This window comes from Culicoides brevitarsis, chromosome 3, assembly GCF_036172545.1.
Source record: "Culicoides brevitarsis isolate CSIRO-B50_1 chromosome 3, AGI_CSIRO_Cbre_v1, whole genome shotgun sequence".
Taxonomy (NCBI): domain Eukaryota; kingdom Metazoa; phylum Arthropoda; class Insecta; order Diptera; family Ceratopogonidae; genus Culicoides; species Culicoides brevitarsis.
In genome coordinates this window covers 30,347,085-30,408,707 of record NC_087087.1, presented here as the reverse complement: position 1 = coordinate 30,408,707, position 61,623 = coordinate 30,347,085, and the positions used below count along the sequence as shown (strand labels likewise).

The window sequence follows — 61,623 nt, the reverse complement described above, 5'->3', positions numbered from 1 at the left end:
AAAAAAATTAATTTTTTGATATAATTTTTCATCATTGAATGTTAACCCCGAATTTTTTTCGTAAGAATTTTAAGAAAAAGTACTAAAAAAATCTACTTTTTAATAAATTTTTGATTTTAAAAAATAATTTTATTAGATTTTTTTTTGTTGCTAAATATTCGTCTACAGAGGTGAGTGAGTGAGAAATTTGAAACTAACTACAGTAACAATTTTTATAATTATTATTTTTTTTATTATTTGTGAAAAGATTTTTTTTAAATATTTTTTTTTTATTATTTTAAGATTAAGAGAGTAGTAAAGAGTAAACTGGAAATATATTTTTTTTTTTAGATATAGTAGAGCTAAAGATGTCTCTTTTTATTACTTTTTACTGGTTTTTAAAGCATTTGTAACCTTTTAACAGCTTTTTATGTCGACTGTTTTCCAAAAATAGGTTTGATACAAACTTTTTTCGTTTCATAAGGAATGTCTGATAAAATTTCTATTTTTTTTTTATTTTTTTTTAATATGTAGTAAGTATAGTTCATTAGATATTCTATTAAAGCTATATGGTTTTAATATATATTTTTTCTTTTTATTATAGTTAAAGTACTTGTGACTCATATTTTAACAACAGGGATTTTTTTCAATATTTTGCATCAGTTCCAAAAATTATGAAGAGAAAAAAAATTATCGATCGATGATGCTCGCTAGACTTTTAAGTTGTATAACATGTTATATGTTCAAACAGTAACATTCTTCATATATTATTTTTTTTTATCATCATTTATCATTTTTTTTTTGTTGTTGTAAATTTATATAGAATAGCAGTATCTACAGTTTTTGTCAATTTTCGTCAAATTTTATTTTTTTTATTAATTTTTTTGCTGAGTTCTATACAAATATTGTTCAACTAAAACATTTATCTAACATTTTTTTTTATTAAATATTTTTTTTCGAAATTTTAAAAAAATTATATTTTTAATTCCTAATAATTATTTTCGTCCAAAAATTTAATTTTTACACTAATTAATTAATTTTAATTTTTTTTTCGACATTGATATTGGGCTTTTTTTTAATTTTAATATTTATAATTATTTTTATTTATTAATTAATATCTATCCTGATGATCCTTTCTATTAATTTAATTATTATTTAAGCGAACGATATATAATTTTTATTCGTCTTTCACATTATAATTATTTTTTTTATCACAATTATATATAAATATCTATTTTTCTTTGAATATAAAACATTTTTTTTCCTACTAATTTGACAACAATTGTTCAAGTTTAGTATTTTTTTTTCATATATATTTTATTTTTTTATTATTTTCAACATCAATCGTTTTTTTTCTACATTTTTTTTTCGAAAAAGATAAAAAACGAATGAAAATCATAAGAAAAAGTTTGGGACGAACGAACATTTCAACAAGTTTTATCGTCTTTCTAAAAGTAGAACAACAATAGAAAATTTTTTACCATTTCAACATTAGTAGAGCTTTATTTACAGACAGAATGAAATGTAACTTAATATAAGAATAACACGAAATCTCTAATAATAAAGCTTTAGTGAAGGAATCGGATTTCATTGTCTAACTTTGTTTGTAAATAAAATAAAAAATTGATAAAAAAATATTTTTTTGTAACAAAAAAGCATAGGAAGCAAATAATACTCACCTATTTATGAGATAAAAAAAGAAAAAAAAATGAAAAATCAACGGCGAAAATGTTAAAGGAAAAGAAACTAATAAAAATCATAGATTTCAATCTTAATTTGAATTGAATCGATAAATATTTCAATTTTCATTTATTTTCTCTTATCGTTATTTTTATTTGAAATTTATTGTTAAATTATTTTCGTAATTTATTCTTTTATTGAAGAAATGAAAAAATATGTTTTTTTTCTAATAAATAATTTAAAAATATTTTATTTAATTAAAAAAATTTTTTAAATAATTTATAATTAATTTTTGAAATTAATAAATTAAATTTCAATTAATTAAATAAAAAAAAAATTAAATAATTTATTTTTATTTTTTTGAAAATATTTAATTGAATTTCAATTAAAAATTTTTGATTAAATTTAAAAAAAAAATATTTTATTTAAATTTAATTAAATATTTTCAAAAATTAATAATGAATCATTAAAAATATTTTTTTTTAATTTGAAAAAAATTAAAATTTAATTAAAATGTTATTAATTAATTTGAAAAAAAGTATTTTTAAATAATTTATTTTTATTAATTAAATTTCAACTAAAAATTTAAGATTAAATTAAAAAAATATATTTTATTTAAAGTTAGTTAAATATTTTCAAAAATTAAAAATGAATCATTAAAAATATTTTTTTTTTAATTTTTGAAAATTTAAATTTAATTGAAATTTTATTTAATAATTTGAAAATTAATAATAAATTAATTTTATTTTAAAATAATTTTTTATTAATTTTTGAAAATATTAAATTAAATTAATTATTTAATATCAATTTTATTTTTTTTAATTAATAATAAATTATTTAAAAAATATTTTTTTAATTAAATAAAATTATTTTAATTTTTTTATGTGATAAAACATATTTTTTTAAATTCTTCATTATTTTATTTTTTAATTTAACATAATTTATTTTTTTTAAAATTAATTAGAAATTTAAAATTAAATTAAAGATTAATTAAAAATTTATTTTTCTACATAAATAATTTTAATGTAATTTTTATTTAATAATTAAAAATAAATATAATTCATTAAAAATAACAAAATATATAAAAACTATTTTTTTTCTTAAGAAAAATTAATTAATTAATATAAAGGCAAACTTTTGATTCTGTTCAATTAATTATATTTTTTTACAAGATTTTCTCAAGAAAAGGTACAGTGAGTCCGATATTATTGTTCTCATAGTAAACTTTTAAGTTTTTTTTTCATTAAAATTTAATAAAGTTCTATGCAATATAGCAATAACATGCAATAAATTGGTGATTTTTTTCAATAACTGTAAATTTGCTTGCAAAAGACCGGCTAATGCTGGAAGAAGTTCTAAAATGTATTTATTCTAAAATTTTACAACAAACGGTAATAATAATAATAATAAATCTACATTTCTAGTAGGAAACAGTTCAGCAGTGAAAATTGTCCTTGTTACTAAATGGTGCGGATAAAAAGGCATCGTATCCCATTATTTATTTCTGTTTTGTGTGTTAAATATTATTTTTGCTACCTCGCAACATTATTGATATAATTCAGCAAATCCCTCGAATAATAATTAAAAATCTTTCGTTTTTTTTTTTTTAATTAAACGTCAAAGAAAGAAACACGATAAATTTTTGCCTCTTTGTTTCTCAAAATAATTCATTAAAACAGAGAGAGAGAAAAGTTGGCTAATTGGAACAACAAAAGGAACATTTTTCGAATTAAATGAAGCGATTAAACATTTCTCTGGCTTTTGTTTTTTTTTCCAAATAAATCGAAAATCAATACCAGGCGTCTCCGCTTGAGTTTGTGCAATTTTCGCGCCAAACGAAATAAAATAGTAGAGAAGGAGAGACAAACAAATATCGGATCGGGTGACAATGTAAAAAATTGAAAATCACGAGTTTATGGAGCGTAAAATTAATTTTCATTTCACAATTTAACAACACGGTTGGTCATGTTAGTACCATTATTATAAGTATTAGTAGCATGTTATCATCATCGGTGTTGTTCGCGTTCTATTATTTGGCTTTGGCTGTTTTTGTGGCGGCATGTACGTTCGGTAGAAAAGCAATTAAATGTGGCTTTTTGGACATTGATCTGCGTAGAAAGTGTTAATTTTCCACTTAAAATGTGAGTTTTGGAGGAAATTTTGTGAATTTTTAAAGAGTTAATTAAATATTTTTGATTTTTATTTGTAAAATTTTCATTTTTTAAAAATTTGAAGTTCAAAAAAGCTAAAAAAAATAAATAATAAAAAATTAAAAAAAAAACTTGACATCTGTCATCTGTCAAAATATTCAAACTTGAGAATTTCATTTAAAAATTCTTTTAATATAATTTTTTAATGAGATTTTATCAATGTTGATCCAAATTCTACCTTTATATGTCAAGAATTTAAAAAAAATGCGAAAAAATTGAATTTAAGTCAAAATTTTGACAGCTGTCATCTGTCAAAAATATTTTAAACTTAAGAATTTCATTAAAAAAACTTTTTTATGATAAATTCTTAGATCAGATTTTACCAATTGTGATTCAAATTTTTCCATATATTGACATAAAAAGTCAAGAATTTAGATTTTAACAAAAAATTTGACATCTGTCAAAAATGACAGTTCATTTTTTTTGATAAAAACATATTTAAAGCAATGTTTAGACATTTTTTTGTAAATTTTCCTTAAAATTATCAAATTTTTGAACATGAAAATTTAAAAAAATTAAATTAATGTCAAAATTTTGACAGCTGTCAAATTTTCAAAAATTCATCAAAAAAAACCGTTAAATATTTTACAAAACCCGAACTCAACCTTAAATTTAAGCTCTTAATTATCTCTTCTTCCGCTACCTTGTTCGTTTGTTATTGTTACCTCTCATTATCGTTACATAAACACGCTAAATATCTAATGATGGTCCTCATTTATCTTTCATTATCTTTACTTTTGCTTCATCTTTGCTTGTTTTTTGCTCTCTTTTAGAACATCATCCCTTAATCTCTTTTTCTTCTAGTCAGTCGTCGTGCAATATTATTAACCGTTTTTTTTTCTTTAATTTTCAATAAAAAGGCTAGCAATGAGAAGTCAAAAGGAAAAAAAAATTACGGAGGGGAAGAGAGCGAAAGGTAAATTGGCTTACTTACAAAGGAAAGGTACCTAAGCGAATAATGGGCAGTTGTTTACTTTTGTTCGAACCTTTTTATAATTTTCTTTCTCAGCGGAAGGGGTAAGTAAGTATTAAATGAAAAGTCATCTTATTCTTAATTGGGTGAACGTGTAGCTTTTTTAAAAGTGAACTTAAAGGATTTTTTAAAAGTCAAGAATTTTTGTAAATTTTATTTTAATGAGAAATCAAAAAATAATTTAAATAAAAATTTAATTATAAAAAAAATATATTTTAATTCAATTATTTTTACAAAAAATAATTTTTTAACTTCAATAATTTAAACTGATTTAAAAAATAAATAATTTAATAAATTAAAAAAATAATTAAATTTAATTGAATTTATTTGAAATTTCTTTTAACGTTGATTAAAATTGATTTTTAAAATTAAAAATAATTTTCAAATAATTTAATTAAATACATTAAAAATTTTATAAAAATATATTTCTTAAATAAAATAAAATTAATTTTTAAATTAATTAAATTTTATTGAATTAATTTAAATCAAATAAAAAACAATAAATTTTAATTTAATAAATTTATACAAAAAATTAATTTTTAAAATTTAATAAATCAAAACTTAATATAAATTAAAATTAAATTTAATTAATTTTAATTTTTTTTTTTCGATAAATTAATTGTTTTTTATTTGATTTTTTTTTTGAAAAAATTAATAAAATTTTTATTAAATATTATTAAATAAAATTTAAAGATTAATTCAATTGAATTTTATTAAAAAAAAATATTTTTTTTTAAATTTAATTTAATTTTAAGAATTAAAAAAAAAATAAATTTAAATTTAAAATTAAATTAAATTTAAAAAAAATTTTTTAGTATTAATTTTTTAAGTAAAAAAAAAATTAAAAAAATAATTCTTAAAAAAATTCTTGACTTAAAATCCTTAAGTTCACTTTAAAAAAAAAAGTTACACGTTAACCCTGAAAATTTTTTTCTTTGTCTATCTTTCTAATCTTCCGTTCTCTATGGGTATGTCGAAGCTCGATAAGGTATCTCTGTGTGTATGATTCTTCTTCGATTAAACTGTAAATTATTAAATTATGTTTTTTCTCTTTTTTTTCTTATTCAGGGGAATTGACGTAATTTATTTCTACGTTAAGACTAAACCCGTTTCGTACCTCAAAAAAAAAAAAAATATTCCGTGAGAAATGATGCGAAAACAGAAAAGTCGCAGCTCGGTTCATAAGTCAACACGAAATGTATCCCTTCTTGGGCACGGTGTACCACGCCTTTACCCGCACCAGAACCGGACTACTTTCACTACTCGTATTACTAGGACTATTTGGCGCGTTGCCATTGATACAACAAGTCTCGTTATGTGTGGCAGCGATGGTGCATGGCGAAGCGGATGACCGTCGTCGGTGCTGATGATGGTTTCGTTGCAGGTGTCGTCGTCGTGTCGAGGACGACGATGACGATGACGGATAGTGATAATGCGGAGGATGCGGATTTGGCGGTGCCGCGTGCTGGCAACAGGCAGTTGACGTACTTACGTGCGACGAGCTGGCACTGTTTTTGTGGCAACTGCACATCGACGTCATTTCGATAGTTTCGAGCTTTTTGGGGTTGTCGTCCCACGAACGCACCGATTTTCTGCTGCGCTGACTGCTTTTGTGGCTGTTTTTGTCGTGCGGGCAACAATTGTTGTTGTCGAACGTTACCTGATGATGCGACGACGACGACGACGGTTTTTCGCAACTGCTGCTGCTGCTCGGCAAAAGCTTCCTACTACTACTGCTATTATTATTATTGTTACAACTAACGACTTTTTTAGAACTGGCGCCGGTCTCTGCGCTTCCTGGTCAAATCATTGAGTCAAAAACTGCCATGGAAGCTGATATATTGTGATCGCGACGACAACACTCGAGAAATTCTTCGCGAGTTACGACGCCGTCTTTATTGGAGTCCATTTTCTGTAAGTAAAGAAGAGAAAAAAATTTAATTTATTTTAATTTTTTAAAATATTTTTTTTTAATAAAAAATAAATTTATTTTAATTTTTTTTTTTAAATTAAATTTAAAAAAAAAATTTATTATTTATTTAAAAATTTAAAAAAATTAAAAATTTTTTAATTTATTTTAATTAAATTTTAAAAGTTTAATTTTTTATTAAATATTTTTTTTTTAAATAATAATTTTATTTAAAAATTTTTTTTATTTTGATTAAATTAAATCAATTTTAATTTATTTTTTTTTAAAATATTTTAAATTTTTTAAATAATTAAATTTTAAATAATTTTAATTTTTAAAATAAAAAAATAAAAATAAAATTTAAAAAATAAAAATTATTTTTTTTGGAAAATTAAATTAGAATTTAAAATTAAATTAATTTTTTTTATTTAATTTATTTTTATTAATTTTATTAATTTTAATTTAATTTTTAAAATTTTATTCAAATATATTTTTTTAGAAATTTTTTAATTAAATAATTTTTTTTTTATTATTTTGAGTAAACTAAAGAAATCCATTTTCTGCAAATAAAAACTCCGCATTGATTCTCATTTCTTTCAATTATTCAAGAATTCACGTAAACGCTTCCTCATAAAACCAAAAGAGCCGAGTTACATCCCGTTTAGATCAAAAGCTAAATAAAACGACAGATTCATGCGATTTTTATTTGTATGAGAGACACGAAAAATATGTCATAAGGCTCTTGAATGATTAATGAGTTGTTTTCTCGTGGTTTGTGCGAAAAAAAGTGTGTGTCTTAATGTTATATGACGCCGATAAAAACCAATGGTATGTGACGAACGTGAGCTTTTTTCATACGCGGAAATGCTGAAAAATGAATCATTTGTCACACAATTTTTTTTGAATTAGCAAACGAAGAGATGATCTGTTACCACGTGATCAAAAACTGAAAATTTTTTAAAAATTTCAATTTTTTTAAGGAAAAATTTTTGCTCAAAATATACAAATTTTTGATAAAAATTTAAATTTTTGATATATTTTCGTTAAAATTGTTAAAAAAGTTGCGCTTTTGATCTTTGTTTACATATTTTTGAAGTCCCAGTGTGTATTTTGGATTATAATGCATATCCCAATGCACATAAAGATCTCAAACAAAACAATTAAAAAAATGGCGCCATTTTAAATAAATTTCTTCGAAAAAGTGTAATTTTTTGTGAAAAATTAATGAAAAATTTTAAATTTAATACTCAAAGAGTGAAATTTATCAAATTTAGAAAAATATTTATTAAAAAAAAGTCCTGAATTTCGAATAAAAATTGTAAAGTAATTTTTCCCGCCATTTTTTTTTAAATTCATAACCTCAAATTTTTTAAACAAAATTTTGCGGCAAAAATATTAAGAGTTTCTAAGTGAGTAAAATAAATGTAATTTAATAAAATTTCTCTTAAAATTTGATAATTTTTTTCCTTTTAGAACTCAAATGATCGGATGGATCTCAAAACACGTGTCACAGATCCTGAAATAACCTTAAAATCAGGTCAAGGTATCACAATTTCCCACAGAAAAAAATTTTCAATTAAGTAAGTAAGTAACATAATCTGCAAAAATTCAAAAGATGTCTCAAACTGTCAAATCCCTCAACTACCGCAATAACACTTGATGTTGATAACAAACATCATTTACAATTTAAATTTCTTCCCATATATGTGACTTCACACAAAACTTTTCAGAAAAACATAAAAACATTTTTCATGTCATTTTTGCGTCATCATCTCGATGAACTCATTTTCGTATAAATATGTGATAAAGTTAAAAATAAGTTGCTGACAATCAAATGCGTACAATTATTATTATTACTGTCATTACTGATTACTTGTCTCTCTCTGTGCGAAGCTCACATTACGGAACACTAATTGTTGTTGTTTTCTGTAAATGTTTTAAGAGTTTTATTGTCGTGTGTTCGAAATTGTGTGAATGAGATGATAAAATGTGTCATGTTGTCAGATAAGTGTGAGAAGCATATTTTATAGAAGGATGGTGAAGAATTTTAAAGTAACTAGATTGACATAGATATGGATTTGAAAAGTTTTGAGGAGACAATTTTAACTTTAAACAATTATTTTTTTATGTGAATTTATTTGAAATTTACATTTTTCATAAAATAACGGTCATTTTTTGAATTGACATTTAAAAATTTTTGTTGTCAAAATTTATTAATTAATTATATTTTTTAATTTTTCGACATATTATGAACTTCTAAATGCTTTAAATTCAAAATTTTATAAGTCACGTGACCAAACTGTCAAAAATTTGAATTGACATTTCCAAATTTTTAAGGAAAACTTAAATTTTGAACAATTTTTGTTACTTTTTAAGGCATTTTTAATATTTTCTTGAGCTTTGAACTCAAATTTGATAAGTCACGTGACCAAACTGTCAAAAATTTGAATTGACATTTAAAAATTTTTATTGAAAAATTCAATTTTGAACAATTTTTGTTACTTTATGAGGCATTTTAAATATTTTCTTTAGCTTTTAACTCAAATTTGATAAGTCACGTGACCTAAACTGTCAAATTTTTGAATTGACATTTCCAAATTTTTATTGAAAAATCCAATTTTGAACAATTTTCGTAATTTTTTAAGAAATCTTTAATATTTTCTTGAGCTTTGAATTCAAATTTGATAAGTCACGTGACCTAAACTGTCAAAAATTTGAATTGACATTTCCAAATTTTATCTTTTTTCGCAATTTTTCTTTGAATTCTTTGACATTTTTAGATATTTGAAAAAAAAATTTAACGCAAACATTTTCCAAGACAAAACGAAGAAGTTAAAAGTGACAAGAAACACAAAATCTCGGCAAAAGCAGTAATAAACACAAACAAACAACCGATATTTACATAGAAAACCGCCGTTTGTGTCGTCGTTGCTTACTTATGAAAACATCACAAAGCCCGCGAGATGGAAGGAAAATGATAACAAAACTTTTTCTCGTGTTTTCTATGAGAAATTCATGAAAAATTCAAACTTTATCCCATTTTTATGCCTTTCACGTGTGAAAATCACACGAATATTATTGAAATTCCGTTAAATTGCCAAAAATTCAACAATATCTTTTGTTTGTTAATTAAAATTTTATTGAAATTGGTGGCTTAATGGGTACTTTTCCAATAAAATTTTAATGAAAAAACAAATGAAATGTGAAACGTGAGCAATTTTGACACGTGGGCGTGATTAAAAACGCATTTTTGACACACATGTTTGCTCAAATTTTCAATTCTGTCAATAAAATGTTAATTTGAATGAATTTTAAAAGCGCGATACCTTGTCAGAAAATTCAATGGAAAGCGCAAAATCAAATAAATTTAGAAAAGCTTTTACTTTAATTATGCGTCTATTTTACCGCGATACACATCAAAAGCCGATCGCATGCATGAAAAGTATTCAAATTTGCGTTAAAAATGTATTTTGTGGCAAACGCTGCTAATGTGGTGTATTTTTCATCATCATGTCGCGGTATCTCTTCAATCTACACTCGCAACAAAAAAAATAAACAAGAAATTTTTTAATAAAATTCGTGACGATGAAAAGTTTAATTCAATATTATTTTGTTAAAAGTCTTATCAAATTCAACACCACATCAAGCAAATACAAAAAAGGCGGGAAAAAAAGAAAATGAAAAGACGTTATCTCCGAAAAACAAGTGAAACATTTATTTATGAAATTAATCATATTCACATTTCACTTCACACACACACACATTTTTTTTGGCTTGAAGTGTTTTTTTTTGTTTCGTAGAACGCCAACATGCGATAAATTACTCTTTTTTTATTGTCTGACGTCGGCAAGTCTTCAATCAAAAGTTTATTTGGGTTTGTGGATTTCTTTGTCTTGACTTTTTTATGATTTTGATTGTTTTGGCACTTTGAGCTGTTAGTATTTGGTTCGGTTTTATTCCAATTTGAGATTTATTTAGAGAAAAATGAGGTCACGTGACCTAACGGTTAAAATTTTGAATTGACGTTTTAAAATTTTTGCTTGAAAAATATAACTTTGAGCATTTTTTTCATTTTTTTTACATTTTGTGAACTTCTGGATGCTAAAAAATCAAAATTTGAGGAGTCACGTGACTTAACGGTTAAAATTTTGAATTGACGTTTTAAAATTTTTGCTTGAAAAATATAATTTTGAGTATTTTCTTTTAATTTTTGACATTTTGTGAACTTCTGGATGCTTTAAATTTAAAATTCGAGAAGTCACGTGACCTAACGATTAAAATTTTGAATTGACGTTTACAAATTTTTGCTTGAAAAATTAAATTTTGAGTATTTTCTTTTAATTTTTGACATTTTGTGAACTTTTGGATGCTTTAAATTCAAAATTTGAGAAGTCACGTGACTTAACGGTCAAAATTTTGAATTGACGTTTTAAAATTTTTGCTTGAAAAATTAAATTTTGAGTATTTTCTTTAATTTTTTGACATTTTGTGAACTTCTGGATGCTTTAAATTCAAAATTTGAGAAGTCACGTGACCTAACGGTTAAAATTTTGAATTGACATTTACAAATTTTTGTTAAAAAATCTACTTTTGAGTGGTTTATGTTACTTTTTTAAGGCAAATTAGATTTTTTTTGAGTTAGAAACCAAAATTTCATGAGTCACGTGACATTAACTGTCAAAAATTCAAATTGACATTTACAAAAATTTCACTGAAGTTTACTTTAACAGTTCAAAACGATCGAAAAACAATTGAAAATGATTAAAATTATCGGCTTACAGTAAAAATTAGAGCAAAATCCTAATAAATAACTATGGATTTACGAAAAATTGTTTGCTTACGTAAAGAAATGTGCCGGTTAAGACTATTTTACACCTTCTCTAATGATAATGATCCAAATAAATCTCGTATTTCCTTCGTTTCCTTCCACCCGCAAAACACACAAGACCAGCAGAAAATTCATCATTTATCTTTTCTTCGTCTTTCTTGCACACATCGCTCGAAACCATATAAATTACCCTCCATTTAGATAAAAAGGTCACGAATTTCTCACATTCGCGATTTTCTTTGCGCTTTTTTTGTGTCAGAAGTGAGACAAATTTGTGAACGAGGTACTTACACTAAATATTGAATCAACTTTTTCTCGTATCTTGTCATCAGCACTCGGAATATTTGGCTCAGTACTTTTTTTCTCGCTGTCTCGATGATGTCGACTTCTGCCGCGTCGACTTTCGTCGTCATTTGAGTCGGATGCCTCCGACGGTCCCTTGCCCATTAATTCATAAATTGCCGTCACTATATCAGTCATTTCTTCTCTCGTTATGCGACCGTCGCCGTTTATGTCGTACAGCGAAAAGGTCCACAGCAGTTTTTCCTCCAGTGTGCCACGTGATAAAATTGATAATCCTTGAATGAAGTTCTGAAAAAAGTGAAAAAGAAAAGATTTTTAAAAGGAATTTGATATAGCCCAGTGCACAATTTTTTCTTCAAACTCGTTTTTAGAGCTCAATTTTTGTAATTTTTACCCCAATGCACATTTTTACTTTTTATCCAATAAATTTTTTTTTAAATATCTGACCCAATGCACATTTTGAGCTTTCGTCCCAATAAAAATTTGTAATTTTCGCCCCAAGGCACATTTTGAATTTTTTCTTTGTCAAAATTTTTAATTTTTATCCCAATGCACATTTTTTACTTTTTATCCAATGAATTTTTTTAAATATCTGACCCAATGCACATTTGGAATAACTTCATAATAAAAATTTAAAATTTTCGCCCCAAGGCACATTTTGAATTTTTTCTTTGTTAAAAGTTTAAATTTTTATCCCAGAGCACATTTTGGGCTTTCGTCCCAATGAACATTTAAAATTTTTGCCCCGATGCATATTTCGAAATTTTATCCCGATGCACATTATGAAAATTTTATGGAAAAAAATCTTACCTCAAAACTAAGATTTCCTGTGTGCTCCTTGTCAAACGTATTAAACACATAATGAGCATAAAGACCGGGATTCGCTGCCAAAAAGAAAATCAAGAAAAAACTTTTAATTTCTGAAAATTCAAATCAAAGTTCATCGCTAAAAACTTCTATTTTAAAGCTACTTCTAAAATTATCACTAATTTAATGAGAGGAAAGGTGAATGAGTGAAAAAAATTAAAGAAAAGTGCAACGCTATAATTTCTCAGGCAAAAAAGCAAAGAAAATTTAAATAAAAGAAAATCGTAAAGTCTCCGCGCAAGCCGAGCACAAACAATAAATAATTCATTGTGAAATTATCATTACTGGCAAATTCTCGCCCCTTAGTCAAAACTTAATTTATGCAAAAAGAAAAGTCCAAGCTTGTCAATATAGCTTGGCTGTCGCACGCACAAGGACGTACTTAAAGTCAAACTTTTGTTTCATATCTTTCGAGGCATTAGTGGAGACTATGTCTGTTTTGGCATGCCGAGCGAACGAACGAAGAGATAATAAGTGAATAAATTTGCAAAAAATGAAGAGAAGCGGAAAAAAATGGAAAAAATTGTTATTATGAAAATTATATTATTATTGAAGTTAAGTAGGGAAAAAAATTGTTACAAATTTCTGGAGAATAGTAATTGAAATATTATTATTATGAATATACTTTTTCCTGTTCAAGTTAAAGTTTTTTTGTGCGTTAAATGAGATCTATGAGTTTTGTTTTGTTGGAAAAATTTCATTTTTTGAGGTCAAAAAGTCAGTCGAGTTGATTAATTCACATTTTAATTAAAATTTTTTAACGATCTGAAGAAAATTTTTACTCTAGCGGTCAATTCAGGAACTAATGAAAGATCAAAACTAACAAAAAATTAAAACAACCGTGAGTTATAAAATGATAAATTAGAGCCCTCTGACAAATTTTTATCCATTTGGAGCAAGATTTGACAAAAATTGCTTTGACACAGTTTTTGACATAGTTTTTGACACAGTTTTTTTCTTGATTTAGTTTTCAAAACAAAACTATGTCAAAGAAAATTTTTTTTTCAGTTTCAATTTTTTTGGCAATTTTGAGTTATAAAATGATTAAAAATCATAAATTAGAGCCCTCTGACAAATTTTTATCCATTTGGAGCAAGATTTGACAAAAATTGCTTTGACACAGTTTTTGACATAGTTTTTGACACAGTTTTTTTCTTGATTTAGTTTTCAAAACAAAACTATGTCAAAGAAAATTTTTTTTCAGTTTCAATTTTTTTGGCAATTTTGAGTTATAAAATGATTAAAAATGATAAATTAGAGCCCTCTGACAAATTTTTATCCATTTGGAGCAAGATTTGACAAAAATTGCTTTGACACAGTTTTTGACATAGTTTTTGACACAGTTTTTTTCTTGATTTAGTTTTCAAAACAAAACTATGTCAAAGAAAAATTTTTTTTCAGTTTCAATTTTTTTGGCAATTTTGAGTTATAAAATGATTAAAAATGATAAATTAGAGCCCTCTGACAAATTTTTATCCATTTGGAGCAAGATTTGACAAAAATTGCTTTGACACAGTTTTTGACATAGTTTTTGACACAGTTTTTTTCTTGATTTAGTTTTCAAAACAAAACTATGTCAAAGAAAAATTTTTTTTCAGTTTCAATTTTTTTGGCAATTTTGAGTTATAAAATGATTAAAAATGATAAATTAGAGCCCTCTGACAAATTTTTATCCATTTGGAGCAAGATTTGACAAAAATTGCTTTGACACAGTTTTTGACATAGTTTTTGACACAGTTTTTTTCTTGATTTAGTTTTCAAAACAAAACTATGTCAAAGAAAATTTTTTTTTCAGTTTCAATTTTTTTGGCAATTTTGAGTTATAAAATGATTAAAAATGATAAATTAGAGCCCTCTGACAAATTTTTATCCATTTGGAGCAAGATTTGACAAAAATTTTTGACACAGTTTTTGACAAGTTTTGACACAGTTTTTTTCTTGATTTAGTTTTCAAAACAAAACTATGTCAAAGAAAAATTTTTTTTCAGTTTCAATTTTTTTGGCAATTTTGAGTTATAAAATGATTAAAAATCATAAATTAGAGCGGGGCTCTCCGTGAGGGGCTTTTTAGGTCAAAAATTTTAGTAAATTAAATTTTTTGAACAAATAAATTAATTTTGTTACTCATTTAAAGACTTTTACTTAAAATAGATCAACTCTAGCGGTCATTCCATGAACTAATAAAAGATCAAAACAAACAAATTTTTCTCAAATACGCATCTTGACCTCTTCACAACAACGTTTAGCATCATTTTTCATTAAAATTCATCAAAATCTCTTCTTTAAACAAATTTCACGTAAAAGTAATAAGTATCGCTCAAGTGCGTCGAATCATATTTCATTTTTTTTTCTCATGAACACTTCAGCTATAGAGATAAGAATCTCCGGTCTTTTAATTAATTTTCCAGCCAAATAATCGTCGACGTCTTCTTATCTCTCCGCTTCGTCTGTTAACTGACCCACATTCATACCTGCGTACCTTTTTTCCCGCATCTCAGCATATTTCACTTTTTTTTTTTTATTATTTTATGATTAATGTGACTTTTTACCTGAGTGGAAACATGCGTCGCACAGGAGAATTTATGTGCAAGGTGTTTATCATTCCTGTCGTTGCGACAATCTTATTACATTTGTAATAACACGAGGGATGATGACAAGATGTCCATGTCTCTCGCATTTTTTTTTTTGCTGCAAAGTCTTTAACTTCGTTCACTCGAGCGATACTTGAATTGTTCATCATGTCTGGCGGCACGTTAAAAGGATTCACTGATGCGAATACACACAAAATAAGAATAAGATTCAGACATTCGTTTAAATATTTTATGTAAATATCGCATTGAGCGACGTGCTTCGACGAAGAAAGGTGTTGAAAGGATTTGAAACTTTTTTTGTGGGCAACCAGGCGTCTCCATTTTTAGTTTTTTTTTAATGGAGGGGGAGGCGGGGGTTCAAATTTAATCACTTATCTATGGGAAATTTAATCAAACAAAAATAACAAAGGATCCTTTTTGCTCCTTCTATTGAAGCTTTTCATCTGTGTGGATAAGTGGTTAACCAATTGACCATCATCTATCCCATTGTACGTGCCCGACATGGAGATAGATAGATAGGCAAAAAAGCCATAATTTTCTAATTGTTAGTAAAAATAAACAAAAAAAAAAGTCTCATACATCATCCGAGACATTAACTTTGAATATAAATTTATTTATGAGACCATCATCTCTAACTTTGATTTTCTTTTTCCTTTATCTCTCGTTCATAGGGATCCTTTTATCCATCATATATGAAGACATTGTTCTTTCAGCCCGTTCTTTGTTCAGAGTGGGTGTTCTCCCCTACTTTTATGAGTATCTCTCAATAAGTGCTGAAGCAAATATGTGTTTAATGAGCATTGAACATGCTACAAAAGGGAAAAAAATTGTAGAAAGTTATCGTTAAAAGTAATTTTTTTAATTTCAACCACGTGACTTATTAATATAAATTTTTAAATTTTAAGCCCAGTTTACATTTTAAATTTTTTTGTAAAATTTATTTTAGATTTTTTTCTTTAAATTTTAATTTTTTTAAATATAATTAATAAAATTTGGCCCAGTGTACATTTTCACAGCTTTATTTTTTTTTAAATTTGTAAAAAATCCCAATGCACATTTTTTTTAAAGATTTTCAACCCAGATTTTATTTTAATTTCGTTTTAATATTTATAATGAAATTTCGGTTATTTTATTTTTAACACAAAGCACATTAAATTTTTTTTTCAAAAATCTTTGAGCAAAAATAATATTAAAATGCAAATATTTCAAGTCTCATGGTTAAAGTTTTAAAAATAATTTAAAAATTAAGAATTTTTATTTTTTGCACTTGAAAAAAGTGCAGAATTAAAATTTTTTCATCCCAATGCACATTTTAAATTTTTTTTTACAATAAAAATTCTTAATTTTAAAATTATTTTGAAAATTTTAACCACGTGACCTGAAGTATTTTTATTTTAAAATAAATCCCGATGAATATTCTGAAATAATTAAAAAAAAATTGAATTGTATCCCAATGCACATTTCAATTTGTTTCCCAATGCGCATTTCAAAATTTATTCCAGAGGATATATTTATTAATTTTAACCACGTGATCAGACAGACATTTTCTCTTACTTTTTTGTTCAAAATATGATGAAAAAAAGTAACTTTTTTTGCTCAAAGTCACATTAGGATCCATAAAAGAACTATTATCATCATCATCAAGCCAATTTCTTGCAGTTGGAACATTGCCTGAATGTCTTTTTGATACGTTAGTCAGGCACAAAAAAACTTTTTGTCAAAGGAAAAACGAAGAAAAAATCGTTCCTGCCTAATTTCTGGCTCACACATCGAATGTAATGTATTTAAAATGATGGCAATTATAAGAATATGATACTACTTAAGTTTGTTTCATCCTTCCTTCGTCTGTCTTTCATCCTGCCATGAATATATAAAACCGCATCTCGTTCATTTGTGAACGAAGCATACGGAAAAATGGGGTTCTTATAAATAATTTAACTTCACAAACATTAATCAGATTAACATTTATTGATTTCTTCTTTGGTTTGTGACTTTTGACATTAATTGGAGCAAGAGGATAGTTCTGAATTGGTTATAAAATGTCAAAAGGATGAGAAAAAAATGAGAGTGAAAGAAAGTAAATGAAAGGATAAGTGGTTTCAAGCTTTTAATAAAATTTAAAAAAATAGTAAAAAAAAAAATTAAAAAAAAAAAAAAATAAAAAAAAATAAAAAAAAAAAAATTAAAATAAAAAAAAAATTAAAAAAAAAAAAATAAAAAAAAAAAATTAAAATAAAAAAAATAAAAAAAAAAATAAAAAAAAATTAAAATAAAAAAAAATTAAAATAAAAAAAAAATAAAATTAAAAAAAAATATTTGACCACTTTAAAAAAAATTTCTTTAAATAAAAAAATAATTTTTCAACTCAAAAAATTAAAAAATAAAAATCTCTTCATCATCACCTAATTATCATAAAAAAATAAAAGTTTTTTTTTGTAAAAAAAACTAAAACAGGTGCAAAAACCCAACTATTGTGGCAAACCATTTATTAACCATTTTACCTCTTCCATTAAAAAAATAAAAAAAGGTAAAAAATGTGGAAAAACTACCAAGGGAATATAAAAAAAATCCATAGAAGAAAACAAATTAAAAAGTTTAATGAGTTCAGGTGATAATTTAATTTTTGGTCTATTGTTGTCTTCTTCTGTTTTTCTGACACGCGAACACATTGCATCCAGCAAAAAATGCAACTGAACCATAAAATTATATCAATTTATCATTTTCTTTCATTTTTCATATTTTTTTTATGTCTTATTTCTATTCTATGCAAATCCATTTGCGCGAGATAATTAAAAATATGGTAATGGAGTTTTTATCATCTTTTTCACCGTTGATGGTTATTGTTATTATTATTGTGATAATTACATATGTTTAAAGTTTTTATGGAAATAGGAGTGAGAAAGGTTAAAATCCTCTCGTAAGCTAGATGGATTTATTTTTTTTATTTTTATTTAAATTTTTTTTATTTAAAAAATTTAAATTAATTTTTTTTTCTTTAAAAAAAATAATAAAAAATATTAAGATAATTAATTAAAATTTAAATCTTCTGTAAAAATTAAAAAAAAATCTCACTTTTTTTTAGTATTTAGATAATCAAGCTCATTAAAAATTTAACTTTTAATTTTTTAATAATTTCATTTTTAATTAAATTAATTTTTAATTTTAATTTTTTTAAATTTTTTTATTTTTTGTTATCGAACATTTTTTACACTAAAATTTTTAGTTTAACTTTTAATTTTTAGCTCAAAGGATTTTTTATTCAAAAGGATGACGTTATCGCCTTTGAAATGATAGAAATTTACATTGGATGCAACTCAAAACTTAAGAAGAGCAATTTTTGAATGAATTGAGGAATGGAAAGCCGCTTTTATAATTTTTTTTAGGAAAAAATCCATCATAAACTCAAATGAAAGTTCAACGAATATTTTTTACTTGGAAGCTTTTAATCTATCTCGAAAGATAACCTCGGAGAAACATTTCAAAGGTCATTTTAAGATACTGTCATCTCGAAGGATCTAATGGAAAAGATGGCGCTATCGACTTGAAACTCTTCACAGAGTTGAAATGTATCAATTTTGATAGATTTACAAAGTTTCAGCTTCTAAAGTATTCATATTCAAAAGTTTGAAGCTTCCTTAGGTTTCTCTTTGCCCTGATGCCAAGAACAAGAAATAAAGGAAGCTTCAAACTTTTGAAAAAAAAAGATCTAAGAAGCTGAAACTTTGTAAAACTATCAAAACTGATACAATTCAACTCTGTGAAAAATTTCAAGCCAATAGCGCCATCTTTTCAATTAAATCCTCTGAGATGACATGTCATGACAGTATCTTAAAATTGCCTTTGAAATGTTTCTCCGAGGTTATTTTAGGAGATAGATTAAAAGCTTCCAAGTAAAAAATATTCGTTAAGCTTTCATTCAAGTCTATGATGGATTTTTTCCTAAAAAAATTGCCTATAAGAGCAACTTTTCTTCCTCAATTCATTCAAAAATTGCACTTATCCAGTTTTGAATTGCATCCAATGTAAATATCTATTTTTTTAATGCAAAAACATCTTACGTGCCTAAACAAGTGTAACAAGTCTGTTTTCAAAGTGAATGACCATCAAATCGAACAAAAACTTGTTATTCAATAACTTCCATGTCCTCGTAAACACTCAAAAAGAACTTCAAGTCACATTTTTCATGTTAAAAATAATTCGAATGTAAAAACTTTTTTTGTCTGCAATTTCGTCCCGAGGAACTTCTCCAACGAGTGCATCAAATTCCTTAAAACGAGTTTTATTTTAATAAGTTTTCTCATAACTTGGAACATTTTTTTTTCACCGAACGCAGCCAAAACAACAACAGCACGTCGGCAACATGTTTCTGTTTGTGAAGTGCAGAAAGTTTTGCTGCCGTTCGTTACACGAAATTGGAATAAATGAAACGTGCAAAAGTTACTTGGTAAAATTAGAAGATTGCTCTATTTGTTACACACACTTTTCTGTCTTGATCTTCTTTACGACTCGAACAATTGAAAAACTTTCAATACCACACAAAATTTTCCGTAAAGTAGCAAATTGGAGAAAATAGTTTTCGGAAGAGTTTTTTTCTGAGAAATTTTTTTTTTCATGAACAGAAAATTGTGCATTCTTCTGCATAAACAAGCTAACATCCTAAAGGCAAAGCTGATGAAATTCTTGTTCATTTTTTTTTTCATTAATTTGAACAAAGGTTTGTGAAATAAAAAAACAAGGCGTCTCCATCACAGCTAACCAAAGTCATATTTAATTAAAAGATCGCTTTGGATGAGGGTTGAGTTATTATTATTGTTGTTTTAACTCGTTCAACCGCGTTGTAAGAGAAACATTTATTTTTGCAAGTTTCCAACATCAGCCACCAACATCGTCCGCATTTCCTCGGTGTTTATTTACGTTTTCGTGTTTCACACAAGGAAGCAATGAAAAAGGAAAATTTTGCAAAGTTTTTTGCACTGCCGCTGTCTTCTCGTGTTATTTTAATATTGCTGGCGCGCTCTTTAATGAATATGCATGTAACTTTTTGTGTTTTATTTTATTTCATTTTATTTTGTTAAAGGTTGAAGCAATCTCGGATAATTTATCTTGAAGTTAATAAAATGGTTGGAATTAAAGGTAAGAATAATTTTTTTTATCAAAAAATTTAATTTTTTATTTTTTTTGATGAATTAGCAAAAGAGGCGATTTTCAAATTTTTTAACGGTCATTTTTTGAATTGACATTTACAAATTTTCAAGTATAAAATCTGATTAAAAAATTTATTTTTTTTAACAATTTTTATTTTTAACAAAAAATAAAATTTTTGAAAATTTAAATTTTTAATTTTTTTCTAATTGATGTTTTTTTTTGTTTCCCGATAAAATTAATTTAAGTTGCAATTTTTGCAATTTAACAAAAAATAAAATTTTTGAAAATTTAAATTTTTAATTTTTTTTCTAATTGATATTTTTTTAGTTTTCCGATAAAATTAATTTATTTTGCAATTGAAAAATTTTGTAAAATTATTATTAATTTGTAAAATATAAAAAAAAATATTTTTTTTTGATTTTTTAATCAATATTTGAATTAATATAAATTTATTTATTTTTGGCAGATTTTTAAAATAATTTTTTAGATTGAATTAGCATAAAAGCGATTTTCAAATTTTTAACGGTTTTTTTTTAAATTAACATTTACGAATTTTAAATTGAATCTGAGGTTAAATCTTAGATTTTTTTTAATTTAAATTTTTTTTTTTAAAATAGGCTGAAAATTTATTTTTTTTAATTTGATATTTGTAAGTTTACAGATAAAATCAAAAGATTTTTTAAAATTTTTAATTTTTTTTTGAATTGAAGAATTTTTATATAAAATGTTGAAAAAAAATGTTTTTTTTTTCAATAATTTTTTTTTAACAATAAAAAGGATTTCTTAGATTTTGAATTAATTAATTTTTTTCCTATTTTGGTGATATGGAGCTTTTTTAAAATAATTTTTAGATTGAATTAGCATAAAAGCGATTTCAAATTTTTAACGGTCATTTTTTGAATTGACATTTCCAAATTTTTTTCAATAAAATTAAAAATTAATCAAAAATTTTACAACCAAGATAAAATATGAAACATTTTAGCTCATTGCCCTTGCCTATAAGCATAGAGTCAGTAATATGCACAACGATGATGATGAAGTGAAACTTTTTCGCACCAACTAACGGATACCTTTTGCACTTTACAAACATAATTAATGAGGAAGAGTGGCGCGGAATTTTCCGTTGCGTATTTATTTTTGTTTTGACAGCTGCAGAGATAGTTGTTGACTTTTGATTTTAATTGCGCGGTGAAAATTCTAATTTTTTTTTTGGCTCGTCGAATTACATCGAACTCGGTAAAATTTTTTCCACGAAACCGGGCATGAAACGAACAGCAGTAAATTGTTGATGAAAGACCCGTCAATTGCAGAATGTTCCGTGTTTTTAATTTCTTTTCATTTTTTTTTCTCTCGTGTGTTTTAGAAAAAAAAAAAAATAAATTGAATGAGTTCACGCTTCTCTTGCTCACTAAGCTTTGGAAAAGTTTAAACGAGTAAAATCGATTTTTTTAGTTTATTACTTGTTTTGATGTTTTTCGTGTAACGAGAAATTATCGCGGATTATGTTTCAGCCCATTTTTTCTTCGTTGAGAGATTACGTTTTTGACCAAGAAGACAAATTGCCACAGAAGGAGTTCGCCTCGCTATAATCCCTTTCATGTTTTGAAGAAGGACCTTTCTTATCGTTGTCAAAAATCGTTTCTAATAAATTTGTTACGATTTGAGTAACTTTTAAACTTTTCCTCGTAAAATATCTTTCTCCAAAACAACAAAAGGAAATAAATTTTTACGTTTTATGACTTGAAAGAAGCCGACGAAGATTGTATCGTTTCCATTCTTTTGAAAAAGTGACAAAATTTACACACGCAAGACATTCGGCAAGGCAGCAAGGCAACGTCATAAAGAAACTTTTTTTGTTGTTGTCTTCATCTTTTTGAGAAAGAGAAATGTAGAGGAATGAAAAAGGCATTGAGGATGTTTTTGCCTTATTTATTTTTATGAGTGTGTCGTTTAAAGTTAACTTTCTATGGGAACTCATGGATGTTTTAATAATATCGTCATAATAGAAAAAAAAACGTGAACGTAAATTTCAACCGTCTTTCAGCTCAAATACCTTCAAAGGACAATGGAGACTTTCATTTAACAAATTTTATTATGGGAGAAATTTCATCGCATTCGCTCTTTCTCTCTTTGGGAAGAAACACGGAAGTAAGTGATGAAAATGGAAGTGCGATGCGTTTCTTGTTTGCTTAGTAAACTGACAAGAGTGGAGTATCCAAAATAAGATATCAAGTTTATTTGCTCGTTTTTAAGTGTTTTCATTTAAAAGGACGTAAAATTTGAGATGAAACGAGTTTCGGACGTGAGCAAATATTGTAATGGTTAGCAGTAGGTGATGACTTGTAGATGGATTTTCAGAGAAAAATGTGAAAAACGATGAAAAGTAATTTTTTAAGCTATTAGAGATCTTATGAAGTTTCAAAGTAGTTTGAAAAATCTTCAGAAGTTTTAAAATTATCATTTGAGAAGATTAAAAGTCTTCATAAAGACATCAAATACTTTTAAAATTTTGAAAAAATTTATAAAACTTCAACCTAATACCTTTTTAGCTTTTTAGAGAATTTTACAAACTACAATGAGTTATAAGAAATCTAAATAAGTTTCAAAATAATCTTGAAAGCTATTTAGAATCCTACAGGAAGTCATGAGAGGCTTTTAAAACTTTTAAAAGACTAACAGGCTTCATAAAATCTCCATCTTGATAATTTCAGATTTCCTGAAGTTTCATAAGAGCCAATAAAGATTTTTTAACTTATAAAAATTAAAAAAAAAATATTTATAAATAAAAAGTTTGACATGATAGTTTGAGACTCTTAGAAGATCTTAAGTAGTTGCAAAATGTTCGAAAAAATCCATTCGAGACTTTCGAAGTTCGAACGCATTTCAGAAGCATCTTCTTGAGAATCATATACTGAAGTGGCACGGCTGACACAATGATGCCATTGCTGAAACCCAAAGCTAAAACTATCCCGATAAGTATGTGAACCAAATCAATGAACGATTAATAAAAAAATAACTATTAAAAAAAACTTTATAGACTCCTTTGAGACCCTCAGTACTTTTCAAAAGCTTCAACATGATCATTTGAGTTCTAAAAAGTTTTAAAAGAAGTCAAACAAGTGTCGAACATTTTTGAGAGTCCCTACGAAGCTTTCCAGACTCATATAATTCAGATATTAGGACCTCTTAGGGTCTTAAATAGATCATAAGCTGTCTCAAAGGCATGAACCTGAGCTTTGAACCTTGAATCTGAACACTTAAGACCCACAGAAGCTTTTAAATTAACATGGGATACTCATCGATTTTCATAAAAATATCCTATGGGTCTTAAGAGTTTTTTGAAAGTTTTAATAGACCTCAAAACAATAATTAGAGACCTCAAGATTCTTTTTTCTAATGGCAAGAGACTTATGAGTCTCATAGAATCTAAAGAAAGTTATAAAACATCTCTTAGACTTCAATTTTATACTTTAAGACCCATAAAAGATTCAAGGTTATTTGAAGGTCATGCTTATTTAATGTTAGAGACCTCAAAATGCTTCTTCCTAATAGTAAGAGACTCGTAGAATCTAAAGTACGCTATATAAGTTCTCATAGACTTCAACTTAATACTTTGAGACCCATAAAAGCTTCAAGGTCATTTGAAGGTTACAGTTAAAGTATTAGAAAATACCTCAAGAATCGCACTAAAAACTTCAAGAGCTTAAAACTGATAGTAAAAATTCTTCAGAAGCTTAAAAATCATCCTCACGAACTCTTATTAAGATTTTCTTCTCATTGTATAATTTTATTATCTCCACAGGGTACCTAATAATTGTCACACGCACTTTTTTCATACGTTTCATTATAAAACATAGATAAATATGCAAATTCTTGGCAAACTTTATTCTACAAAAAAATAATGTTTTGATCTCAAACACAAAAAAAAGTATTATATTAAGTCATTCTTGTCAGTTTTATCGAGTTTTCCGTTATGCAGGTCTATTAACGCTCATTGCGTCACAAAATACAAGGGAATACGAAAAAATAAACAAAACAAAACAAAAGGACCGAAAAAAATGTATTAGTAGGGTTAGTGACAAGATGATTATCTATACTGTACCAGACCAACCTCCAGTCGGGAAAAATTGTGAGTAGATATGCTTGAATTTGTCTTCGCGCACAATCCCTGATGGGCATTCCGCTTTGAAGCCGCGGTAGATGTGCTTGATTTCGTCTTCGGTGAAACGGGTGGCGGTGCTTAAGGCCTTCAGCGAGTCTGGGCGATATCGGGGCGGTGCTTCGAGCTCTTCGAGTTCCGTATCTGCAAGAAAAATTCAGGTCGAAAGAAGAAAAAAGGAAAAAAAAATTTTTGAATTAGAATTTTTTTTATTAAAGCTTTTTTTTTGAGAGAAGCTTATTTACAGATTTTACAAAGATTTAAAATTAGATTACGGGGGACACACTCTACGAATTGCCTAACACAAAACACAAACAGCAAGTTTAAAGTAAATATTTTGCTCCGTTTTCTTCGAACGAAACAATTAAAAATTTTATCCCGCTCCCAGTTGAATTAACCTTTTTGCTTTTCTTTCAAATTAATTTCCCTTCTTCGCACTTTCTTTTCACATCTAGTTTCGTAACAAAAACAAAGGAACCATAAATCCGGATGTTTCTTCCTTTTCCTGTCAAACTTGTCTTGTCTCTCGTTTAAATTTGCTGTAAAATTTTCGTAAAATTAATTAAAGTCATGACTCAAGAAGCGGAAATCATTAGTTTTGCACCTGAGTCCCAGATCAAATATTTTTTCGTGACAACCGAAACGAAAATTGGTATTTTTTCAACTATTTAATTTTTTTTTCAAATTTCTGTAGAAAGAAAATTTTTCAGATGGATACTTATTGGACCACTGGTTGAACGTAATTGACGAAATTCCGGATCACGAAGACGCGTTACGTGCCCGGAAAAATAATTTACGCGACTTAATCGAGCTTTTGTCGCAACATGATCTCGTAACTGGCGTTTTTCAGCGATTACCGCGACTTCAAGGCGAAAATTGGCTCTCGGAGGAATTTGAAATCTCGCACGAAGAAATGTTTCAAGCAATTCAAAAAGAAAAACGAAGCAGATTACAAATATTTATCGATAAATATCGTGAATTCCTGGAACGCGAACACATTGTTGGCGTATTGTAAGTTAATCAGAATTTCATTTAAATATGGAGAAAAATAACTCGAGGAATGTTTAGTATTTCCGACATGAATGATCAATTCAAGGAAATTTACGTGCCACGTGCGTACACGAATCCGTTGGAGGTGAAGGTTGCGATAAATCAGAGCATTGGGAAGGTTATGACGGAAGTTTATGAGAAATTTCCCCCGAAAAAGGTGCGAAAAGAACGGGCGGGAGAGATTTTGGTAGCGAGTGTCACTGTTGGAACGGAAATTGGTAAGTTTTGAACCTGAAAAATTAATTTTTTAACGAATTTTGAAGAAAAATTGAGATTAAAATTTTCAAAATGTCAACTGGGGCGAAAATTTTAAATGTTTACTGGGATAAATTTTAATTGTTTATTGAAAAATTTTGACCCAATGCTCATATTTTAAGTTTTAGCCCAATGCACATTTTGATTTCCTAAATTTTTTGTCCCAGTTAGCATTTAACTCTAAAAGATAATTTTTTTTATTGCTTTTTGAGGAAAAAAATCTTCAAAATGTCAACTGGGCTGAAAAATTTGAATGTTTATTTGGATAAATTTTAATTGTGGACTGGAAATTTTTGTCTCAATGTACATTTAAAGAGTTTTAGCCCAATGCACATTTTGAATAACTAAATTTTTTGTCCCAGTTAACATTTTTAACTCTAAAAAATTATTTTTTTTATCACTTTTGAGAAAAAAAATAAGAAAAATTTCAAAATGTGCATTAGGGCGAAAATTTTGAATGTGTATTGGGACAAATTTCAATTGTTAACTGGGATTTTTTCAATCCAAAGCAAATTTTTAAAGTTTGGGCCCAATGCACATTCTGATTTCTTTTCTGAATTCATTAAATTTTTGCCCCAGTTAACATTTTCAATACTTAAAAATGATTTTTTTACTAATTTCTTGAGAAAAAGCTTGTGAAATTTTTCCAAAATGTGCATTGGGGCGATAATTTTTAATGTTTAATGGATGAAATTAAAATTTATCCACATTTTGAAATTTTTAAACCCAATAAACATTTTTTTAAATTTCACCCCAATGCACATTTTGTGAATTTTTGCCCCAGTTTACATTTAAAATTCGAATTTTCAATTAAAAAAATATTTTTTAGACAAAAGACTCATCGAAAATTGGCTAAAATTGGTTCAAGATGACGCAAATATCAATTCAGAGCAAAAAATAAAAATTTTGGAAATCCTAAATCTTCAAGCAAATGAAAAAATTGCTGTTTCTCCCTTCAATTCCTTACCCAACATTGGTCAAGGCGACAATTTAAATCTTTTGGGACTCGAAAAGTTGGAAAAAGATGAAATTTTAACAAAAATCAACGCAGAAAAGCAAAATCGCTTAAAAATTTTAGGTGAAAGTCATTTCAGACAAATTTTAACAGGAACTCGTCGAAAAGCTGTCATTCTGTAAGTAATTTTTTTCACATCTCAAACAATATTTTCAACATTTTTTAATCAATTTTAGCGTTGCTGACTACAATTTAAAGCAAAATTACCAAGTAATCAACGAAAAAGTCTCCGCAGCAGATCGCGAACGTCTCGCAAACGAAATCGAATGTCGCGAATATGTCATCGAAGCACAATTAAAAGACCTGCAAGAGTCTGAAGCACATCGAAAAGCCGCTCAATTCAAGGAAGAAGCATTGGGAGTCCTTCAAACACACATCGAACGACAAAAAACGGCGCTAATTCCCGAATTAGATGTTTTTACGGGAACGCCGCGACTTGACACGCCTCACGTACGTCCTCAAAGGCGATCCGTCGAAGCTTCAGGAGTCGATCCGGAACAAGATTTAATCGATTTTACGACACCTCGCAAAGAAACTCCTGTAAAAAGTGACGAAAAGACGCCAGAAAAGCCTCGGGAGAAAGTTTTCGGGGATCTTTTGACGTTAGAAGGTCCCATGATTACTCCAAAACCGCAAAAAACTCGTCGAAATTTGGCGGAAGAGATGCGCGATGAACCAATTGACTTGCTAAATACAACGCCGCCGATCTTAATCATGGCTCGTCCTCCTTTGGAACCGGAAAAAGTCGAATGGTGGGATGCGGCAACGTCACGAAATGAGATAATTGAGCCTTTGCAGCCGAATTTCGATGAAAAACCGCAAAAAAGTTTCATGGAAGCTGCTTCGGATTGGATCAAATATGCCCAAGTGACGTTGAGTCATCGCGAAACCAAGGCTGGAATTGATCTCTGGTCCGATATTTTAGCAGCTCCGAGCACAAATGACCCCATTGAAGAGCCAAAAATACCGGGAATTGACGAAGAAAGCGATTTTCATGCCGAAGAAGACGAAGAAAAAGACGTTCTCGTTGCTGGATTATCATAAGCGAAAACTATTTCCTTAATCGAGTTAGAGCAAAAAAAAAAATTTCTTTAACGAACGATGAATATTTCAAAACTAATTATAAAAACTCGTTAGTCATGCAGGAGATTTTTCATTCCGGTCGCAGCTTCAAGAGAAAAAATGATTAATGCAAAGCTTCTAAAACACGAAAAAAAAGAAAAAAGTTTTTCTAATAATTAATGCTTTGCTCATTTGTCTCTCGAAGCGCGCAGAAAACTTTTTATTTCTCTTCTCGATAAAAATTTATGTTAATTATAACTAAATTAGACTTTCCTTTAGCCAATTTTTCTCTCTGGTTTTGTCAAAGAGGTAATTAAAGCTCGTAAATTGCACCGCGAGTGCATGGCGAGGTAATTTCATTTCACGCATGAGATCGAAAAAAATAATGAGAAAAATGAGACAGATTTTTATTTTTTATCGTATCTGTAAGGGTGAGTTTTTGAAAGAAAAATTATTTTTTTAAAAATTTTTTCAAATTTTGAGATTTTTGAAAAAAAAAATTAAAATTTGTCATTTAAAAGAATATTTTTGAGATTTTTTTAGATTTTTTTGTATTTTTCAATAATCTTACTTAAAACTTTGTAAATTTATGGTAATTTTTTAAAATTTTTTTTCAAAAAGTCAACATTGCTATCATTTTTTTTTTAATTTTAATTCGTTAAAATTTTCGAAATTTTATAAAAAAAAATACAAGGCATTTATTTTATAAAATTTAATTTTTTTTTATATTAATTTACATTTAAAACAGTTTTTTTATAATAAAATTTTTAGTTTAAAAAAAAAAGTTAAATTAAAAAAAAATATTTTTAAATTTATAATTTTTATATTTTTATGAACATTAAGTCATTTGTTCAAGAAAATTTATTCAAATTTTGAAATTTTTGAAAATTAAAAAAAATCAAAGTAAATTTTTTTGAACTTATTTTTTTTATTTACTTTTTTTTATACGATTTTTATTATTCGAAGAAAATTTTATTAATTAATTAAAAATAAAATATTTAAAAAAAATTTTTTTAAAGAAATATTATAATTTCTTTAGATAATAATTCTATTTTTATTATTTAAATTATTTTATTAGTTTTTTTAAATTAAAAAAAAAATTAATTAAAAAAATAATTTTAACTTTGTTTTAATTAATTAAAAAGTTAATTATTAATTTAAAATTTTATAAAAAAAAAATTATGTATAATTTTAATATTTTTTTAAATGGACTTATAGAAATTCTTTAAGTAATAAAAATATTAAAAATTTTGATATTTTTGTATAAAAATCATAAATTTTAAAATAATTAACTTTTTTAATCAAAATTCTGGAGAAAATTCGTTAAGATTTTCGAAATTTTATAAAAAAAAATTATGAAGCAAAATTTATTTTTTTTTATATTAATTTAATATTATTAATATTAATATTAATTTTTTGATTAATTTTAACTTTTTAATTAATTTAAATTAACTTAAAATTATTTTTTTTTATTTTAAATAAATTTAATAAAATAAAATAATAAAAATAGAATTTTTTAAAGTCAAGTCTATATGAAATTTAATCTAATTGAAATCTAATATACTATAATATTTTCTTAAAATATTTTTAAATTATTTAATTTAATTTATTTTATGTTTAATTCATTTATTTTTTTTTTTGATTGAAATTTGTAAATGAAAAAAAAAATTAAATTTTGTTCGATAAAATTTTAGTTTTTAATTTTTTTTATATTTCTTTCAAAAACTCATCCAACAAGGTAAAAAACTTCGAAACTGCAAACCACAATAAAATTTGTCTCTGGCACACCGTCAATCATACACATGAAAGAACACACGAAAAAAAAAGTTATTTAATTAAATATTTACTACGCTGTTCTTCGTACACTCAGTTAACTGTTCTTTTTCCGGCTCATCATAAACATTCAGTCTCTCTTTCACTCTTTTCTGATGAAATAAATGCAAATACACATTTTTCACGTTCATGCATCGTTTATCATCACCAAAAATCATAAATAAATAATGCAGCAGCAATTAATTTTTATTTTTTTTTTCGTTTTTGGGGCTTTTTTGCGAAATAAATTTTCTTTTTTGCGGTTTTCCGCACCACTGATGAGTAACAACTCCGGTCATTTTGCCCGATGGTCATTATCGCAACTCTAACGTGCATTCGGTGAAATCAATTATTTATCTTTGTGCACTTCAAATTTATTTATAATTGTCGCGAATGACCGCTTGTTGCACATAATTCCGCCCCAAATATCAAAATTTGCCGTTTTTTCGCGTTTGTTTAATTAATTGCACTGAATTTTATTCGATTTCATGATTTTTGCTTGATGAACGTGTCTAACAATCATCATCATCTCGCGCGAGTGTTTGTTTATGTCTATCATGCACTCGAGTGCAATTCCGCGATAAATATTGATGTTAATTTACTCGGTGGCGAAACACTTACAAACATCTTCGGGCGCCTCGTCTTCCATGGAATCGTGGTAGAAATTTTGTTCAAACTGTTTGGATTTTTTGCGAGCAGCTTTCTTGCTGTTTTCCGGAATTAAACTGTTTTTTCGAGCACTTGTGCCGCAGTTATTCTCGATCAAAATGGACTCTTCGCGCCACATTACCACGACGTTCGACACGATCGATTGTCTGGCGGTGAAAAAATTTTGTTTTTTTTTTCAAATAACGAATCGCAGTAAAATTAGCAGGTCATAAAAAAACAGGTCGATTTTTTTTTGTTTAAATTTTGCCAGACCGCGAAACGACATTAATCGCCAAGTTTTATTGATTTTTCTTTCTTTCGGATTTGTAAACAAATTTTTGTGTGGGATTTTTTGCGCTCATCAGGGTCGAGAATTTAGTTCAGTTTATGTCAAAAAATATTTAAAAAAAAAATACATTTTTTTTCACAAAAAAAATTGCTCTTAAGTCATTTTGACTTAAACTTAAGAGACTTATTTTTAAACTTAAGAAAAAAAAATCTTAAACATGTTGACTTAAGGTTAAGTTTGATAATATTTGTCAATAAATTTTTAAATCATATTTTGAGAAAAAAAAATTAAACATAAAAAAATATCAAATTAAGTCTTATAAGTTAACTTAAGAAAAATATTTTGAAAGAGCAAAAAAAAAATTGATTTATATAGTCGACTTAAAAAGAATTAATTTAAAAATATATGTAAAGAAATTGCAAAAAAAAATGAAGAAATTTTTGAATTAAACTCTTAACTTAAAAATTTTAAGTCAAAACAAATAAATATTTTAACTTAAAAAATGTTGACTTAAGCTTTTAAGTTTTTGATCATTTTTGAGAAAAAAATATATTTTTTATAAATTTCTTTAAATTTTTAATCGAATTCACTTAAGTCGACTTAAAGAAATTTAATTTAAAAAAATTTTTAAAGAAATTTAAAAAAAAAACTTAATTTCTTCAAAATTTTTTTTCGAAGTAACTTAAATCGACTTAAAAAACTTAATCCGTATAAATATTTAAAGAAAATTTTAAAAAATATTTTTTTTTCTCAAAAATGTTCAAAAAATTAAAAATTTAAAAGCTTAAGTCAACATTCTTAAAATTAAAATATTTATTTGTTTTGACTTAAAATTTTTAAGTTAAAAGTTTAAGTCAAAAATTTCTTAATTATTGAATATTTTTTACCAAAACATGGTCAAAAAATTTAACTTTTTAATTTTTTTTATTCTTAAGTTTTAAACTTAAAGAAAAAATTCTAAATTATTGACTTAAGAATAACTTAAGTTCAATTTTCTTAAGTTCAAAATTAAGTCCTTAAGTTAAAAAATTTTTTTTCGACCCTGTTTCTCTTTTAAATCTATAAACAAGAAACATCTTCGATGATGAAGTCTTTATTTAACGAACGGAACAAAAGACGATAAAAGTTCATATTTTTTTTTTATTTAACGTAATAAATTTTACACCGAGAGAAAACTGTAAATTGGTGAGTGGTGAGTAAAAAAAGATGAAAGTTTCCTGTTTTTATTGTTACTTCGCTGTGCTGTTAAATTTGCGAGTTTTTCAATAAATTTGCTTTTTACACAACATTGTTGTTTGTGCGGGAAAAAATAAGTAAACTATTCGTTCGAACAGAAGCGTCTGATGTAATAAACATTCCCGAAGAAATAAACAAGAAGTAGTAAAAATGTTTCAAAAGGCCGTAAAATTTAATATAGTAGCCAGGTGTTTCCTTACCAGCGCGTCGTCGACAGTATCTCAGATGAGAAAATGAGTAAATAAAGGAATTTATGGTCCAGCGAGAGCAAAAAAAACAAAAGTATGATGGAAATTGGATTGTTATCGAAAAGCTTTTCGTCTTGCCCAAGAGAGTTGGAGCGATAAAAGAGGATTTTTGAGAAAATTGACGTTCGGTGAGTCATGAAAGGTGCTCTCAAGGTTTGTTGATGTTTTTGAAATTTTATTTGAAAAATTTATTTTAAAGTTCTTTGTCTTAGAGATTTTTTTTCAAAGGGTTCACAGTGGGCGAATTTGACTTTTTTTTAGTTCAAAAAATATTTTTTTTTAAATTACTGCATGAATCAAATAAAAGAAATAAAAAATTTTTGTTCATAAAAAATATTAAGTAGCTCCTAAAGTTTCAAAAATGGATGATTTTTTATATTTTTCTTCATGAATTTAATTTAAAAATATTTTTTCAGTTCAAAAAAAAAAAAAAAATTAAGCCATAGTGAGATCAGCAATTTATAGAAAATAGTCAAAAATTATGATAAAATAATTAATTAAATAATTTAATTTAATTTAATTAATAAATTAAAAATTATTTTTCATAATTTCCCAAAATTTTTAATTATTTAAAAATAATTTTTATAATTTTCCAAAACTTTTAATTAATTAAATTAAATAAAATTAATTAATTAAAAATTATTTTTGATTACTTAAAAAAATAATTAATAAAAGTAAATTGAAATAAATAATTAAATTAAATAACTAATTAATTAAAAAAATATTTTTCGTTATAAATAATTCTATAATTTAATTTAATTTATTTAATTTTTTTCCTTTTTTAATTTAATTATTTTAAAAAAAAAATTATTTTAATTTAAATTTTTTTTTTTTATTTTTAGAAAAATTTAATAAAACTTCAAAATAATTTTAAAATTACGTAAAATAAATTAAAAATTTATATAAAAAATTACTCCTTTTGAAAAATATTGTTTCACAGAAACCTTAAAAATTAATCACCACAACAATTTAAATTTAACTTTTCTCACTTCGAAGAATCACCGAGTTTCAATGGGATAAAAATTGATAAACCACGTAAACTCATTAAAAAATCTCAATTAATATTTTTTTTTTAAATCCGATTATTTTTTCTTTGTAAACAATTTTTACTCGTCATGAAAAATCATGTAGGCGGCGACATTCGCTGTAAATAAATAAACAGCTGTTCGCTATTTTTTTTTTGGCTCAACACGAAATGCATTAAGGCAAGTGCACTTTTTTATGACGACGGAACGATTCTCCGGAGAGTCGTCGAGAGCGAGAGTGAAATAAAATGAGAAATTCACGACTACTGATATTATTCGTCCCAAAAATAATTTTCACCATTAGATAAATATGTCGGTCATGATCACACGTCGCAATAATAAAAATGTTGTGAAAGAAAGTGACTCAATGTCGTTTTTTTTTTATTTTTATTGAAAGTAATTTTTTTTTAATTTCCCGTCGAAGGTTCGCGACACTTTATTTTTTATGACCTGCTTTTTCGCGATTATTCGATACATAATTGATACGCACTTCCGTTCCGCAAAAGAAAATTAAGAATTTTCACGAATTCTTCTGTCATTCACACGTTTTCGTGCAACGTCTCAAAATAAACTAAGTTAGCCACTCGCGTTCGTGTTTTCATTAGCTGTATCATTAAAGAGTTGTTGTGTGAGCGGAACATGCATGAGACACTCTTAAAAATATATCATCAACAGAAATAAAATGTATATCAACAACAAGTGAGTCAAAAAAAAATTATTCACACACATGAACAATTTTTAATTTTTTTTTTGTTTTTTTGTGAAAATTTTCTTCTTTTGAGAAGTCATTCATCATATACGACGACAACAAAACGATGACGAGGAGTGATGATGAAATTGTCTCTATTGCTGTCTCGTGTGTGAGAGACGTGTTTAGATGATTAATTGCCGGAAAGGCCTTTGTTGTTGTCATTTTTTTGTTGTTAGAATGTTTCTCAACATTTTTTTTCTTTGTAATGAATTGGGAAATTTGGAGCAAGTGTCAATGAACGAAACGACCTTGAGAGAAAATTTGATTTTTTAAATGTTGAATTTTGACTTTACATAAATTAATTTAATTTAATTTATAATTAATTTAATTTAATTTTTAATAAAAAATTAAATTAATTTAATAAATTTAAATTGAAAATTAAATTAATTTTATTCAATTTTTTAGAATTTTTTGAGCTAAATATGTGAAAAAATTCATGATTTTATTACTTTAAGAATTTTTTAAAATTTATTTTTTTGTTTATTTTCTCAAAAAGCCTCAGAATGATTATTTTTTATTTCATAAAATTTTTCATTAAATATTTTTTTTATTGAGGTACAAAACCTCATGATTTTATTCAACATAAAAATTTTTTAAATTTTTGTAGGAAATTTTTTTTAAATAAAACTTTTGAAAAAAGTTTGACTTAAAAATTTTATTTAAAATTAAACTTAATTAAAGAAGTAAAATTTTTAAAATAAATAAAATTTTTAAAATAAGTAAAATTAAATAAAATTTTTAAGTCAAACAAAAAAAAATATATTTTGACTTAAGCTTTAATTTCAGGAAAATCAGACGAGCTGCAAAACATATGATTTAAACTTAAGCTTATAAAACTTATGTGACTTAAACTTAAAAGAATTTTGACTTAATAAGCTTTTGACTTGAGCTTAAGTTGAAGAATAAGTGAAATATTTTCGACCAAATTTCGAGATAAAATATCAATTAGGCTTAAGTTTTACTTAAGTGACTTTTACTCAAGCTTAAGTCTTAAGTCAAATAGATTTAACTTTTGACTTAAAAAGTTTTATAAAAAAAATTATTTGACTTATGACTTAAGCTTGAGTAAAAGCAGTCACTAAAGTTTAACTTAAGTCACCTTGATATTTTATCTCCAAATTTGCTCCAACAGCCAAAAAATATTTAACTTAAGCCCAAGTCAAAAGCCAATTAAGTTAAAATACTTGTAAGTTTAAGTTACATAAGTTTTTGCAGTTTTAAGGACTGCTGATGAATTTTTCTATTTGTTCATGCTTTCAATTATCGTTAACAAACTCTGTCAACATCATTTGGAAATTTACTTGACCTTCGCTTGACCTTGAATAATTTTTTTATAATTCAAGCTGATACTGATTTAAAATTTTTCTCATTCTTTTTAATTTTTTTTTGGAGCACAAAACAAATATTTTTGAGAACTTTTATTTAGAAATCAATTCTTCAAAACTAATTTTTTTTTATAAATTTTTGTTTACTCAGATGTCTCAGATTTCGATTTTTTTTTTGTATTTAAACAATATTCAGACATTTTTTTTTGTTTTGTCTAAACTTATCTAATTCTGAGGAATTCAACAATTTCAATAGTTCACTTATTAACTAATTTTTTTACGAGACACAAAAATATATGAAAATACACTTGAATCAATAAAATTTTTAAGTTTATACAGTTGATTTTTTTTCGACGCAAATCAACTTCAGTATCACTTAGAAGCGCTTAAAACAATGATCTTAAAAATTCGTTATTTAATTTTATTTTTGATTTTTATCGGTTTTGGTCTCTTTTTTCGGTTCTCAATTTTTTGTGAAGACTCTAAAGAAGAAATATCGACAGAAGACTTGCCAACGATCTACGCCATCACCCCGACCTACTATCGCCTGACACAAAAAGCCGACTTGACTCGTCTTTCGTATTGCCTCCAACTTGTGCCGAATGTCTTCTGGGTCCTCATCGAAGATGCCAAGAGCACCTCTGAGCTCGTTCGTGGCATCCTGAATCGTGGCGGTCTCTCTGATCGCAGCGTACAACTTTTCGCCAAAACCCCCCAGAGTATGATACCCCAAAAGAACCAAAGTCGTATTTCAAAACCGCGTGGCGTCCTTCAACGAAATGTCGGCTTGGATTTTGTAATCCGTCGAATGGCGGAAAAAGGCGGGCGTTCAATTGTTTATTTCATGGATGACGACAACACGTACAGCCGCGAACTGTTTCACGAAATGGCAAAAATCGAGGAAGGTCGAGTTGGGGTTTGGCCCGTTGGATTAGTCGGAGGTTTGAGAGTCGAAAAACCCATTGTGGCGCCAAATGGAACAATAACGGGATTTAATGCTATGTGGAATCCGGGAAGAGTGTTTCCCATTGATATGGCGGCATTTGCAATTTCGGGAGATTTGCTGTTGAAAAATCCGAAAGCTAGATTTCATTATAAACCAAATTTGGAAACGATATTTTTGCAACAAATAACGACGAGGGATGCTTTGCAACCATTGGCGAATTTGTGCAAGGAAATTTTGGTTTGGCACACGAGAACAGAAAAGCCGAATTTAGAACAAGAAAATAAACATGTGAAAAACTATAGGATTCTATCAGATGATGGAATGGAATTGTAAAATTGAAAAAAATTCAGCACTTTTTTTCCAACTTTCTTAAGCTTTAAAGATAAAAAAAGGCAAAAATTATTGAAATATCAAAGTATTGATATTAAATTTAAAATAAAATATTGAAGTTCCCTGAAAAAAATATTTGAATAATGAATTAATTTTGTGAAATTTTATTGAATTAATCATTAAACTTAAGTTATTCTTAAATCAAAAAAAAAAAAAAAAAAAAATAAAAATAAAAAAAATAAAAAATAAAATAAAATAAATAAATAAAATAAAATGTTTTTAAATTCCAAAGTAATAATAAATATTTTTTTATTTAATATTTTAAAAATTAATTTAATTGAATTTAATTAATTTATTTTAATTTAATTTATTTAAATAAATTTAATTTAATTTTTTTTATTTTTAAAAATTAATTTAATTACTTTATTTTATTTTAATTTAATTGAATTTAATTAATTTATTTTAATTTAATTAAATTTAATTAATTTATTTTAATTTAATTTAATTAAATTTTAATTTAAATATTTTTTTTATTTTTAAAAATTAATTTAATTAATTAATTTAATTTAATTAATTAATTTATTTTAATTTATTTATTTAATTAAATTTTTTATTTTTTTTTAATTTTAAAAAATTAATTTATTTTAATTTTTTAAAAATTATTTTCATTTTTTTTTTTTTTTAAATCGTTCCTTTTTATAAAAATTTGTTTCACAGAGTATGCAATGAACATTTCATTAGATTTTAGTTTTGTTCGAAAATCACTTTTTGATAACTGAACTTAAAGATCTTACAAATTTCCATTCAAAATTAATCAAAAATGACTTAAAATGCAATTCTCGAGACTTTTTTTTTAATTTTTTTTTCTTTAATTAAAAGTTTCAGTAAAAAACAAATATTAAGTAAACACTGCGTAACCTATCTAACAATGTAACGACTCACCATCATTACACGTTGCCCGTTGAGGACAATTCACGCATGCAACGACAATACCAACGGCAAAAAAAAAACGAAAATTCAATTAATTCACAAAATTTAATTACCGCCTTAATTGACAATTAAATTGCGATTAAAAGTGTGTGGAAAGTTGGATGAGCTTTTTCCATAGAATTTTTTTTTAAATTCAGTTCAAGTTCTTAATTGAATTTGCACACATCGAGCGAAAATTAATTTATTGATTCTCTTATGGGAATTACAATGCCGAGTGGCGGACGATGGAATATTGAATTTCATTTTTAGTTTTTTGCGAAATTTCAATGCTTTTAACTATTTTCTTCTTCCTCGTTGTCAAGTGAGTGTCTGGCTTGGTTTTCATGGCGATAGGGAAATAAAAGGATTAAATATTTAATCGCATTTTGTGTGTGTATGTGGCATAAACCAGTCAAACTGTCTCTTTCGCATATTTTATTAGAAAATTTTGTTGTTTTTTCGGCAGAAAATGTTGAAGCTTTAAGAGCATCGCGCGTTTTAATATTCCACGAGAACAACAACGTGCGCTTTAATTTTGAGATTTTGTCTTTGTTTGCCGAACAAATCCACAGACATAATCATTTACATGATCTTTTAATCCGGTTCGCATACAAATGGGTTGTTTTTTTGGCGCGGCGTGTGCAAAATATTAAGTTTCTCAAAATTTTGCCTGAGTTTTTGCACACGTGATATTGAACAAAATTAAGCTTAAAATGACATTAAAGAGCAAAAAAATAGGTCAAATTAAATGAATTTTAAAGAAAACGTGAGTTTAAAATTTTTTAAAATATGTACTGGGTTAAAAATTTAAAATGTTAACTGGGATAAACATTTAAATGTGTATGATGATGAAAATGTAAACTGGGTCTTTATTCAACATTTTTATTTAGAAAATATTTTTAATGTTCATAAGGGCAAAAAAAAATAAATTATGAATAAAATTTTTAAAATGTGAACTGGGTCAAAATTTAAATTTTTTTTAAGCGAACGTTCAGAATTTGTATTGGGTCAAGAGAAGTGAAAAGATATTCTTGTTTAAATTTTTGACCCAGTGCGTTTTGTTATTTTTTTTTCTCAATTTTCACAATATGCACTGGGTCAAAAATTTAAATGTTAACTGGGTTTAAAATATGGAAGTTCAATTTAAAAAATTAAAATGTTAACTGGGTCATTTATCAAAATTTTTATTTAGAGAATATTCGCAATTTTAAGACAAAAAATATAAAATTTGAAAAATGTGAACTGGGTCCAAACTTAAGATATTTTAGTTTTAAAAGTCAAAATGTGAACTGGGCTGAAGATCAAAGTTGAAATTCAGAATGTTTATTGGGACAAAAAATCTAAAATTAATTGAATGTAAAAATTTGAAAATGTGCAGTGGGTCGAAAATTTTTTATTTATCCCGTTGCTTTAAAAAAAAATATAATTATTTTTTTTTTTCAATTGAAATTTCAAAACATTTTAATAAAAAAAAAAATCAAAGTAGTAAGAAACTGATTATTTTGACTTAATTTTTATCTTCAACACACAAAATTTAATTAAAAATCCTATCAAAGGCTATGCAATGAATATTTCACTAGATCTTAGTTTCGTTCGAAAAGCATGAAATTCAAAAGATCGTCAAGTCAAATCCCATCAATTACTCGAAATCAATAAATATCAAACAGCATAGGTTAGAAATTTATTCATTCTTGTTTGTTTGTTTGTTTTTCTCATTACTATTCAATCTGTTTCTCTCTTGTAAATTCTTCTTCTTCTCCTCAGATTTTGTATTTATTTGTATTTTTCTCGCACACTTTTCGAGAAGTAACGAATAAATTTTAATCATACCAACCACACACATGATTCGCTCATCAATATTTGTGTTTTTCCGTGTATTTATTTCAATTCTCAAACAAAAATCCCTCCACAAAATACAAAATTGTATATTTTAGCCCATTATTTGTGGAGTCAGCTACTAACGGAGAGAAAATCACAACATTTTACGAGTAAACGATTTCGATGATTGGAAAATCTGTGTGTGTGTGTGTGTTTGGTTGATTGAATGTTTTATGTTACTCCTATTTTGAATAATCAAACGGAATTTGCTCGAATAGTAAAATAAAATACATATCGAATGTCAAATGTAGTATGAGCTGAGCAAACAATTGATAAAGCGTAATGATATATGAAATATAAATGATGAAAGAGGGTCGTTATAGCAGTTAAGAACCCTTCACATAAATTGGAACGTCTTAATTTTTGGCTTGTTTTTGGGTTTTTCGACATTTATTTTAAAGAGCACATTATTAATGATTGTGGCTTGAGTTTCCGAGAAGTATATATGGAGACATGGGAACCGAATTCAGGGTCGTTACCACGAAACAAGAAAGCTATTAAAGTATCTTTCTATATTTTCAGGTAGAATTTCGATATTCAGCAGAAAGGAAAAAAAATATGGAGACACGAAATAACCTTGTTAGATTTTCACCGATAATTGTAAGTGTATAAGATTTTTTTTTTTTTTTGGGAAATTGAATTTATGCTAGACGATGATTTTTTTTTCGGTTTTATTAGAAAGAAAAAGGTTTTCTTTTCATTTTGCTATAAATGGAAATTAAATTTGTGATCGTTTAAGTGGAAATATTGATAGCAAATCAAAAGGGATTTAATTCGAAGATTTGTCGATATATCCTGAATTTTTTGCTTTTTGTCAGTTTTGCATTGAAAATTTTATTGAGCTTCTCATTTCAACTCAAAATTCGCAAAATAATATAAAATTAAAATGAAAATTAAAAAAAGGCGGGAAAATTGTTTTTTGATCTATTGATGAGATATGCAATGAATTTCACAAAAGATCTTAGTTTCGTTCGAAAAGCAGTTTCAGCAAAATTTTTAAAAATAACCAGACGTCTCCATTTTTTAAAAATTTTTTTAAGATGCGGAAATAATTTTTTTTCACTAGATCTTAGTTTCGTTCGAAAAGCAGTTTCAGCAAAAATTTTAAAAATTACCAGACTTCTCCATTTTTCGATTTTTTTAAGAAGCCAAATTTATTTATTTATTTTTTGAGATATGCAATGAATTTTACAACAGATCTTAGATCTAGAGCTTCGTTCGATAAGCAATTCAACGAAAAATCAATTCAGATCGCAAAAAGACAACTTTCCATTACATTTGTCTAGACTTCGAGGCTCGATGAGTGAAAAATGTTTTAAATGAGCCAGTTTTATATTCATTGAAACTGTTTGCGGTTCAGAAAAGCCAATTTCATGCAAAACTGGGAAAAATTTTACCATAAAATACAAATTGAATTCAATTAAAAAGTCTCTTATGGTAATGACTTCCATAAATTTCTATTTGAGTTTATTCTTTTTTTTTCTGCCCATTTTGCGAAATTAAAGCACAAAACAGAAATTTCAATAAAAAAATGCTGTTACAAAAATCCTATAGGAGTTTGACTCAATTTAGGATGACTTTGCAAATTTCTCCCCTTCTAAAATTTTATAAATTTTTTTTTCAAGTATTTTGTTGGAAATGACCTCCAATCAGTACTTACTAATTAAATTACCGAAAAAAAATTTTGTTGTCTATCATTGTTAGTGCCTAAATAGCTCGTAGCTACGAAAATGCATTTTTGAGGGATTTTTTTTGGCTCGGATGAAATGACATGACTGACAAAATGATAAAAGGCTGGCAATTATAAACTTTGACGTTGCTTTTTTTCCATGTCTCTCTCGGTTTTCTGGTTGAAAAAAGTACTGATGATGATGAAAATTATTCATTCATGCAAAAACTCGGTTAAGGACTATCATCAATGTTTCCGCCATTCTACATTGAAAACATTGGGAACGAGCCGTTATCCGGAAAAATGTAAGAGGATATTGTACAAAAACAAAATAAAATGTCGAAAAATGTAGCAGCGTGGACAGGATTTTGGCGTGGCACGACAGATATCTGTTGATTTGATCTGTTATTCGTTTTGCCCGCCATATAAATACAAAAGAATGCTAAAATTGAAAAGTGATGTACCATCGATCCAATCCGAAAAATTTGTAACGCACAAAAAAAAATGAATAGATTGGCCTAATTTGAAGCAATTTTCAACGATAGAAAATTTTTCGGTATAATTGATATTGCGAGTAATTAAATTAAATTACTTTTTCACAGAAGGGAAACGAAACTTTGGCCATTATTAAATTTGTCCCCATTAAATATCGATTTTCTTCTATTAGTTTCTAATTTAATAGCGAAGAGTTATTTTTTCTGCCAACATTTCGAGGTAATTAAGTTTCGAGTGCGCAGATGATTCCAACAAAAAAAAAAAGTTTTAATTACTTCTATTGTTTTTTTTCTCTCATTTCAGGAGCCAAAAAAAAAATTAAGTTCTCAAAAAAAAAATTTTTTTTTGTTCACCGGAAGCTCTTTAATGTGATATTTCCTCAAACAATTTTTTTTCACACTCATAAATTTCCAACCTAAAATGCATGGAGACGAAAATTACATGCCAGAAACCCACAATAATTCACTCCTCCTGCACAACACCGAGCCAAACCATGATGATGATAAAAATCTTTTAAATTTACATTAAAAGTGCATTGTTTGGCAAGGAACATCGCGGTAAAGAAGCTTATCACGAAATTCACATCATCGTGGAAAGGAAACGAAAAAAATGGTGCTTGGTCGGTAATTGAGAAGTAAGTATTGAAAGTGTTGAGTAAATTAGATGAAAAAAAAAATGAAAACGAATATGAAGAAAAAAGAGAAAATGAAGAAGAACAAGTCAATTATAGTACTTTGATTCGTCAGTTACGACGCTAATAATGATTTGAAGTGTCTTTTAAAGGTAATGTATATTTTAGTAGGTAAGTTTTAGTTAAAGAATAATTTATTTTTTACTTAATATTTTTTTTAAGAAAAATTTTCTTTTTAGGTTTTAAAATTTTAATGAAGATAAAGATTTAATCCTATTAAAGTTGACAAAATTAAAAATCTTGAAACTATGATAGATGGGAGACTTAAACTACAAGTGAAATAAAAAAGATATACAAGGAAGTTAATTTCATGACTCGAATGAAGAAAATGCTTGATAAAGAAACGAAATTACACAAATCTTATATCCAACCTCATATTGATTACTGCAGTACGATACTGATGCTAATGAATGACGAAGACTTGAAGGCGATTCAAAAGCTCTGTAACCTTATGGGCGAAAAACGGGTCAGATGGATCTCTTAAGGGAATTTTTTGATTCCTGATTCCTTCTGATTCCTTAAGAGATCAATCTGATCCCCTTTCGAGTTATTCATCAGCAGACCCAAAAAAATGAATCTTTTAAGAGATCATTTTCATTTCTTAAGAGATCAAATTGGCCTCCTGAAGGTATCAAATTGAACTCTTGAAGGGATGAAATTGACCTTTTGAAGAGATCGAATTGACCTCTTAGGGCATCAAAATGAACTCTTAAAAGATTCAACTTAGGTTAATTCATTAAGGGATCACATTGACCCGTTAAAGGAACAAATTGATCCCTTAAGGAAATTTTTTGATCCCTTTTGACTTCTGAGGGGTCAACCTGTTCCCTTAAGGGATCAATATGACCCGTTTTTTGCCCATAGGAGCAAAGCAAATACTTCTTCTTATACTTGAGTAAGGAGACCATGTTGAATGACACAGACTTACTTGATGTGAAGCAAAGAGTTTATTTTAACGCATTGAAGCTTATTTAAGAAATTCACGCCCGTTTTTTTTTCACTTTTTTATAAAAGATTTTAGTTTAGAAAATTTTAATCGATTTTAGAAATTGTAGATATTCTAAAGTTATTGAATCTAAAATTTCTGAAGATCGATTATAATTTGTTAAACTAAAATCAATTTTAAATTTGTGATGATACGGGCGTTAATTAAGGGTTAAGACTCCTCTAGAAGTATCTCCAATGAGCAAAAGTGGATTTCAAGCCTTGGACTGAAAAGAAAGTCTTTAAAGCCCTATGTGCGAAAAACGGGTCAGATTGGTCCCTTAAGGGATCAGGTTGACCCCTCAGGAGTCAATTTGATCTCTTATGGGATTTTTTTTATCTTAAGGGATCAATTTGACCCGTTTTTCGCCCATAAGGAGAATAGCTTAATTTTTTAAAGAAAAATTCTTTTGAAGATTTCTTTAAAATATTAAAAAAAAATTCAAAGACTTCATTTTCAGTCCAGGTCCTTTAAATTTAATAATTTTTCTCATTGAAGATACTTGTGGATTTTTTAATGAACTTTTATGATTTAGACGAAGCTATTTTTGGTGAATTTCAAGAACTCGTTAGAACATTTTATCTCCTAAAATAGCTCTTCTTTGACTTAAAGACTTAAAGATTTTATTTTCGGTAATTTTTTTTCTATTAACGATCCATCAATATCAGAAAAAAAATCTGATTTTCCCTAATTTTCGTTCCGTATCGTTCATTCATTGACTTTCATTTATTTTTAGAGCTCCGACGAAATTCAATTCATTGTCACTTTCGTCATTATTTTATCTCCATTCAATTCACTCTCTAATCTGTAGGTATAGTCTGTAGCATTAACAGTACAATAATAGAGAAATCTCTAAATTGAATCATCATTTCGCACACAAAAGATAAACGAGGAGAAACTTTTCTTTTGTACATCGAACAACCAAAAATTGGCACAAAAGCAAATGAATTGAGTTTATTAAAGTGTAATAAATCATTTATTTTTCCTTCACTGAAATTTATTTCAATTTTCATCATCTTGATTTTTGTTTTGTCTTCCCTTCGTGCAAATGAAGTCATAAAAATTTTGTTCCGTGTAAACATCGCAGATGATGAGTCAAAAATATTGAACGAACATCCATTAAAAATTTTTACGATCCACATTTTATTTAATTTTACATGCAAGTCAATAAATTACTCATTTTTTTTTGTTTTGGTCGAATTATTTGACTTTTCTTCCGAGGAAGAGGAAAAAAATTTCTCATGCATGAAAATCCCCCTAAGAAGATGTTAAAACATTTCTTTTGTTTACAAAGTACGTGTCTTTGATGTTGAAACTTTTATTTTCCTTCATTTTTTCCGTTCCTCTCCGTTTCTTTGGGATTCACGTTGCTCAAACGTATCGATGAGTGTATTAAAACGATCCACAAAGCGAACAAAAAAAGTCTTGATAAAAAAACGTAATAAGTTTTGTTTTACACTTTTTTTTATTTTATCGCGCGCGGCTTATCGCGGAAACATTACACCACGTCGTCGATAAAAAAAATATGAATTTCACGTCCTTATCATTTTTTCTTTTTTTTTTCAAATTTATTCAGATTTGTTTTTATTGTTCAACTTTTTTATTTTCTGTCAGGAAACACTTTTAAAAGCTTCGAAACCCTCGATTGTCGTTGAATATTAAAATTTTAATCGCAAATAAAAACAAGAGATTTTCTGCAACAGGAAAAATATTATTTTTTTTTTGCATTTTTATGTGATTAACAACATAAAAAAAACATATGTTCGAATAACAACAACAACAACAACAACAATGTTAGTTTTTGGCAAATATTCAGAGATTATGCCAAGAGCAGATAGACTCGTATTGTTCTCGTTTTTAGTATTTACTTTAATAAATTAAAAGACAACAATAAAATAATATAATTTTGTTTATGAATATATTTGCATGTTGTGAAAAGATGAGCAGAAATTACATGAAAAAGGATGTTATTTTAAAAAGTTTTTTTAACTGCCTTTTTTTGAGGGTAAGTTTCATATAAAAAAATCTAATTTTGATTTTAAGGAATTTTAAATTAATTAAAATTTTTCAAAAAATGAAATTGAATTAGAATCAAAAAAAGAATTATAGTTTTTCATGGAGCGCCATCTGGTGGTCGAATCAGAAACTATATCGATCATTCGATCAATGAATGATCAGAATATTTAAAAAAAAATCTGAAGCTTTATTTTTAACGAATTTTGAAAATAAGAATTACGAATTGATAATTTTTGAATTTTTGTTCTCATAAAATGCCATCTAGCGTCAAAATCTGCCGATCTTTAGGTTTTAATTTTAAACAATCAATGATTAATTTTTTTAAGAATTACTTTTGATTCAAAAGTTTTGAACATAAATTTCTGAATTAGGCAAGATTTTATGGAAAATTGAACAATTTTAATTTTTGTAATTTTGTACAATTTTTTAATATTTTAAACGCTTGAACGATCTTGAGATCGATTTACTTCAAGAATTTTTCACCAGATGGCGTCTTATAAAAAAATAATTAAAGGGAAAATTTTTTATTTTTATGAGACGCCATCTGGTGAAAAATTCTGGAAGTAAGTCGATCTTAAGATCTTTTAACACGTTTTAAATTTTAAAAAATTTAATTATTTTAAAATTAATTTTAAATTTAATTAATTAAAAAAATTTAATTTAATTTAATTTAATAAATTAATTAAATTTAATTTAAATTTTTATCTTAAATTTAATTTAAAATTAATTTTTTTCATACCTAATTAAAAAAAAAATAATTTTATCAAATTTTATTCAAAAGGAAGAAATTCAGTCATTTTCACTTGAAACTCCTCACTTATCATAACAAACAAAAAACAATGAAATTTTATTCATTCCTTTTCAAGTCTTAATTGTTCTTAATTTATTACCATAATTCGTTATCTTTTCTCTTTAAAAGAGAGATATTTAAATTCAGCCAAGAAAACATTTTTCTTAGAAGTTATTTACTTGCATTCTTTTCTGCATACTAAACAAGTGACACTCTGTATAAAAGACAGATTCAAGTGACTTCGTGACGATAATTTTTGTGTCACTATTTGCGCGCGTCATGTACACAATGAGTTACAGCATTTTTGCATTTTTCAATTTTCTATTTGCTTACATTTGATCACGATCCTGACAAAAGCATCCTTGCTCGACATGTTGGCGGCAAAATTTATTCACGTCTAATTCAACTTCACTTTTTCATATTTTTTGTCTTATTTTATTTATTTGTTTTTTCTTGTGTCAGACTTAAGTCTTAATCTTTTCACACAGAAGTTGCTTGATTGAATAATTCAGTTCTCGAGAAGATTTTCGGTTTTCTTTCTTTGTTTATGAATGATTTTTATTTGGTGAGTAAAAAAAGTGCCAGAAACAAATCAATCTATTTATTCACAGACAGGCAGAATTTATTTTAACAGAAACTTAAATCAATATTTATTTATTGTGTTTATGTAATTTTAGAGCAACACGCGGTCGATCGTCTTGTTATGTCTTGAGTAGTCGATACAGCGGCAGCAACTGATACAATAATAGTGAAATAATCTCGACTCGAGTGTTGTTTTATTGTAGTACCCGGGTATTATTTATTTAATTGTTTTGTTTGTGTGCGGCTTGTGTGTTTACTTGGATAGTGACGGGAGAAGTGCTGAAAGATAAACCTGACATATTTTAAAAAAATTCTTAAACAATTTTTAGTACAAATCTCGATTTTTTTAGAATAAGTTTTAGTACAAATTTTGACTTTTAGAACATTTTAAAAATTTAGTACAAATTTCGAGTTCTAAAACAAATTTCAAACAAATTCAATTTTCAAGACTTTAAATTTTAATTGAATTTTAGAACAACTTTTTACCTTGAGAAATTTTTAGAACATCTCTGAATAAGAATTTTTGAAGAAACTTTAGTATAAAAAAAATTTTTAGAACAAGTTTTAGTTTTATTAAATTTAATTTTTAGAATATTTTTAGTACAAATTTTAACAATTTATAATACAAGTTTCGAGTTTTAGAACAACTTTTAGTACCAAAAATTTTTTTAAAAATTTTTAGTACTAAATTTTATTACTTTTTAAAAAGATTTTTAATACAAAATTAAAATTTTTAGTACAAATTTTGACTTTTAGAACATTTTTAGTACAAATTTCGACAATTTTTGGTACAAATGCTTCCAAAACTTTAAATTTTCAAATTTTAGAAAAAACTTTTTAACTTAGAAATTTTTAAAACATTTCTTTTTTTGAAGAAACTTCAAAAATTGAATTTTTTTAAAAATTATTTTTAGTACAAGCTTGGAGTTTAAAAAATATTTTTAAATAAAATTATAAGGTAAAAACCTTAAAAAATCAAATTTTATTTTTAGAAAATTTTTTTTAAAAAAATTTTTTAATAAAATTTAAGAAAAACCTTTCAAATTTTATTTTTAGAACATTTCTGAAAAAAACTTTGATTTTAGAAAAATTTTTCGTTTTATTTTTTTTTCAATTTTTAGTACAAACTTTAGTACTTAATTTCATTTTTAGAAAAAATTTCAATAAATAAATCTTTTGAATTCGAAGAAAAAAAAATTTGAAAGCAAATTAAATTCTCCATCGCTAAATTAAAACAGATCATGTTTAAACATAATTGTAACAGCATGTAGTCGTCGCCGCCGCCCCGCTATTGAATAAATTAAAACTGACTCGCCATAAGAAAAAAAAAGAAAATCCAGTCTACGAAATTTTCTCCAAACACGATTCTCACATTTTGCGTTTTCTTCTCCTCCATTCTTCATTCATTTCTGCTTTCAACACGAAACTGTTTAAATTCGCCATTAATTAAAAAGAAAAAAAAACACGAACAAACGCGTAAATAAAATAATTTACAGATCCAAATAAATCTTGTCTGATTAAAATTTTCTCTTATCTCGTTTTTTTTTTGTTAACATATGAATGTAAAGCGGGAAAAACACGCCGATCCATAAATTTTGCGCTATTCTACGATTTATTCTAATGTTTGTTAGAAAAAAAAAGAAGAAAAAAAAAGTTGTTGAGATTTATCTACGTAAATATTTCACTTACTTGAAAGACTTGTTAAGAAATCTTTAAGCTTTTAGCAGCTAATAAATTTTTTATCCGTTGTGTGTGTGTTGAAAAGCGACGTCGATCTTCGTTTTTTTTAACATTTAATTTTAAATATTTGAAAAAAAAAGTTTGAAAGAAAAGTTTCAACGTGCGACTTGCAATATATGAACAAAAATTAAAATAAAGGAAATTTCAGCCATTTCAGTTGGAAAATTAATTTCTAAAAATATCCTCGAAATGAATTTTCCTACAAATTTAATTTTAATCTAATTTATTTGATGACCCATCCATGTGTGAGTGTGTGTTACCAATCGATTATAATAATTATGTGAAAATTATTTGGACTTTCTAGATAATTGAATTTATTCGGTTTTCATTAGTGCTAACGCGACGAGCATAAATTTCGAGCAGAATTTAAATAAATTTTACATTCGAATTTTTTTTTTGAGCATTCTTTAAGCAGCAGAACTATTCTATGAACTTTTTTTTTGCTAAAAATTGGCTAAAGGAACATTCATTTAACGATTCTTGTATAACTTTTCTAACATCGAAGTGATTTGTTCTTTTAATGTTTTGATAAAATGTTATTTTGTGAGAAAAAGCGCCATCTGTAGGCATTTTTTGATTTTTTTAAAATAAAAATATTTAGAAATTATTTAAAAATTTTGAGTTGAGAAAAAAAGACTTTAAATAAAAAAAATAAATTTTTAATCATTTTTTTCAAAAATTTTAAATATTTAAAAATTTTTTAAAAAATTTTGAGTTCAGAATAAAAACTTTAAATAAAAAAAATTAAAAGCGCCCTCTATTGACATTTTTTGTTAAATTTTTCAATTTTTTTTTAGAAATTTAAAATATTTAATAAAAAATGTCAATAGAGGGCGCTTTTAAAATTTATTTATTTTTTTTTTAAGTATTTAGTCTGAACTGAAAATTTTTAAATAATTTCTTAATATTTAAAATTTTTGAAAAAAATTATTAAAAATTTAAAAATGTTTGTTAAATTTTTCAATTTTTTTTTAGAAATTTTAAATATTTAAGAAAATATTTAAAACATATTAAGCTCAGAATTTTGACTTAATATAAATTTTAAAAAAATTAAAGCGCCCTCTTTGGGCAATTTTTTTTTAATTTTAAAAATATAAAATTTTTATTTATCATGTTATAAGTTTGGACTTAAATAATTATTTTTAAAAAGTAATAAATATAAAATTCATATTAATATTTTTCTCTATTTTCTAATATATTTTAAAAAATTAAAGAAAATTTCAGCTTAAAGTTGATTAAATTCCAAAGCGCCATCTAGCGGCAAAAATTAAAATATCACAAACTCGCACTTTTTCTCACAAAAAATTCAAATTTAATCAAAAGAACATTTTCTAAAGACTCTAACCTAACAATCTAGCCTAACAACAGCTAATAATATCAACTAGCAACACCCCATAAGCCACCGTTAAATTTTCCAAAGTCATTTAAAATTCAATCTGATCTGCATTTAATGGCTTACTAAGTGATTCACGTTATAAAAAAAAACATTCACAGAAAGTTTTTTTTTAATTTTTTTTTATAGGAGAGGAAAACATCTACTACATCGGAAAAGGGACATTTTTACTCTTCTAAAATTTTTTTTTCAGTTTTCAGAAAAGGGATGAAAAAGTGTAGAAGAGGACAGGAAAACTTGGATGATAATTTAAAATTTTGGACAGGAGTTTTTTGGTACAGAATCAAACAACAAACTTTCCACATGGACTTAATAAATATTAACAACTAGGAACTAGCAATGATTCTAATATAAAAACATTTACAGGTTAGGGATGGTTTTTTGTTTTTTTTTTTTTTTTTTTTTTGAATATCATACCTGTTGCGTTTTCACCTATAAATAAATATACAGAAAAAAATTAAGAAAGAAAATAAATATTTTTTTTTTAATTTTTTTTTCGACATTTAAAAAATTTATTTAAAAATTTCTAACAGAGTTCGTGTGATTTTTTTTTAAATTTTAAAAATTTAAGAAAATAATGAACAAGTGCCATCTGGCAGATCTAACTACAAGTTCTTGTTGATAAAAAGAGAAAGAGTGATGTACGAACTCTAAACTATTAATTTGTAATTAAAAGTAGAGGCGAGAAGGTGAATGAGTAGTAGAGTAAACAAGAAACCAGTAAAAGTAACTTTCTTGCGATTTATTTTATTTTAAAAATATTTAAAGATACATAAGAAGAGGAAGTGTGGCAAAAAAGTTTTTTTTTTCTATTTAACTTTAGAGAAAAAAAAAGTCTACATCTAAAGTTGCGGTAGATTTATCCAGTATTTAATTAGTTTTCTCTCTGAAGGAACAGCTGTTTCGTTTTCTCATTATCAGCTAGTTGTTAGAACAGAATTTTTTTATCGAAGTTTTTTTTCCAAATAAATGAATAAATAATTTTCTGGACACATTGGGGAAACCACATTTTCATTCACATCACATCGTGTAAAGAACGACTGACAAAAGAAGTGCTAGACTGAGACCACGAACAATTGTTATTATATTGGGAAGCAATGAAGGTAAACATCAGGAGACAGAGAGAGAGAGAGTCGAAAGAGAACAAGAACCACAAAATAAATTATGCAATATGTTATCAATTGCTTGTGGTTTAGATATACAAAACGATATCGAATCGTCTGTGAGGCAATTCGATATTATTTCTCGGTATGTAGCACGTGGCGACACAAGAGACCGTAACCCGAGAGAAAAAGGGTGTCGTTTGATGTTAAATAAATGTTAAATATTCAGAGTTAATAATAATGTATTGGGTTATTCATATGCAGTTTTGGGTCATTTTAATAGAGTCGTTAGTGGCATCAGGTGCGGAAAATTATGGGTTTATCGAAGCGATGTTTTGCGTAATGTCTCTTAAGGATGAGAAATTCAGAAAAGTATGATTTTTTTTAATGAAACTATTTTTTTCTTTTTTAAGGCTTCGATTTAAATTTAAATTAAAAATTTCTTGGAGCATTTAATAATTATTTTTAAATTATTAATATTAATTTTTATTTTAAAAAATTATTGCAAAAAATTCTTAAATTTATTTAATCATTTTTTTTTTAAATATTTATTATTTTTTTTATTAATTTTTCAATTATTTTTTTAATCAATTGAAAACTTAAAATCTCGAAAGTTTTTAATTATTTATTTTTTTAAATTAAAATTAATTATAAAATAAAATTATTATAAAAAAAATTAAAAAAAAAATTAAAAAAAAATTAAAAAAAAAAATTTAAAAAAAATTTTAAAATAATTTTTAAATGCTTCAAGAAAATTTTAATTCAAATTTAACTTTTAGACCTGAAAAAAAGAAGAAAATTAGTTTCATTAAAATAAATGTTTTAATTAATTGATTAATTTTTAATAAACCTAATTTTTTTCTAAAAAATTTGTTTGAATAGCATCATTTGATCCAATAAGAAGCTTGAACTCCAATTTTGTTTGTAAAATATTTGATATTAATAACTCTTCAATATTCAAGGGATGCCAATTTTGAAGAGATATGGGAAAACTTAATTGCCCTTGATGTGAAATTTTCAATTTGTGTCCAATGAAGTTAAATTAATTGGGTATAAAGGCAATTCTATGTAGGAGATATTCCAATATTTTGTTATTGAAAATTTCAACATGTGCAATTTTTAAAAAAATGTTTTATATAACATTCCTTTTGATTTTTACCCTTCATTCAAGGATGTAGGTACTGTTGAATTTTTTTTTTCACAAAAAAAATTTTTTTTCAATTTTGATTTAAAAACATTAAAAAGTGGTTTTAGTTTATCAAACATTTTATTTTTATTTATTTTTAAATCATCAAAAAATGGAAAAAAAATATTTTTTAAAAAATCAGAAAAAAATTTAACAAATTTTTTAAAAGTTTATGAAATATCAATTTTACTATATGATTAAAAAAAAATAATTTTAAAAATTATTTAATTAATTAAAATTTATAATTTTTAGTGAAATTTTTTTTTCAAAGATGTCATTTTTGACATTTTAAATAAAAAATTTTTTCTACACAAAAATAGTAAATTTTTACCATAAAAATCCATTACAAAAGTGGAAAATTTCACAAGAAGAACAATAAGTCTTTTCAACATTAAACGCAAAATAATTTAATTCTCAAATTTAGACAAAGAAAAAATTTTTGTTTTAAGGATTTTAAGGATATAAAATAAGATACTAAAATAAATAAGTCTTATAAAAAATAAAAAAATTGAAAATCAAGCTTCTGAATTTTTAAAAAATTATTTTTGAAGACAAAATTAATAAAAAGTTAAAAAATTAATTAAAACTGACGTAAATATTTTTTTTTTGGTTTTTTTAAAATTGATTTTAAAAGAAAAAATTAATTAAAAATTTCAAAAATCGGAAAAAATATTTTTATTTAAAAATTAAAATTTTAATAATTTTTTTTTTTCGATAAATCGCGAGATCCCAAAAGCATCGCAGTCGACCGAAACTCAGATGAGCTAAGATAAACCTCCTTAATTTCCCAATTTGCCATCGTATCCTTATCCAAAAAGACAACTTAATTGGATACCTGACATGCTGCTGATGCCACTAATAGAACACTAATCAATATTAAATTCGGGCTGCCTCGCTTTTTGTGATTAATGATACCTGCGCTACTCCTCGTAGCAGTAGAAATGACTCTCAGGCAAATATAATTAATCTGCTTTTCAATAAAATAAAGGCTTTTATTGAAAGCCACAAATCATCGTGTCACACATGTGAACAAATTTGCGTCGAGTGTATTAGACGAGACGAGATAGAGAGAAAGAACGGGAATAAACAAGCAAAAAGTGTTTGCATTCGCTTGATAATGTTAATTATATCATTAATTTTCACTTGATTATCGGTTATTGTGCGACTCTTTTGTTGTGTCAGCAAATAAAATGTTAATTATTTGTTATAATAAACACCTAACCTTTGAGCTGTGGCCACATCGAAACATTTATTAGCTCAAAATTTTGATTATTAAAATTTATTTTTAATTTATTTCTCTCTATTTTGCACTCGAGGAGGAAATTTTTGTCGAAAATGCATTTTTTATTTAAATTTATTTCATTTTTTGTCGTTTTTTGCCAATTTTAACTCATAAAAGAGGAAAGGGTGCAGGAAGTTGACACTAAACAGTTAAAACTAAACAACATAGTGTGGAAAAGTTCTCGTAGTGGTTCACATTGACTACAACAACAACAACAAACATGTCACAGAAGGTCGTTTTTTCTTCATAGAAGAAGTGCACATGAAGCAACAACATCCATTTATTTACAGAAATGCGGGAAAAAAATTCAAACTTACCGGCTTTGGGGTTAAATTTCCCGCCAATCCACGTGGTTTGAATGTAATAAATGATGCGACGCAGCAACGGGCGATGTTTCCGTCGGTGACTACGTCGCGTCGATGCCGAACCGCCCTTTTCGACATCCTTTGATTGGCACAGAATTTCGTCTGTGTTGGCAGCGTCATTTTGGCCATCGTCTGTGGTATTGGGGGCATTGCCGTTACTACTTGCTCCCGCATCCGCACTACTTCCGTTATTGGCGCGCGGCGCTTGAGATCCAGCATTTGTTGATTCAGTCATTTTTTTATTTAATTTTTTTTTCACTTTTTTTATTTCTTCTTTTATAATTTTTTTTTAGATCCTGAACATTTTTTTTGTGCTTTATTTTTTATGATTTAAATACTTGGCCGTTAGCATTCTGGGAATAGAACAAGAAAAAAATGCACTTTTTAACTTTTTTTTTATTTTCAGGGTATTTTTTGTGCAAATATTTCAATTGTTTGCCACTTGAGTAGAAATTTGCAGACACAAAAAAAAACCTTTTAGAATAATTGCGCATATAATACAGAGAGAGACTGCTCAATTCCTAATGGATTGCGAATCGGGACAAAAAGTATTTGCTTCAGTTTCTGATCGTAAATTTTTCAAAGAGTTGAAAAAAAAACGAGAAGAATCAAACGTTAATGCATAGGGAAATTCAATTTAACGGAGCAACGTCAATATTAATGATGAAACTTTTTTATGTATTTTTTACTCTCTTTAGGTTTCAAGTTGTTCTAAGAAGTTACAAAGGCGTTTTTTGATCAAAGATGTAGTTCGTTTTTTACGTATTTTAAAATTAAAATTTAATTTTTTTTAAACCCAAAAGATTTTAAGGCTAAATTACTTCAGAAAACCTGAATTAGCGAAGAAGCGATTTACAAATTTTTACGGTTCAAATCGGTTATTTTTTTTTACCGATAACTAACTAAAATATATTTCTGAAATCAAGAGTTAGTATTTTTCAGTTTGTTATCGGTTAACCGATTTGAACCGTAAAAATTTGTAAATCGCTTTTTTCTAATTCAATATGACTTTCGTAAATTTAATTGAAAATTTTTCATTTCTTCTTTGAAAATTTCTTTATGTGTCTCTATGAGATTTTTTAAAGCTCTCAATTAGTTTAAAGTTAAAAGTTTAAAGAAAACTAATTCAAGCTTTAAGAAAATCTCAAAAAGATACATAATGAAATTCTCAAAGAAGAAACATAAAATTCTCAATCAGATTTTATCAACATTGAATTATCAAAGAAACGATTTACAAATTTTAGCGGTTCAAATCGGTTAACCGATAAAAAATGAAGTATAGTTAGGAGATGAAAGAATTTTATATCCAATTAGTTATCGGTTAACCGATTTGAACCGCTAAAATTTGTAATTCGCTTCTTTGCTTATTCAATGTTGATAAAATCTAATTGAGACTTTTATGTTTCTTCTTCGAGATTTTTTAAATATATATTTATGAGAATTTCTTTAAAGTAATTGAGAGCTTAAAAAAATCTTAAAAATTAATTCTCAAAGAAATTACAAAAAAAATCGACTTTTAGAAGCTAAAAGTGAACAAATGAATTTCAAGGACAAATGAAGGTCAATTGATTTTTAAAACATATTCTTAAAACATTCTATAGAGAAAAATTCTTTAAAATATGTTAAAATATTTTTTAAAAAATTCCAACAGCTTTAGCCTTTAATTTAAATTGACCTTTGAGAATTTTTTCAACTTTTTTAATCCTCTTAACCCTCAAATAACGCAAATCATAAATTTTTAATAATCCACGAAAAATCTACAATGCAAAAATTCTGTAGCGTCACGCATCACTATATTTAGAGCAATAAACGTAATAGAGTGAAACTTTGTGAAATTTATTATTTAATGAACTTCTTCTTATACATCATCATCATCATCTTTGTAACTTTTGCTCTGTGCAATTCAGTCACAGCCTTACAACTTTTTTTTTTACAAAATTGATGAATTCTCTCTTGCTTGCTTTAGCTTAGTTTGGTAGCTTGCTGCTGCTGTTTCTGCTGCAACAATAGCCAGAAGTCGTTCTTTTGCATATTTTATGCAGAACGCCGCATGTTGTCTTATTTTTTGACTTGAGCGCTTTTTTTTTCTTTCTTTTTAAGAATTCAAATTTTGTTAAAAATTGAAATGAAAATGCTCATAAATATTTCTCTCAAAGAAGTAAAAAGACGTTGAAACACAAAAGGCAAAAAGTCAGATCAGTTGTTCATATTTTTTTTTCTTCTCTCTGAAGTCTGAGTCATTTTAATAAAACTTTTTTAAAATTGTTCATGAACTTTTTCTCTCTCTCTGTTATTTTTGTGAAATTGTATGACATTTACGTCGTTTGCGTTTTATATGAATTGGAATAAATTACTATTTTTGTAGCTCCTTTCTCTCTCTCTATCGCATATATACGAAAACGAAAGATGTCACATTTTTGTTGCCTGAAACGAAACAAAACAAAAAAAAATGTATAAATTTAATGGAAATTTGCAATAAACTTTGAAAGTTGTTTTAAAAAGTAAGTGGATCGTCCTTGATTGTTCATGAAATTTTTTTTCTCGTCTCTGATTTACTGCGACGAAAAAAAGCAACTGAAGACGACATAAAAGAGTAATTGAGTAATTTACTCACTACAAAGTGTGACAATTTTATATTGATGCTCTGGTCGTTATTTACTTGTAATTTCTCTTTTATTGTTTCAATTTTAATGGTTTATCGCAGTCGTCGTTCGCTTTGCCATGTCACAGTCCTTTTCAAATTGTTCAAGTTCTTGTTTCCATTTTTCTCGATTTTTCTATTAAATTTGTTTCGTAATTTAATGAATGCATTTCTCTCTCGTCGTTCGTCGATATCTTTTCAGTGTGCATTCCGTGTGTTTTGTTGCTTATTGAATTGGATCGGAGTTTATTCAGTTGATGAAATCAATAAATATGGAGATTAAGGTGTGTATTTGTGTGTCGCATGCCGTCGTCGGGCTTTCTGATAGATTGTATTGCATTTCAAGAGGGTAAAGTGAATTGCAAATGGTTATGTTACAAGAGAAAACCACAAGCAAAATTGGTAGCTACGAGTGGATTAATTGAAAGAGGTTTCCAATTTTGGTAACGAGTGGACAACGGATAATTGACACTATTTGCAGAGCGGAAAATACCAACTTTGCCAATTTTTGAGTGTAAATTCAATCAAGTAGAGGACTTGAAAAGAACAAATGGATTTTATTGCCATGCGATGAAATGAGGAGAAACATTGGTAATTTAATTTTTTTTTTAAATAAAATTTTTTTTTTCTAACCAAAATTATTTTGCTTAAAATTATTTTTTTTATAATTTTAAAAGTCAAAATTATTTTTTTTAAAGTCAAAACTTTTTTTTTCTTCTTAAAAGACAAAATTTATTTTTATTTACTTATGAATTTTAATTAAGAACAAAATATTTTTTTTTAAATATTTATTTAAAAAAAATAAATACGAAATTTTGAATTAGCGAAAAGCGATTTTCAAATTTTACCGGTTGAATCAGTTTTTTATCGAAAACAAATTGAAAATATAGTTCAGAGATTACTAAGATCATAAATTTATTTATATTTCATTTTGTTATCGGTAATTAACCGATTATAACCGATAAAATTTGAAAATCGCTTTTCGCTAATTCAAAGTTTCGTATTATTTTTATTTAAATATTTGAAACAAAATATTTTCTTTTTTTTAATTACAATTCATAAATAAATAAAGATAGATTTTATCGGTAATTAACCGATTATAACCGATGAAATTTGAAAATCGCTTTTCGCTAATTCAAAGTTTCGTTTTATTTTTATTCAAATATTTGAAACAAAATATTTTCTTTTTTTAATTACAATTCATAAATACCTAAATGAAAATAGATTTTTTTAAAAATAATTTTGACTTTTAAAAAAAGAAAAAAAAAATTTTTTTTCTGTCTTATAAACTCTAAAAAAAAATAAAATAAGCTAAAAATTGAATTTTCTATTTAAACTAAATATATTCAAAAATATCTCTTTTATTAAAAGAACAAGAAAATCCAATGAACTCGAAAGACAAAAATGTCTCTTAATCGAAAAATATGATCCGGAAAAAGTTGATTCCAGTTGATTCATTATTTCTCCGTGACATGACAAGCTGCTATCGAAAGTTTCTTTCACAGAAATTGATACGAAGATGACAAAAAAAAATGAAGAAAGTGATAAGTAATGAGGACCGATAAAAAATTATTATTACTTCTGAACGCAATTGACTCGAAATAATATATTTACTTGTCATTTTTCAGCTTTTTTTTCTGTCAGCTCAGGAAATAGGATTCGTTATCTTTGTCGTGTTATGAATTGGGTGTTTATGCAAATTTCCCGTGATAAATCATCGAGAATACCCAAAAAAATATGGTAAGACCTTTTTATGATGTTTTTGGGATAAAAGCAAAGAAATCCTTTAATTACATTTTTTTTTGTTATTATTGCAACTTTGGGAAAAAAGTTTTCAGATCTTATTCAAAAAAAAAAAAAAAAAAAAAAAAATCCCAAGACCCGAATATGTGAAGAAAAAAAATGCAAATTGTATCCTTTTTTTACAACTTTTTTTTTCTCATAAAGTAACTTCCTGACGACTTACTTAACGCCCTTCCTTTTCGCCCGAATTACAATAATTTTATTTATTTACTGGAACGAATCAAATAGTGCAACGCAATAAAATTAATGTCTTATTCTTGTGTTTGTCCTCTGCAAAGTTTATATTTATTTATATTCATGAGACACCCACACGAGAATTTTTCTTCGTTTTCCAGCTTTTCGTTTTTTTCAAAAGATGGAACGACGATGATCAGCAAATAATGTTTGTTTAGTAATAAAAGGTCAGCCAACAAGAACAACACAGACATCAATCATAAAAGAAGCGACAGACAACGAGTTGAATTATAAAAAGAAAGAAAAAAAAAACCGGAGGAAAGGCAAAAAAGTTGCCAGTGAGTAAAAGACAAATATTTGAACGGAGCAAATAAATTGGAACATTGTTTGAGATGTTTTTATCATCATCATCGAGTTACAAGACACATAACGAAAAAAAAAGCGAAAAAAAATTCGGATCGGCAAAAAAAAAATGGTCGATGAAAGAACTTGACGAATGGAAGGAAGAGAGAAAGGGTAATAAGTAATACAAACAAATAAATAAAAAGGGCATCATCGTACTCGTTCAATTATCGTTTGTTTTGATTTTTTTCCAGGACGGTATAGATCTCGTCAAATATTGGATCGACAGACAAGGCATCAATAGCCTGAAGGGTAGTTTATCGATACTTTTGAAGAGGACTTGAAAGAAATTTTTTTGAAGACAAACATTGTGATTGACTTTCAATGAGAGTTTTTCAGGTAAGAGTTTTTTTTTATTTGGACATTTGAGAGTTGAATAATCCTGAAGTAAATTTAAGAGAATGGATGAACAAATTAATCCAACTGAAACTCTTGAATATAGATTGATGGACATTTCGAATCGAAGGTAAGATATTTTATATAAAGAAGAGTTCAAGAACCCGACACAAAAGTCAATAGACCATCATCGATATTCAAGATGAGTCTTGATTTAATACAGAAGTAGTTCTGTTTAAGGAAAGTTGATTGTCATAATCGATATCTCCTTATATTTCAACTTAATTGGAGCATCTCAATCTATTGACATGACAATAAATGAAAATAGTTTCCGTATTAACTCTACCATTTGGCATCAAACGTACTGTGATCTAACATTTCCTTGACAACAATTGAAACCAAGTGAATCGTTAGTGACAGAAAGAAAAGAGTTGGAATCAAATTCGCCTATTAATGTCTTCACACAATTCTAATTAGAAGGATTTACAATTAATTAAAAAGATTTCAGGTACTGGAATATCACATATCATAAAGATACAGCAAAAAATCGTCGCTATGGAAATATCAAGAATGGATCAATAATATGTTATGTCCCAATTTAACCTAATAAACAATTGTCCTTAAATTGTCAAAGTGTCTTCCGCTAGAGAGCAAATACAAATTATAATTGCAAAAAAACTAAATGGACATTGGAATGGAATTTCATCATTTCATCGAAAAAATGTGACATGAGATTTTTTGATGGTTTTGTCGATAATAAGTATAATAAGCTTTCATAAGTATTTTTACGTATTTTTTACGTACTTTTTACGTATTTTTTATTTTTCAAATTTTCAGCTTGTGTACTAACGTCCGTAGTTTTCATAGTTTGTTTCGAGTCGATTTTAATAATTATTAGAGTAGAGTTGAGTATGCTCTATCGAACTCCAAATTTTTAAAATTTTTCACGATTCTTCCTCACGCTGAATTAAAATCGTGATAAATTTTGCAAGTCGAATAAAATTTTTCACGATTCTTTCTTACGCTGAATTAAAATCGTGATAAATTTTGCAAGTCAATTTTTGAGCAATTTTAAGCTTCAAACTGAATAAAAAGTCATTCTGAAGATGATTTCTATTCATATTTTCTAAATTTTCGAACAAATAAAATTTTTCACGATTCTTCCTCATGCTGAATTAAAATCGTGATAAATTTTGCAAGTCAAATAAAATTTTTCACGATTCTTTCTTACGCTGAATTAAAATCGTGATAAATTTTGCAAGTCAATTTTTGAGCAATTTTAAGCTTCAAACTGAATAAAAAGTCATTCTGAAGATGATTTCTATTCATATTTTCTAAATTTTCGAACAAATAAAATTTTTCACGATTTTTCCTCATGTTGACATAAAATCGTGATAAATTTTGCAAGTCAATTTTTGAGTAATTTTAAGCTTGAAACTGAATAAAAAGTCATTCTGAAGATGATTTCTATTCATATTTTCTCAATTTTCGAACAAATAAAATTTTTCACGATTCTTCCTCATGCTGAATTAAAATCGTGATAAATTTTGCAAGTCAATTTTTGAGTAATTTTAAGCTTGAAACTGAATAAAAAGTCATTCTGAAGATGATTTCTATTCATATTTTCTAAATTTTCGAACAAATAAAATTTTTCACGATTTTTCCTCATGTTGACATAAAATCGTGATAAATTTTGCAAGTCAATTTTTGAGTAATTTTAAGCTTCAAACTGAATAAAAAGTCATTCTGAAGATGATTTCTATTCATATTTTCTCAATTTTCGAACAAATAAAATTTTTCACAATTCTTCCTCATGCTGAATTAAAATCGTGATAAATTTTGCAAGTCAATTTTTGAGTAATTTTAAGCTTGAAACTGAATAAAAAGTCATTCTGAAGATGATTTCTATTCATATTTTCTCAATTTTCGAACAAATAAAATTTTTCACGATTTTTCCTCATGTTGACATAAAATCGTGATAAATTTTGCAAGTCAATTTTTGAGTAATTTTAAGCTTGAAACTGAATAAAAAGTCATTCTGAAGATGATTTCTATTCATATTTTCTCAATTTTCGAACAAATAAAATTTTTCACGATTTTTCCTCATGTTGACATAAAATCGTGATAAATTTTGCAAGTCAATTTTTGAGCAATTTTAAGCTTCAAACTGAATAAAAAGTCATTCTGAAGATGATTTCTATTCATATTTTCTCAATTTTCGAACAAATAAAATTTTTCACGATTTTTCCTCATGTTGACATAAAATCGTGATAAATTTTGCAAGTCAATTTTTGAGTAATTTTAAGCTTCAAACTGAATAAAAAGTCATTCTGAAGATGATTTCTATTCATATTTTCTCAATTTTCGAACAAATAAAATTTTTCACGATTTTTCCTCATGTTGACATAAAATCGTGATAAATTTTGCAAGTCAAATAAAATTTTTCACGATTCTTTCTTACGCTGAATTAAAATCGTGATAAATTTT

General features: G+C 26.3%; 2 protein-coding genes across 3 annotated transcripts; one reads left to right on the top strand and one right to left on the bottom strand.

Annotated features, from left to right (window-relative positions):
• Window positions 1–6,602: 6,602 nt before the first annotated feature.
• LOC134834360 (Kv channel-interacting protein 4-like) lies at window positions 6,603–56,186 on the bottom strand. 2 transcript variants are annotated; one of them, XM_063848995.1, is made up of 7 exons: window positions 56,135–56,186; window positions 53,733–54,133; window positions 50,262–50,276; window positions 24,597–24,788; window positions 12,693–12,766; window positions 11,871–12,170; window positions 6,603–6,754 (listed from the first exon to the last, which is right to left on the bottom strand). In XM_063848995.1, the coding sequence occupies exons 2-7, from the start codon at window positions 54,013–54,015 to the stop codon at window positions 6,644–6,646; spliced, it is 975 nt and encodes a 324-aa protein (XP_063705065.1). In that variant the 5' UTR covers window positions 54,016–54,133; window positions 56,135–56,186; the 3' UTR covers window positions 6,603–6,643. The 2 variants fall into 2 exon arrangements, with proteins under 2 accessions (XP_063705065.1, XP_063705066.1); XM_063848996.1 differs by lacking the exon at window positions 24,597–24,788.
• LOC134833421 (galactosylgalactosylxylosylprotein 3-beta-glucuronosyltransferase I-like) lies at window positions 35,755–36,639 on the top strand. Its single transcript, XM_063847733.1, has one exon. The coding sequence runs from the start codon at window positions 35,755–35,757 to the stop codon at window positions 36,637–36,639; it is 885 nt and encodes a 294-aa protein (XP_063703803.1).
• Window positions 56,187–61,623: the final 5,437 nt, after the last annotated feature.

Coding starts and splice junctions, on each gene's coding strand:
- LOC134833421 (XM_063847733.1), top strand. CDS start 35,755: ATGATCTTAAAAATTCGTTATTTAATTTTATTTTTGATTTTTATCGGT.
- LOC134834360 (XM_063848995.1), bottom strand. CDS start 54,015: ATGACTGAATCAACAAATGCTGGATCTCAAGCGCCGCGCGCCAATAAC. Junction 12,171..12,692: donor CAGGAAATCTTAGTTTTGAG/GTAAGATTTTTT, acceptor CACTTTTTTCAG/AACTTCATTCAAGGATTATC. Junction 6,755..11,870: donor AAGTTGATTCAATATTTAGT/GTAAGTACCTCG, acceptor CTTTACTTACAG/AAAATGGACTCCAATAAAGA.